General features: G+C 38.5%; 1 protein-coding gene across 1 annotated transcript; it reads left to right on the top strand.

Annotated features, from left to right (window-relative positions):
* The first annotated feature begins 28667 nt into the window (after window positions 1-28667).
* Window positions 28668-70938, top strand: ANKRD50 (ankyrin repeat domain containing 50). Its single transcript, XM_065634042.1, has 5 exons — window positions 28668-28928; window positions 30078-31335; window positions 53244-53473; window positions 62168-65715; window positions 67950-70938. The coding sequence occupies exons 2-4, from the start codon at window positions 30857-30859 to the stop codon at window positions 65710-65712; spliced, it is 4254 nt and encodes a 1417-aa protein (XP_065490114.1). The 5' UTR covers window positions 28668-28928; window positions 30078-30856; the 3' UTR covers window positions 65713-65715; window positions 67950-70938.
* Window positions 70939-72089: the final 1151 nt, after the last annotated feature.

Genomic DNA, 72089 nt, shown 5'->3' with positions numbered 1-72089 from the left:
AACATGATATCTTAACATCTTTAAACCATTGTGGAAGTCTGGATTCAGATCTGGAGCTAAACATTATGAGTAGCAAGAAACTGTAATTCCTGTACAACACCATCCTAAGAGTGAAGGTATTTCAGAAGTCACCTTGTCCATCTGAGGAAGGCCAATTAGGTTCATATCCCTAATATTAGATGCTCATCCAAAATCTTCTTCAAGGCATTCATTGATGAGAACTATAATCCTTCCCAAGTGACATATTTCAGTGCTTCCAAAACTTTACAATTGGTAAGCTTTTCTTACTGCCTCCTGTGACTCATTCTCATGCCAGTTTCAGCCCATTCTTTCTTGTCATAGTAAATCAACTTAAAATTCTGAGTTTTCTGAATTGTTATTATGATTTTGGAAGTCATAACATGCTGTAATTGAGGATACTATTGCGACTTCTGTTTAAATGTACACTGGTTAAGCCTTTACAATTATCTATTGATAACTGTATATACAGTATATTTTTCTAGGAACTAGCGAAATTATCATCAAATTCTCTTCTGATCTTGTCTCTGAGAATTTTATATTCTTAAATTAAAGCATTGTAATTACATCAGAAAATTGAAATCTCTCAGTATTGCAGTCCTTATTATTACATTAATCTTTCTTTTGTAACTGAGGAATCCCTTTCATTGTTAACACTTACAGTTATAGTATAATTGATATGTTGGTCAGAGAATTGATTTGTTTTTCACTTTTAGCAACTGCCTTTTTTTTAGGAGAATTTTCCAGGGCAATAGAAAATTGCTGACTGTCTAGTGCTATGTTTAGAGGTACAGCCAAATTTTGCAGTCAGTAAGTAGTTCACACATAGTGGCATACATAATAGAGCACTTAGATGTAGCTTTTCAAAGCTGATCATATTGCCCATTACAAGTGTTTGACAAAATTAATCCTTTTGTTTCTGCAAAAAGCTATGTTTCTAATATTGATCAATCAATACCCAAAGGATGCATTTTAACTTTCTAACAAATGGGTTACCATATTTATTCAAAATTACAATTTTCACTGTAAGGTGGGCAGTCACTTATTAAATGGTGTTTCTGTTCACAAATTGGATTGATTGAATTTCCTCAAGACCTTTTGTATGTAGAAATTTAAGTCATGCTAAGCTTTTTAATTATTCAGATCACCTGAGTATACTTAGGAAAAATTAGATTCAAACTGGACTTCTAATGAATAATGCCTCTGGTGTGAAGACACTGATTCTAAATTGCATATGTCATCACAATATTTTTGCATAACCTCAGCTGAACGTAAAAATGCGAACAGACAAATGAACCACAAGAAAACAGATTTTTATACAGATTAGCATTATCTAGGCCTAGTTTGAGATCCAGCTGAAATATGTCAGCCTTTTCTGAATGTAGAGGGAAAATGCTGAAGATCACCATACATTCCACAAAGACGTCATGCTGCTAGGAAATTGCTTTGAAATGCATTCCGAAAGGCAGAAAAATAAAAAAAAATAAGACAAGTTGTAAAAAGGAAGTGCAGAGAAACAGCTGAGATTCCACCAGTCTCCAGAGAGGGAACCCACCAGCTGGTGCAGGGGTCCTGACAGACACCTCGCTTTCCAGGCTCCTTCTTGGAGCTAACAGAAGGACTGGCAGAGAAGTGCCTCCAAAGGATTTTTTTTCCCATCCAAAGACAACTGTCTAAGCCAAGTGAAATGCATCTTTCCTGGACACTTCTCTTAACTGAGGGAGCTCAAACAGCTTTAGACACATGCTAAATGACTGGCTTGGCTGAGGGACTTACCTTTCAAGTGGATGAAGATACAAGGGAAAGGATATAATTCTCGGTGACAGACTGTAAGAATGAAGTATCTGTGAGATAGGATCTATACGTCTATCTATCCAGAAATATGTACCCCGACAGTAGGGAGCCAGGTCTGGGATCTTTTGGGATGGCAGAGCGTTATGTAATATATATGAAACAATATTGAAAAGCATACCTGGCTAGATACTCATAAAACTACCTGCCAAAGCAATATAACATTCCAGACACACGTATATGCACATTAAATGAAAAATCAAAGGAAACGTCAAAATAAACTATAAAAATAGTGTGTTCAGTTGCTTTTCTTTATTCTTTGACAAATGTACATATATGATTTTTTAAAGGTAGACAGTTGTTTAATCCTAAAACTTAGTACAGTAGCATATATGTCTTTAAATATTTAACATTTACTTTTTTTCAATTACCACTTACAGTGAAGAGCTGGGACTTTACATCCATCAATCCATAATTCAGATACTGCAATATTTGTTAAGGAATGAGGATGAGAAATCTAGATCTCTTCCATTTCCAAAACAAGTGAACTTAAAATGTAGATGATTTATTCTGCACTTGGCTCTGAGCAGTCTTGTGCTTAATATTAATACAGAATATAAAATACACTTAATTTCAAACATCCTTTGTTTCAATAAATGAATATACAAACAAAATTAATGGTGCAGCAGTAAGATAAAATAGATACTGTTGTTACAGTCTGCAGAAAGAAACCTACTTCCATTCTGCACAATTTTGCAGTAAACAAATCATAAGTTACCAAGCTAGTTCAGATGGTAGATGCAAACATATATTAGCATTCATCTTTTATCTTGTAGTGTAGCCCAGAAGATTACGCCTTAAAATAAACACAGAAGAAATAATCCTCAATCAATTAGAGGTTTCTCTAACGTAGCCTGGTCCCAAACCCATTGAAATCCATGGAAAGACTCCTACTGACTTAACTAGGTTTTAGGCCACGACAGCAGAAAATCTGTTTACATCACTAAACTATTTTACAATGTGTCTAATGAAGGAAGACAGAAGAGGATTAAAACAAGAATTCTTCCATTTAGTCTATAAAATCCTCAGGAAACAACACTGACATTAGCTCTCAAGCACACGTATTTTCAGTGAATTGCAATTTTAGCTAGCACATATTTGTGGACTGTCTTCAGAGAAGACAAATAATCTAAAAGACAAAGTTTTAAGTTCTTTCTGCTGGGGCACTATTTCTGCTTCCCAAAGCTAAACAGAAGGAAAAGCACTATGAACTTACTTTTTCACCAGAATATGAGCAGAAGTATTTATCCATCCAAAACTAACGTTTGTTAAACATCTTACATAGGAAGACCATGAACACTTCTTCTAAAAATCTTTAAAAAACAATAAAAAACTGTTGAGGTTATTTGGTCAAATATAAGGAATCTGTTGACATTATTTGTATATTATTTATTAAAAATAAAATTTACTTTTCTGGTAATCATAACTTTATCCACTTAACTCATATTTTGTCCAGAAGAAAGCTCATGGAAAAAAACTAGACTGAACCAAATCACTAGAAACATTGTCAAGGTGCTGTGGCAATGCCTTTCATGGCTGTTGTCAGATCCATAGAATGCAGAATGTCCAGTAAAATGAAAATAGATTTGCTTTGGAAAGTAGAAGCAATGAGCTCCTTCAACAAAACTAGGAGTTCTTTCCATGTTATAAATACAGTAAAGTATCCTCATAGGACCTTGAGGGGAAATGAATGGTCCCAGGTGCTCTTAAGACTGTTGAAAATACTGAGAAACATGAAAGACTCCGTATTGCAGAGCCTACACAAAACTGTCCCTCTGTGCACTCTTGCATCTGCGTGCAAATACACCTCACCATGTTAAAGTGGATGGAAGATATATGACGGGATTATTTGTAATATGATACTTGACTCAATAACTCACATCACCTTTTGCAGCTGCATGCTATTTGTTCTATGGTCCACAGAAACTGAAGAGGAAACTGGAGGCCAGAAATAAATTCAGCTAAAAAGATTACGCGTTCTGCTAACAAGTAAGAAAAGTAAAACGAAACTGCCAATTTTCCTTACTAAATTATCCCTTAAGATTTGTTTTGACGACATATCATGAGTTAATTGTTAAGGTCTGTGGTTTTTTTCTGTGGGAAGCCTATCTGAAAACAAAACACTAATAAATGTGATGGGAAGTTCCTGAACTTGCAGAACTGCAGCAGGAAATATTTGACCTTAATAGACCCCTAACTGTGATGTTTTCATCAGGGAAAAATATCACTAAGCAGTGTCTACAGTAAAACTGTCTTACAACAGCAATGTGGAATTTTAAACAAAATATGTCAAGAGTAATTAAAATCAGAAGAATGATCAAGTCTCAGTTAACATTGCTACATAAACAGGCACTACCAAAACAAGAAGCAAAATCCCCCACAGATTATAGAGACAGTAAGCATCTTGTTTAAGAAAATACAGAAGTTTAGAGGTTTTGTGTGAATACATCCATCATTTATTCCACTTAAATTAACGCTGTTCATATTCACCATTTTGGGTCTTTTGCAAAGTAAAAAGAGGGAGATTAAGAGCATTTCTGTTGTGCAATAAAATCAAATTACTGACATGTTTAAGACAGATACTTAAACCTGTGGAAAGTTTGGAAGAGAACATTCTTACATAGTTTGCCAAAAACAAAGAATGCCTCTATTTAATCCATGGGAGCATGAAGAGGTTTTCCTGAAGACTGATGATAAATAAATAGGTGATAATAAGTAAAGCAGTATCTTTAATTTTGAACTGCCTTACACCTCTCAAGACGTCATAGCGGCCTTGCCATCTATGGGCCAAACCACTCTCCAGAAGATAATGGTCAGAAAAGTCCACAAAATTTGGGGAAGGACAAAACAAACATATGGGACTGCCTTAGAACTTCCGTGAGCCACTGCTTGTCTTGCAGAACAAGGCCTGGGACACCAGGTTCATGTTACAGGTGTGATCTGTGTTTTACTCTCCCCAGGATTTCTGAGCTAAACACTTCTCCATGACTTCTATACACTTAGGTCTGACGAGCAACTCAGCAGAAATATGGTTTATTTCTCGTGTTCGCCTCCTGAATGGGCCAGAGCAGACCTACAGGCGGTGACAAAGACCACAGCACTGCAAGGAATTGTCCAAAACATGTTAAAAAAAAAAAATTTGCTTCATCAAGTTTATACAGTTAATATCATTAAAAGACCACCTTCCTCATCCCATGAAGCTCTGGCACTAAGTGCCAGTACCCTGACAGCACTAATAGGCTTTAATGGCCCAAGCAGCCCAACCTGGGACCTGCCCCCACCCCAGAGGTATTTCAGCCCAGCCCTGGCCTCAGTCCTGGCTTAAGCAGTGCTATAGGACTGCTCCTAGGGTTCTTTCCAAATTATTTCTTATTGCTCCTGGAGCAGCATGCAGAATATCTTGTCTCTGGAAGCTCCTGCATTTGCCTTTGGGATTTGAGGTTGGCACATCATTTCTCTTTTCAGCTCCTTCAGAAGCCAAGGAACGCGTTGCTACTGCTGTCCCTTACCTGGGTAAGTCCTAGCAGCCGGAATTGGTAGTGGAACTGATGTTACTTCAAATTTAGATCAAAGATCTGCTATTATTTTAAAGCAAGTGGAAAACTCTAGGTCCTGATGCAATCCCAGTGTGATGCTGAGGGGACTTCCAGGCTTAGAAGGGCAACACATCTGAAACATCCAGTATATATTTAAATTTCTTCTCTTTGCGTAAGATGGGCTTGCAAGACTTCACAGGTTAAGGATTGTGGGAAAGATGGTTGTAGATATAGCAAAACCTAAACCTAATTAAATGGTGGAGCGATCATACATGCTGACGGTGTGTAAATTAGTGTCTTTCAATGTTTTTAATATGGCTTTGTTTCTATCATAGACAATTCTAACTTGAAGATTACCATTTTAATTTATTTTGTGAAGCTTTTTTGAGACTTTCTAAATTAGGATGGCTACTTTAAAAAAAAAACAAACACAAACAAACAAAAAACAACAACCACAACAAAACACAATTAAAAAAAAACCAAAACCAACACCTTAGAATAAACTTTCCATCAAAGCGAAGTTTTCCTGATGTTCAGCCTGACAAATTCAACAGTCCAATTTTTCCACTAAAACCCTGACGGATCTTCCAAGTAAACAGCCATGTGCCATTTGCTTCCCTGGAAGAATTACATATTCACTGGCATGGGGAAGAGCATTCTGGAATCTATACATTGTTCAAATTCTGCAGCTCCTAATAGTGAGTCTTTGGATCTCATCTTGGAGTGTACTGAAGGCAGATTGAAACTACACAAAGACAAATGTTGACAAGTACAAGATTGTTGATATCATCACTCTTCTCATTCCAAAAACATCAAACGAAAAGTTACGGCTTTCATTATTTTTAAATGCAAGATTGACTAGTGAAAAAAATACTCATAACTTACAAAATGTTGTTTATTTGTATTTTAAAGGACAAAAGCCTCCTTATTTTTTTTTTTCCCAAGGTCAGGCTGAAGGCTTTGCTTTGTATGAAAGAGAGAAAAAGCAACCCAAGTTGTGCAGTCTTCAGTACTAGAATTAAATTGAAATTCCACTGGAGATCTTCCAATCTTCTGTCTGGAAAATATGTAGGATATGTAGCTTTAAGATCTTTTTAATTCTGTGAGGGTTTTTTTTGTTCTGTTTTCCTTTGATTTGCATTTGCTAATGGAGAACAAAATCATCTTATTGCCATAAATTTCTTTACTAAGTAATGATCTATGGATGTCATGAACTGATGAATCATACTAAGAACTATTTAAAACCTTATGTAGGAATCATTCTTTGCTACGTATCACAAAAAAGAACCAGGATTCAGGGGTGAATGTCATGTGCTTATCTGAATAAACCGTGAAATATGATAAAAGTATTCGAGAGGGGAAAATATCTAGATTGTGAGTGCAGGTGGTTTATTAGTACAAAGACAAAAAGCATGTAGAAAGTGTATTGCAAATATTGTTTTCTTTCAAGGTGTTCCTAACACAAAACGCTATCAATGGGACATCATCAGAAACACTTTCTGAAAAGGAGCCATGTAGACTTAGAACTGAAAATATTTTGTGGTTTTTAAAACATAAGTGTTAAATCTGGAAGCCATAACATTTTAGGATGCTGTTTCTGTAAATAGTGGATGAACTCTTTCATGCAGTGGAGCTGGCTCAGTGGTGTATATGAGTAAGAGGAGGGAGTGTGTGTGATCAAAAGAGCTTTGGAGCCTTGGTAGGTATGCTGCATATTTACTGCTTCAGCAGTCTTGTTGCTGTATATTCTGCATTTTTGAGGTGTTACACTTATTTGCCTGCATGTATTCTATTTAAATGTCTTTGCAATGTTTGTCCTGTTGAAAGTAGATAAATGAACAGTAGTTGTCAGACATCATGTCAGATGGACTAAGAGCCATGAAGGGGATGCTCAGTACTTACAATAGGATTTTGAAGGCTGTCGTATTCAGTTCTGTAAATGGTAAAGCAGGGTACCAAATGATCGTTTGTCGTTGACCTGAATTTTCTAGAAGTGGAAGGGCAAATAGTGCATTCCTGACATAGCACTTCAGTTGTGGCTTGGCCCTTTTGTCATTCATTAGGCTAACCAGTGGATGCCGATTTTATTCACTTTCTTGTACACCCATACCTGCGGTAAATTATTGTATTTCAATAGAAGGTAAAACTATATGATACCATCTGTAATGAGTGTCTCACTCTGCATTCCTCAGGGGAAAATCTTGGAGCTTATTTTGGTTGTGTAGCTCTAGGAAGCAAAGCCTGCCAAAAAAAAAGGCAAAAGGCGCTTAGACTGGAGAGTGCTGAGGTTTGAAGCAGGCTTTATTTCTTCCATAAACGAATTCCCATGTCTTTGGACTACCTTCCAAGAAGACTGCAGCCTGAGATCAGTGCCATCAGCTGGCCGCAGTTCTGATGAAAGCCTGTGAGGAGTGGGAGGAACAGCCCATATTACTTCATTCCTCACATGTTTCAAATAGTACGATTGCACTTTGTCTGTGCCACCGGTCCTTCCCCTGGAAGATCTCACTCACTGCATGGTATGTCAGCGTATGGAAAGCTGCTTCTAATTTGAGCTGGGGGTAACCAAATCAAAGGAAAGAAGCTGGAAGCTGACAGAGTTGTGTCTGGTGACTCCCACGATGTAGGTGCAGATACGGAGCCGACTGTGCCTCCCACCAGCACCCAGCCACCGCGGCTCTGCTGAGTGCCACCCCTTGGCAGCAGGCCTGGAAGGGCACCAGCCATCACACCACCGAAAAAATGCTGCAAGGCAGAGCCACAGGCTGGGGGAAGTTACAGCAGGAGAGTGGGGAATGAGCACTGAGACTCTTATCTCTGCTATCCGCACCCAGAGGACCTACCAAACCAGACTGTCTTCAGCTAATCGCATCTCTCCCTGCTTAGAATATTTCTATTGGGAAAGAGATGACCTGACGCTTTTGGCGGCTGCCAGGGAAGGGTTGACTGTCCTTTAGGCAGACAGAGTTACACCAACCTAAGGACCTTCCCAAGGTCTGATGGTGCATGCAAGAGGAGGCAGAAAGACGTGTGTCCTCTCCTCCTCATGCGCTCCCCTCGTGTCTGCCATAGCCCTGCAAGCAGCGTCAGAGAAGGAGTGCGTCATACCTCCTGCTGTCCTCTGAGATGGAACTAAAGTAATTCTTGCTAATTTTCCAATTTCACAGGATACTTTCAGGCAGCCAAAGAATCAGAAGCAATGCCATATGTCATAAAATCCAGCCTCTTCGACATGGCAGATAGGACTTTTGAAAAAACTAATGTGACCGTTTCTTTGAGAATCAAAAGGCAGTTATTTCACAGGTAGCAATACTCTCTGTCTTCTGACTACATTATTTTATTTTTTTTTTAAAGAGGAAATGTTCATCTTAAAAGAGCCTAATCATTGATATTTCAGCCAGGCACTTGTGAAAATGAAAGACAATATCTGCAAGAGCACTTGGGAACCTAGAAGTTTAAACAAGTGTCTAATGGCATTCACAGAGCAAGTAGGTAACTAAAAAGCAAAAGAAATTTTACCAGTCTCACTTTGGATTCACTTGTACTTTTTAAATTCTACATATTTTTTAGAAAACTTTAGGTAATATGAAAAACCCAATTCTCCTTTTGAAGTAAGTCAGTAATACACCTGCATCTGGTTTACATCATATGCAGGATACGACTTTCATGAGTTAACCCTTCTAGTGATTATTTGAAAATGGATCAAGAATGTGATTTGTCATGCGGTTTCTCAACAGGGTGTAGAAAAGCAAATCATTTGGATCTTTCTAGAAATATTTTAGTTTACATTTTGTAATTTCCTTCCTTTTACTGATGTTTAAAAAGAAACACTCGAGTATCTCCATCGTTTTTAATGTGCTCCTGCAAGTTACTGCAACACTGCTTGAAACAGTTCCTGGCTTTTAATTTATTACCCATGGCAAAATTCCAACTTGTAATATAAGTACCAGTTTTTTAAAATTCCAGTTTTAGAAACCTGAACCATATTTTGCTTGACGTATAGACTGACCAAAGATGAAAAGTATATTGTAAGAGATGTTTAATTCGATCCTTTCACATAAGCTGTTCAGTATAATCTCTAAAGCTGGAAACCATTCAGAAGGGTACATCATCTGAAAATCTATTACACTGATTTCTCATGCTGTTAGTGAAAAAGCCAAACTGATTAACTTGCATTCTGTTGCAACTATTCAGCCTTCCTTTACATAAACATATTTGATATCCTCTTTCTGAAATTAATTTGTGGTAGAGGTAAGGCCTAACAGCCTGTTCTCTTGGGGTTGTGAGTATATAATACTTTACTCCAGTTCAGTGGAACCACCTGTAGAATATAGTGCAACTTACTGCCAGAAAGATGATTAAAATCAAGCTTTAAATGCCTTAGTCATGTTCAAGACTTGCTTCCGTAGACAGGGAAGAAAATATGTTCCCTGATATGAGGGAGTTTTTTATATTCCCAAAACATTTTCTTTCTAGATTACTTTCTAGATTACTTTTCCAGTGGGCTTTTCGGTATGCCCCAGGAAGATATACAAGAATCTAAGTACTGGAAGTACATAATTCTTAAAGTATACATGAGCATGTAGTCATAATTTATTTATGTGAACATAGGTATACTCAGACATACTTTTAAGAAGTGAAACTTTATACTGCTGCAGGAACAAGACAGGACACATGGAAAGAAGGAAGGAAATTTTCACTCACTGAGGATTCTTTTCATCCTGGAAAATGGATTTACACCATATAATAGCATTAAATCACCTGTTCCTGCAAGTATAAAACCCAGGCTATTAGCAATGAAAATTGTAGACATTAAAATAAATGATTTTTTTTAAAAAAAAATCAGTTAAATGTAACAAAATTCATATAAAATAGTCTGTCTGAAATACTTTGTCCTACATTATGCACAGGGTCAAGGCAGAAAAGTGTAACTCTTTCTATGAATTCCTACTTATTTAGTTGTACAGGGCTTTTCCTTAGGAAGAAAGGGTGTTTCCTGGGCAGAAAGTACTCTCTGCCCATCCTTTACCCCTTAAAAACCACTGGATATAACTGTACTAGTAAAGCCTGACTTATGACAACTAACATACTTAAAATTATTTAGCAAGCTCATTTCACTATTGCATTTCACATAATGTCATTATATGATATGCCTATTAGAATTAAAGTTTGGTTACTGGTGCAAAAAAGCTGGCATGTCTAATGATGGTGTTAGAAATCTAATTGTTATAAAAGAGGCTTAATTCACATGCTACACAATAACAAGTGGATTCAGTTCTTCAGGGGAAAAAGTAATCAAAAGATTTGAGTATGATCTTCAAATTCTGTAAATGTAAAGATCTAAAAATATTTGTCTTAGGGATCCTTGACAAGCCTGTAAGTCAAATTTTAAAAAGTATTTTGGAGCAAATGGATTATCTTGTGTTTAAATTTTCAAATGGAGAAAACCAAGCGATTCTTAAACTAATGCTATTTTAAATGCTTCTATCAGTCTTCTATCCGTGGCTGCAGAATAAGTGTCTCTGAATGCTCGTTTGATACTCTGTAATTACATGTTTATTTAGCCTTATTTTCATATATTTTATTTATATTGGAACTGGGAAATACATTTTGCTGCATGCTCTGAAAGGAGGAGCTATATTTCTGAAAGTATGTACATTCTTCTGAATGAGGCTTCCTAAAACGAACATGTCTCATGATGAGGCAATCTTCATGTATGTAAGTCTGCCTGTCCCCAGTTCATCACTTGCGAATCCATTCGCCACTTTACATCGGATCTGATGAAAGAATAGCAGCCCTAGAATGCAGAGCTCTTGCAGGTTGTGTGGAAACAGCCAAATAAAGCATCAGTGTCTGTGCTGAAGGGAGGGCTATAGTGTGAACCGAACCCCAGATGGTTCGCATGGGAGAAACATGAATGTCTAGCTGATGGGGAAACCTATGATTATTGCCTTAGAAAGCAAAGCCATAGGAAACCATGTTTTTTTCCTTCTGTTGCTTTAACGTATTTGCAGTTAGCTACTTGATTAAAGTATTAAGCTCCACATTTGCTAGAGCACATAGCTCTCTGCCGCTTCAGAGTGAGCCGGTGTATGCCAGCTATTGCTCTGAAGCCCAGTGATGGCTTTGCATTCCAGCTCTGTCCCTTACGGTGGAAAAAGGTTTCAAAAGCAAGCACTTTTTCAAAGAGAACGGAAAAATGTTTGTGGAAGATAGCAGCTACAAGAACATCTGTGCTATCAGATGAGTACAAATAAAGATCTGAAAGATATATCACTGTGACTGAGATGTGTGATGTAATATCTATGGTTATCTGTAGTGGTCGGTTGTGGGTCATTACTCAGTGTGGTTTGCTCTCGCTGTTTGTGCTGACCAGTACAACAGGGACAAATTAAATTTACAAGTTTTTGATGCCTGGGAGATGGTAACTCGTTCTCTGAGATTTCATTTCTCTCCTGCCTTCCACTCTGACTAAGCATTTTGCTTCAAAGGCTTCAGGAATGTTGCGACTGATTTGCTTCCAGATGATTGATTCAAAGCCTTTCCCCCCAGTAACTAGTAATAACTAACGAGGCTTAAAAGAAGACTTTAGCATGTCCTTAGAAGTACTTGACTGGTTCCCTGATTTTTTTTTTTTTTTTTTTTCCCTGCAATTAAATGGGTTATAGTATGTTTTCTTGGAAAATGCGGAGTCCTCTAACCTTAAATCTACGTCCAATCAAATCATTCCTTCTTTCCAAGAATTAAACAAACACATCAACACTGAGCAGCCAAACAGACATGAATCATCAAAGAAATTGTGAGCAAACACTTCCATACCACTACTTGATGTTAGATACTAGGTATAAAATCTTAAATATAGGTCCCTTCTTACCTACAGATATGTAAATAGCACTTTTTTTTTTCCTGGACATAGCTACTTACATGGGACAGGACTCACACCAGTAAGAAACAGAAGGATTGTTTAACTACAGATAGCTGAATTTTTAAGAATGTGACTAAGCACTTTACATGCTTAAAACAATTTATATTCATGAATGACCATAAATTTGTGCAGGGCTAGCAAGGTAATAACCGTACACATTTTTACAACCTTTCCAGACTGAAATGTGCGCGTGGAAAAATAATAGTTTTATTCCTCAGACTTCCTACAATCTATTCAGAAAGTGGAAAACAACTTTCATTGCATCCTAGAGGTGCAAAGACAACAGAGAAAGACTATGCTCAATGTGTTCAGAAGTGGAACTGCTCTTTCACCAGAATTTTTGACACAACGAGAAGTACTACTGATACCATGCAAGGGTGGACTTGCTCCAGAGCAAACCCAGAAAGAAGTATGAAGATCAGCATGTTCCAGTCACAGTGGACTTGAGGAAATCTTGTGCGTATTCTTGTCCTAGTTCTGGTGCACTCACTGTTGGCGAGTGTCTCATTACTACAGCCTTAACTGTGTAGCTCTGACAGACTTGGGATGTGTGTATCTCAGGGGAACCGTCTAGTCTCCTGCTGTCATCACCAGAACTACTGTCTTGTCTTAGTCTCATCTGCTTCCCTCTCCAAAGTATGTTCCTGTCGTGGTTGGTGTCCTTGAGTCACGGACCACTGGCTATTTCTGACCGTGTTCCTGCCACATTATATTAGGACAAGGTTCATGAAAAATATTGACTATAAATTCTACTCCAAAAAACAGTGATGAAGGGAAACATTGACTAGCAAATAGCAAACATTCACTGTGTTCCCTTTCCAGACATTTAAATCATAGTCATTTTCAATGTCATCACCAAGAATCTGTTCCTTCATAGTTTAAAAATAAATGCTTTTGTCAATCGACCTGAAAGACTGAGTGATGGTTTATCACTCAGAACTCTGTTCAGATATGATTTTTGCATAAAGATAACGAGCATACTTTCTGTTCTGGCAGACCGTGGTTTAAGACCACTTACCAGCAAGGACAGTGGGCTAAGACCCTTGGCTAACGTAAGTAAGCATGTCCCTGCTCATGTTTATGGAGGGACACAAGTTTAAACTGCACAAAGAGTTGGATCAATGCTTTAATTGTGTTAAAGTATGTAACGAATAAGAGGATTAGTCTTTGCATGGGAAGAAAACTGTCTTGAATTGCCAAAAGTAGTGTCGGAGATTTATCTGGATCAGACCATTAGTCTCACTTTTCTTTCCAATACCTCACTCTAAACCTAGGGAAAGAATAAACTCTGAGCCTTATACACCAAGTTTTTTAGATTTGTCTTGGATACTATGAAGTAAATTCTGTTGTTGTTGCCCTTGAGATCAGCATGAGGAGAAGCAGTCCCACAAGACATCTGTCAAAGTATTTTCCTTGGAGAAATCTGCAGGGCTGTTACCCAAAATTCTCTTCACGCATTTACGCAGCTCTGTGCTTGTCCTTGCCTCCTAGAAATGATTGATTTAGAGGGCTAGTTCCATGTTCTGTGTTTAATTAAAGCCTACTCTGCTTCTTTTTGCTACGCTGTCTTCCATGTCCCAGAACTCTTTACAGAGTGTATAATTAGTGTTGTAATTAAATTCCACTATTCCAGGATCTTGTTTCTTACTTTTATTAACCATGGTTTTTCACCTTTAGAACAAAGCTTTGCAAATCCATTAATAACCTTTAGTACAGACATCACATTTCCCTATCAAGGCTTCCTAATTTTTCCTCCCCTCTCATTTTTCTGACTACAAACACCTTTCATATGTCAATAGTCCATGTCCACCGTTGTTGCCCAAATACAATGTGGCAATCCTGCTTATCATTTTATGACTGTAAAAAAAAAAAAAAAATCTTTCCAGATTTTCCTGGGTTTGGCTTCTCTATAACCCACCAAAATGCTTGCCTAGATCCCTAACAGCAGTTACAGACTTTCTAGTCCCCTGTTTTTTAAAGGTGTCCTTGCTCTTGAAACTGCACTGCTGTATCTTGCCTTATGGCAACGTGTACCCTTAGCATTTTCCATGGGGATATACTAGCTCTTACCAGCACCTATTTAACAAAGGAATGTTGTTCATTGAGTGCTGGTTCATAAACATTTCTCATTTTTGCAACGTTGATGTGAGTGTCTTAAGGGTTGCTCATTCTTAAGCAAAGATTTGCTGGTTAATAATGTTTTTTCATTACCAAACAATTTGTAAAGTTTTTCTACCTGTATTGTTAATAGACCATGACAGAATAAATTTGGTATCAAGAGAAGTTTTAAATGTCTCTAAATTTCAATGAAGACTCATAGTATTTTATGTATGAATATATTTAATATGTACAAATCTGTGAATGTACCCAATACCAAAAGAAAAATAGTTCAGCTTTAAGGATCAAATTTATAACAGGCGTTTAAAACAGTTATCCATGGTATCTTCAGTACAGGTATCCTTTCATGAATAACCTGGCTTCTCATATGCACAGTCATTTTTGTGTGGTAGATGAGCACGCACTAAATCTGTCTGCACGGTTTCCTCTCTCACAAATACACATATACACTCACAAATGCCAGGTGTTACTCCCCAGGCAAATATATGCATGGTTATGTAGGGTACATAGCCAGATCCAAAACCTCAGGTGCATACTCATCTTCAAAAACACTGGTAGCCCAACAGGACTCTGAGAGTACTCGTTCACACAGTGAGACGTAAGGATTAAAGCGAAAAGGCCACTAGAACACGGCTCTATCTAAAATACAGAAGTGGAAGTTTGAAAGTTAGCTGAAGGTTACTTCAAAATGAAATCCACTAAGAGGTTTTAAAATGCCAATTTTAATGTAAAACCTTTCTGAAAATGGCATGATAGTGGTGCTTTATATATTTTTCAGATGACCACACAGGGTATGATTAGTATGGCTTATTCTGTTTATCATCCACTTTTACCTTTGTGTCTTCTTTAATCTGGCTCATTACTTCAGTATGGGAAAATACTTGGAGTTACACCATCCCCTCTGCTTCAACTTCTACTCTAAACATAATCTGTTTAATGCAGCAAAAAGGACAAAGAAATAACAATAAGATGTAAATACTGACAAAATTGAAATGCATCAGGAAGCCTTCCTCTCAAAGTATCCTGTCCTTTTGAAAAACTATAAAAAAATCACACTGTCATTGGCAATTAAAATTTTTCTCCCTCAACTTACTGAGACTTTTCTAACTACTATGAGCCCAACTCAATCTGAACAGATTAAAACAACAAAAAAATAGGTTTATTTCACTAGTTTAAATTAAACATTTGAAGTATCAAAAGATAAAAGAGAACACAGATTTAAATTAGCATTGAGCTATTAGTAATAAATATTATTTTGTAACTCATTGACTTTGAGAATCATGCTTATTAGCTCAGGATGATTTAATCCAATGCTGAACAATATTATTTGATGTGTATGTTCAATATATTGACAACTTCAAGGTGTGATCACACAAAACTGAATTGCTGCAATGTCATTCTTAAAAAGAAATGCTATTTTTCTTAAGCCTGACATAGAAGGATCTTCACTGTCAGAATTTTATGATGACTGTTTCTCAAAAATAGCAGCTGAATGATTTTTTTTTTTTCTTCTTTTTTTTTTTTCCCCATGGGCAAAGTAATCTGAAAGTACCTGGCAACTGTGAAAATGATGTGACTGAGATTCCAGCTTCTCTGGGGTTTTGTTTTTGTAACTACTGTAATTAATATTACATAGTCATTAGGATTAAATGAAAATGTGACATTGATGTTATTCTTAATGAGGCAGATTTTCATGAAGGTGACAATGTGTCTTGCTTACAAAGCAGCGTGATGACAGATTTTTTTTTTTTTCATGGCAACTAGTGTGGTCTAAATTTTCTATGCTCCTAGGAAGAGCAGCAACATGAGTTTGAGTCATCTGGCTATATATTCAGAATATGAATATAATTACACACACACATGCTCCTCTGACTCCATGCCCAGGAGGGCTGATGCTGCTGCCACTGTCCCGCGGCACCTCGGGCCAGCCCCACGCCGATTCCTGGGGAAGCCACAGCCGGGGCAGGGGCTGCTTTGGTACTGGGGTCCTGCCCTGTTGTAGAGTTGGAAACAGTTCCAGTTCAAACATAAGCTGAGGAAAACCTGGGTCTAGGATCCTAAAATACTTGTCTTGTGTTGTCCTTACTCAACTTGTGCTCATTATCCCTCCTCCCTCCCAGATGCTGTGCATAAAAACCAGCATTGGCTTCAGCATATTTAGGAATCTGATTTTCTGAGTTGATTGTAATTCTAATATAGTTAATAATGTTCTTTAGAAAGCTGAATTATCCAACTAATTATGACACAGTTTAAGTGAGACAATATTGAAGCTGTCAGTCAGCATCCTGTGATGCTGTTATTTATTAACTTACACTGCTTTTGCACTCCTCAGCTTGGCTTAAAATGGTGATTGTTTTATTTTTGTTTTAACTGTACAGCTTCTACTAATCTATTTCTCATTAAAAGTACAAATGCAAATCCCTCCTTTCTGATTTGGCTGGCAGTTTCAGAATTGTCTGTACATACACAGCAAACATTTTGCCTTTTCAATATCAACCGCCTACCTCCTGAGCATCTGATTTAAACCTTCTCATCTACGGCATTCAAAAAATACCTATTGCCATGGCATAATTAAATTTGCCGATTTAAATATAATTTGATTTCATTTGGAGAGAATTACTCTTCATGGTGTGGGTGGATCTCAAGGAGCATTTAGAAGAATCAAGCCAGCTACTTAACAAGCTAGTAGCAGATTTAGTGGTGGTGACTCTCTGTTGAGAGTGCTGTCACAACGCTAAGGGACAGACACACTGTTTGGCTGCTAGGGTTAAATCAAGAAGAAAATTTAAGTATGAAATTATTGAAGACAAATATTTCAACTTACTGAAAGCAGAAAGTCTTGCTGGATGATAAGGCTGGGACAACTGCTGTGGTCAGCACACTTGTATACTAGTCACGTCTGACTTGGTTTATGTCAATAGGATTATAGAGCAGTTGATACACAGGAATGCTATTACCTCCAGTAATAAGACTCTGAATTACTAGTGAAACACTTAATCCCCTTCCAGTGAATTTAATGCTGTGAATATAGTGCAAGAGAAAATATGGATGAGTTTAAAATGCCTTGAAAACAGTCACTTAACTATTTACTTTCCTTAAAGGCAATGAAGAAAACATCTACTTGACTTTCAATTGATTTCTGAAATCTGGAACACCTGTCAAAGGAGAGAAACAATCATTTTTGTCCTCTATTATGGCCATGACACTAAATAGTGTCTTAATATAGGGAGTTAATATAGCAACTAAATATAGGGACACATTTTTTCATTTTAAATTAATTTATTTCCTATTTTTTTTTCTGACAAAACCTGACACAACTTCTGATAAAGCTGGCTTTAATCTGGTTAGTTTGATTTACTAGAAGGGCAATGGTGATTACCCTCTTGATTAGCTGTCAATAGGGAAGAATATAAACATATTTTAAAAACTGTGGCAGATAATATAACAGTCACAGCCACCAAAGAGATTCTTACCACTTGAGAAATACAGATCGATCTGAAAAGTTTTGCAAAATTATTTTAAAATGAGATGTACAGCAACGAGATTGAAAACCTGCTGATGCCATGAATATGGATATAATCCATGTAATTGATTTCCAGCAATATTTGCAGCATGCCTATCCACCGCATAGCCAGCTCTCTTGGTTTTCTTCAGACTAGTTTCAATTGTCTGCATCATAGCAAATTGTCTTTTCCACAGTGACTAATGACTTTTTCCAATGTATGTTAAGGTTGGTCTTTCTGCAGCCTTTCTCTTTCATTTAATTGAGTCTCTAGTGAGATACTAATGGTTCCTTCCCTTCTCATGCTAAGAATTATTCCCCAGTCCTTATATAATACATATGCAGGTAGACACAGCTCCAAGCAGTTGCACTACTGTGACCGTGTCACGTGAAGAGAACTTATCTTACACCAGCAAATACAAAAATCCCTTTAGTCCCTGCACTTCCCCAGTAATTCACAGCTGCCTCCCACATAGGTAATTTAATCTGTGGAGGCTTCAGGACTCTGTTTATCATCTCTCACTCTTCCCATTTACTAAATAGCTAATGTTATCTCCACCTCCTTCTGCCTGAGTCCCACCATCCACTTAATCCATTTAAATTCTATTATTTTTTTTTTCTTCTGCTAAATCCTCAGCTTCAAGGTCCTATGTGCTGCCTCTTGATGGGTCTAAGTATACCTAGCACAAAGTTAGTGGAGTGTTCCTGCTAAGACTCAGCAGACACAGCAAAGTAAAGACAATTTATCTTTTGCTCTTTATCTGCTTCTCATGTCTATACAAAAAAATGGACTTCGTGCTTTTTTCCAGTCTTCTTGCAGGTTCAGGATCACAGGAATTCACCTATAAGGAGCTGTACAGGTCAGACTGGTAATGTTTAGTTTAATATGCTATTTTCAACACAGAGCAGTATTAATTTTTTTTCAGAGGAACTGCATCACAAAATTATTTTTTTTTTCTCCTTTAACCTCAACTCCATTTGTATTACATTATTTTAGACTTATTTTTTTAATGAGACTTGCTTTTCAGAGAAAGCTAAAATAAAAAAGATGAGTCTTGCTCTATATCTAAATATCTTTAATCCTTTTGGGCAGTGTATTCCATAGTCATAAACCATTGTCATAAACCATCTGCTGTATAAGCCAGATCTTCATCTCCTCTCACAGGTTTAAATTCCATTGTCTGCTTCATAAGTGTTAACGGGATTTTATGAAGATGAGACACGCGTGGAGACAACCTGTACCCAAACCCTTTGAGCTTTAACAATGTGGCCTGGATTTTTACTTCAGTTTGGATTTCTACAGAGTGTTAATGCAATGCCAAAGAAGCAGGATATTGGGTAATGCAAGCTGAACAGTAGGAGATGGTTAATAATGAACAGTAAGATGTTTGGTAATGTATCACCACACTGAATGCTGCTGATGGCTTCAAGGCCATCATCACATTTGTTTTCCAGGTTCACAGTGCACTAGACTGGTCCAAAACAAATGCCATGGAAATCCACCCTACTTTGGAAAAGTCTGTGCCTGTCAATTTAGGAGAACATTTTGTCAATTACTGTGAAATAAGGTATTTGTGGAAGCTGTTGCTGTTACCAGTATTACTGATACTATTTAGGTTGCAGTGGCTTACTGCACACTTCACAGGCACAGAAAATATTCTCCTCCTCCTCTGACTGCTGCTTCCATGGAAGAAAGCTGTCTGCATTTTCTGCTGCTTACTGCAGTGTTTACTGTAGTTCTATATGCATCCTCACTGATGCCACCTATGCACCGGCAGGCATTACCAGTTGGAGAACAGCGGGTTTTGTGAATCTCTACAAATAATACCATTTAACATCCGGAGTTAGTATCTGCCCTGAATCAACTCTTTAACTTAAGCTTTATGTATTTGCTGAATCTCTCCTAAGCAGCCTTCACCTTGTAAGTTAATAATATAAGTAAAACATCTGACTTCTGTGTTTAGTAGGTGCAGAAAATCTTATTTTACTATTCCGATGGGCCAAACTAAATTTTAGCCCATAAACCACTAATTTTGTCCTACTGGAAAACAGCAAGTGGAAAAGTCAGTTTCTTTGATATGAGTCTTCTCTTTCAGTATGTATATAAAGTCCTGAATGATTTTATAGTTTTGCATGAGGAAACATGACTTGATTCTTCCCTTTTTATCCCCTTTATAAAATGAATTACTTTGGATTTTTAAAAGCCATTAGAATAGAGAATCTGGAAGATAGAGTGAGTTTCTTATTTAGAGGAAGTGAATCAAAGGACATTAATGATCAAAGTAATTCACTTCCACACAAAATTCAAATGCTTTTGTTCAATCAACATTAATTTGTCTTTCCCATTTTATTTTCAAAGTCTAACAGGACATCTCTACGAATGTATTTTAGCTTCCTCTTCCGGATCCATAACAGCTGTAATTAATCTAAGTAAACTTATCCAAAATATGCTCTAAAAATCAATCATGTCATTAGGTATTCTTTCCATGTTTAGAAATGTGTCAGAAAAGCACTAATCAAGTGATTCCATAGGTGCAGCAAAACAGGTCAAAAAAATCTCTCTTGTAACTTTATCCCTGTTGATTACAATTTGGTATAAATAATTTCATTGTCTGAGTGTCTATAAGACTGTAGTGGCTTCAGATTGTAAAAAAAATATAATTTATAGTACAGGTTTTTTTAGAACTGTGCTGACTACTTCTATTTATTAACTTTGTAAAACACAATACTACAGGCAATGCGTATGACTTTTTAAATAGACCTCAATGCAGCTATGAAAGATGCCAGAATAGAGTTTTACCTTCTTTGCTGCCTCACCCTGAGCAGGGCACAGGCCACGGCTGCCCCGTGACCCTGTGAGCAACGTTGCCACCAAGAGCCACCACGCAGCTTTGACCTGCTCCTGGCTGCTCCCGTGCTCTCACCGAGATGTTGCACACGCTTTGTGTTCCTTCAGTCCCCTAAGAAAGGAGGATCTAGTATTTGCTATTTTATGCACACCTTATGTTAAGGAATAAAGATGAGCACGATTGCATTCCGTATTCTTTTCCAAAGCGCTGATAACTCTGGATGCTTAGCTTATAGATAAAGCCAAATTTGCATTTGATAGCTGTAGTAGTCTGGCAGCTAACGCAATGAATGGTATAATGCCTACCTAGCTTCGGAGGGAGCAGGCTGCTCCCCGGTCAGGTGGAGTTTGTTTAAAAGGACAGGCAAAATTAAATCCTGCAATTTTATCACCTCTAAAAAGACGACTTACAGAGCACCAACAAATTCCGAGGAACAGCAGAAGTGCAACAGCAAGTGCTTACTGACCTGAGGGATTCTGTCAAATGGGCAGCTTGCCTGCAGAAGGCTTGCAGAATAGTGTTTAAAATGCATGAATTCATAAATAACAAGAAATAGTCTTGAGACGTGGTAAACTACATGGTGAGAAAACGAGTTACATTGACTCTTCATGGTATATCAGCATGATTTCTCACACAAAAGCTTATGAGCTATTATAGGAGTAGGACACAGGTTTGTAAGAGCACACGCAGAAAAAAGTATTTTGATTATTTATTACTTATGGTTTGGTCTGGAGAGTTTACACTGATTCAATGACACATCAGTCAAACTTAGCCAGTTACAGCAAGTTTATGGCTACCGGTGTTACTGAAGTGGTACATAATATTTTGGCAAATCTTGCTTTAGCTTGTAGTTTGACCAGGCATAAGAAAGGAGATAGGAAAGATTTACTATTTCTATTGTACTGATAGGGAAACAGAAGCAGGTAAGGTGACACAAGTTGCTCAAAATCACAGAGCAGGTCAGGGCAAGCAGTGCTTTTAACACAAGCTTGTGGCAACAGTGAGAATGCATGAGGAATATATAGTATGTGCTTAAGCTATTTATACATAAAATTTCCCAAAGCTTACAGCTTCTTCATTTCTCACATAAATCAAATAACATATTAGATTTCATTAAATCTTGTGTCAGCATCAAGTCTTCTGTTATTGTAGTAATTCTGGTTATTCATATAAGTATTATATTCTTGAGCAACCCATTATCTTTTTCATACTCAACCTGAGAATGACACTGAACATATTTCTGGTCCAACTCACATAAAAGGCGACTTTCTTGATTTAGTTTTCTCTTATGGCTTACTGCTGCAGATTTTTTTCTTTCCACTCCATAAACATTTTCATGCCATCATTTAATGACATTTAAATTCTTCCTAGTTCCTCATATGCTTTCATATAACAGAACTAGTTATCAACTGCAGCACCTGTTTTCCAGAATATTATCCTTTATTATTAATTTTGACTGGCCTCGTGTGTTGTCAACTGTTATTAAATGGAATGTTAATGTTATACAGTAATTCATGTTGCACAAATACTGGGTAACACGTTCCTTCAGCTTCCTCCTACCAGAGAGTATATTCATGTTCCTGTGTACACAGCAATATTCAAGGTTAGAATGACCCAGACCAGACAGACTATAGCACTCCAAGGCACTACATCAACACGCTTTTCTTAGATGCTAAAAGCTCTATTTTTGGAGTTGTTTTGTTTAGCTGTCTAACAATTGCAATGCACTTTCCAGACATCCAGCTAAACCCATGCCCAATAAGCATCAGAGGTTGAGTATCAATTATTAAATAGAAGACTCATCTCTTCCTAGTTTTATGCAGATGTATATTTGGAGATATATATATATATATGATTCTGCAGCAAATCTTGAAAGACAATGCCTGGCATTTTGCCCAAGAGGCATAAAAGTGTCTCCCAGCCCATTGGCTAAATTTAGTGTGCAGTCCGAGGGCTGAAATTGGTAGGCTGGTGCTCTCATGTCAAGAGAGGAAGAGAAAGGCTACTCCAGAAGCAATTCAGAACGTTTAAACCAAGCTCCTATTTTGAATAGCCATCTGGAGAAGCATTTTTATTGACAGCGTAGCGGTGGTGAGCAATTGTAGTACTAGGGTGATAGCATCCCATGGTAGTAGACATAATCACAGTTATAACTTGTCAATTGATACAAAAGATACCCAAGCCACCAGGCATCCATATCCTTATGGTATCTGCAATGCTGCTGCTGTTTTGCTCTGGTTTTGGCAGCTCAGCTGGGCTGTACTTGGATGTATTACTTCTTGCTGATGCTCCTGCCCAGGTAGGGCCGCCTGCCCTGTCTCTTTGCTCCTGTGTTGGGCAGCGGGGTGATCTGCCAGCTGGGTCAGGGCCTTCGGCCAGGCGGTGTGGGTGCCTCTCCCCACCCACCATGTTTGCCAAGCATGGGCAGCAGGTCATTTGAGTTTGTCTCAGTTCTGTTTTTAAGCTACAAAATGACCATCTACTACTGCTGGGGTATTTGATGCACACATGTACTTGCACAAAGGATAAGTGGATGTAAACCTCCTCCTTTCCCTTTTTTGTGGCTGCAGGACAGATGTTGTATTTGATGGAGGCCACGGATCCTGGCCCTTGTTTATCAAGGAGCAGTTAATTGCCTTTTCTGATTCAAAGCACAGTAGCCATTTTTCTACCAAAGTGCAACTAGAATATGTTGTGGTGGCAGTTCTGTAATGACCCAGAAATTAATGCTGTCAGCCTGGAAATGGGAACAATTTCCTTTTCAGGGGGAATTAGAATACAGGTCTCTCCTCTCCTGGCCAAGTGTTCCAGCCACCACAATATCCTGTCCAGGATCTTTTGTTTAATTTTGCTTCAGCTCAATCATTCTTGTGGCCTTTGTTCACAGAGAAGCAGTTTCAATAGATGGGATAGACAGTACTCCTACCCAAATTACTGGGTAATGAGGAAGGCTTGAGGAAGAAGATGAAAGGAACTATTATATTTCCTAGCTATATTCTTATGTAAAAGAACATTGTTGCCTTCATCTATTGAAAATCACAGTCATGATGGGAAGTCCCTGATAACTAGGAAAAGAAAAAAAAAAAAAAAAGGCATTATGTTCCTCCTTTAAAAAAGGCAAGAAGGATGCAGTGAACTAGATGGTCAGTCTCGCACATGAAGCACATCCTCTTAGAGTCCATCTCCAGGTACGTGACGGACAAGAACACAGCCAGGCAGCCTGCTTTAGCAGCACAACTGATTGAGTGGCTCTGCAGGTGATAACTGGCTGCTGAATGTGATCTAACCGGACCTCATCAAGGCTTTTGACGCATCCCCTGTAGCATTCTCATTTAGCAGCTGAGGAATTATGGCCTGCAGGAACGGACCATCAGGTGGGTTGGAAACCGGCTGCACTGCTTGGTTCGGAGAATGGTGACAGGTGGCGCAATGTCCGTGTGGCAGATAGTGACTTGCAGGGGGCTCCAAGATGAATGCCGGGAGCTGGCATCTTCCAGAATATTCATCGCTAGCCTGGAGGATTACACACCATCTTGTGGAAGGGCACTTTGCTATGCTGGTGGAGTGGCTGGCCTGGCAAATGGCAGAGCTTCAGTCCAGAGGGAGCTTGCTGAATTTCAAAATCGGACTGGCAGCAGCCTTGTGAGGTTCAACCTGGAGAGGTGCAGAGCTCTGTGCGTGGGACAGAGCAAGCCCCAGCATCTCTGTAGGCTGGGATGCAAACAGTGGAGCAGCTGCCCTGCCCAAAAGGGACCCACAAACACTGCAGTGGGTCCAAGCTGAGCGGGGCACCCCACGTACAGGACTTCCAGATCATTTTTGTGAAGGCATCTTACATGATACTGAGATGCCCAAGACAAAAGTGCATCTAGCCCTAGATAGATTTTTGGGACTGAGACCTGAAATATCAGTATCGGAGAAATGCCGATGTCTAAATATTTCATGTGATAAAACTTTCACTATTTGCTTGGAACTTATAAAATTTTTATGTTAATGTTCTCATGTTAAACTGTCTACACTACCTTTATTTACTACCAGCTTCACTAATTTTACCTGTCATAGAACGAAAGTATCTGAATCAATACATAATTATGCACGAAAAATGAGTAACTTAAAGTTAGAAAAGTAGTTAAAATAACTACTACATTTTTAAGCAGATAATCATGCCTCAGGCCCACCCTTGCAAAACATTTATTTTTGGATGTGAATCACTGCCTACCAAAAGCTTCACCAATGACATTACGAGCCCGCGAGGATTTGCAGCTCTGCTCCCTTTGCGTGCAGAGCTGGCTCCGAGCTGGCTGTAACACGCCGGCACTCGGACCACAGGACCCGCAGTGGGTCTGAGTCATGCACGAAACAGAAAATGGACAAACCAATAACAGTGCTCTGAACTAAAGCAAACAAAATTTTATATATGAACGTGGTGGCCCAGATTGTGATGACTTCAAGTATCAGCCTCATGCTGCCTTTCTCATCGTAATCAATTACGTTTCCTTGCCCATCAGGTTTCACTACTTTCATATCCAAATAACATCACATTGGAACTGTTAAAATACTTTAAAAAACACATAATAGTATTTTCTAACATTCTGTCAAGTCATTTAGAAAGTATAACAGACTTTCGTTTAATGCACCCTTTAGGTTTTTCAGTGTTGGCATAGATTTCGTAAAGTTGTTACTTTTTGTGCAATCGTTTTACTAGAAGTCTCTTCTCAGCATTAACTAGTATTTAATTAGTGTAAGTACAAAACCATACCTAAAACCTTGCATGACAGAAACTTCTAATTGTATTTTAATACGAGGCCCTGCAATGTGGCTCAGGTTAAGCAGGAAGGTTGCTACAGCTTCAGACCACTGAAGCTACAAGAGAGTCGCTTTTTTTTTTTTTTTTAAGATAAGAAATTTTGATCTGTTTCATCTTCTTTGTGTCTCTTTTCAGTCTTATCTGTCAGTCTTGTAGCCTGCAAGGCTGCATCCAATTATATCCTGGTTGGTTTGCTCTCTATGTCAAACTGAGTTATACAAAACCACAAAATAAGGTTTGGTTCTTATCCTGATACTGTCTCATTAACTACAACATTGCACAATTGTATCAGTAATATCTGACTCTTAGCTATAATAATTCACTAGGATGATGTCATCTAAGCTGTCATGTTATATATAGGAGGTACTATGCAAATAAACTTGATAACGAAATGCCTTGCTTTTGAAAGGTGACTTCGAGGTCTTAGTTTTTGTGTACAGACGAAAGATCCCACCCTAAGCAGCTGAGCCTCTTCATGACAATCTCATTTTTTAACCCTTTAAATTTTTTTTCGTATTTTTTTAACTTAAAAAAAATCATCAAAAGTGTCTACAGGCTTTTGCTTCCTGATAGTAATACAGGGGCTCAATGCATGGCCACTACCAACCTTCACCTTTAGGTCATAAATACAACCTTTTGGAAAGAAGTGTGCAGATCATGTTTTGGATCTTGCGATATTTTGAATTCTTTGGAAAGAAAGACTAAGAATCCACCCAGTGATAAGGGTATAATTATATTGTAGGCCTGCTGCATTTTATTCTCCCCTCCCTTCCCCCTTCCTTCTTCTCCTTGACATTCCCACAAGTACTTAATGCTCCTCACGTTAGTTGTAGGAGCAATATCCCGAAGAGAAGCTTTGCTCAGTGCACTACCTACAAGTTATTTTTTGTGTGGGTAGTTATTTTGTGCCCTCTGTCCCATGCTAAAATCAAAGTACCATCCTCTGCTTGCTTTTAGGATTTATGTATTAGCATGGAAAGGTTAGTATTTTCACAATTACTATCTAGAACTCCATTATGATTACACTTAAATATCTCCGATTTTAGCAAACCATATTATTGTTCCTCCTGCTGCGGTACACTCACATCAGATGTTGTGAAATCAGACAGCACCTTTTCATGTAAATCTGGTCTTCATTTGCCTTGGCCACCAGAAAAGCAGAAGCTCTGCTTTCCCTTGGCTCTCACCAGTGTCCAATTTATTTTTTTATTTTTTTTCCTGGAACATCTACCAGTCTAGTATTTATGTCAAAGATCTGTCTCTTAAGGTGTCAAATCTGCAATTATTTCCTGTGTTTCTTTAATTACAGTTTCTTTTCCTTTGTTAACGTCTGTTTTGTCTCTAGCCAGCTCAGCTGTCCAGACCTGCAATTTCGTCACTCCAAATGCTATCTATCTCTAATCCTTTAGTGTTAAAAGAAGAAAAAAGAAAATATTTTACAGTTCAAAGTCTCTTGGAACTTGTGTTAGCATCAGTTTTGGAAGTCTTGAGTTTCCACAACATTTCAAAATGGGAGGTGCAGCTGGGAAAAAAAAAACCCACACCACAGAGAAGACTATTTGCCTAAAGTACATGGTTAAAAAACCCAACCAAGTAAGAAAGCTTAAAAACAAAACAGCCACACAACTTTTTCTTACTTTTAATCTTATTTCTGCTTCTCCCCCACTCCCAATTGCTTTGCGAATTTGTAATTCACTGCTCCCAAAGGTTCTTCAAACTTGTTCTACTGGTTTTCAGAAGCAGGCAGACTTGTTTTTCTAAGCTCTTCAGTATACTACGTGAATTTATTTTTTTCATTTTGCTCCTACAGAGAATCTTAGGACACTCCTTGAAGGGCCCTAAATCACTCTGTTGTAGCATATGGATATATTCAGTGTGTACTCCACAATACTTTAATTACCTGGTATATGAAACCATACAGAGCTGTGCTAAAATGAAGGCACTATTTAGCAATCATAGTGACCTTGATCCAGCAGTTAATGGAAAGGTGCCTTATCATAAATAACACAGCCACGTCCAATAGGTGCATGTTTTTAATGTAAACCTTTTCCCCGCTATCACACAGCCAAAATAAAGGGAAGCTCTACTTTTCTTCTCATGGGTGGAGGAAGCTCCACAGGGGCCTCCCAAAAGTGGCGAGGATAAGTTCTACCCTATTTTCACCCCTGTCAAGGCCCACGTTTCCAATGGCATGCACAAATTGTAAAGGCGGACGGTCACCATTTTAAGGCGGTGCAAGACAAGGGCTGGGCTGCCCCTGACCTCCTGGCCAGGCCCGGTCCCCGGCTCCAGCAGCCTGGGAGACGCGACTTGTGCTTGCGTCCATCGACAGAAGCGAGAGGGTGGAGGCGGAATTGCTGCATGTGTTTTGCGAGGCTGCGCATCCTCCATCGGCGCAAAGAAAGTCTGGCCGACACGGGCCAGCTCAGGGAAAAACGAGAAAAGGCAATGGTGCGGGAGAAGGGAGAAAAAATGCTATTAGGCCTGAGCTTGGTCAAAAAAAAAGATCTTGCACTAGAGAGCCTGTGCACGCTACTTCCACGCCAGCGTTGGGCTGGGAAGTGAGGCGTCCCGGGGCGGGTGCGACGGCTGGTTTGCCCCCAAACGGAACCTTTGTTCTTCGTTTTTCACATGGAGCCGCTCCCGGGCAGGGCCCGGCCGCCGGAACGGTGCCGGAGGGCCCGGGCCGCGGGCACCGCGCTCAGCGGCCCCCGCCCCGCCCCGCCCCGGCGGAGGCAGCCGCGCTGCCGCCCCCTGCAGGGCCGCGCCGGGACGGTCCCGCCGCCGCGGGAGGTCTGTGGCCGAAGGGGCCCTGCACTCACGGCCGCCGCGTTTCCGAGGGGCGCTGTGGCGCCGGCGGGCGGCGGCGAGGCCGGGACAAAAGCCGGGGCGGCGGGAGAGGGGCCGAACGGGTGCGCTACTCAGCGCCGCGCCGCTCCGCCCGCCTCCCCACACCCAGGACTACTTCGCCCCAGATGCCGGGCGGCATCCGCCCCCGCCCCCGCCGCCGCACGCGCTGGAGAGGAAGGGGGCGGAGCAGCCGCCGGAGGGGGCGGGCCGGGGCGGGGCCGCGGGCGGCGGGGCGGGGCCGGGCGGAGGGGGTCAAGGAGGCGCCGAGGAGAGTACCGCACGGGCTGGGGCAGCCGCGGACCGGGCTGGTGGCTGCGGCGGCGGCCCTGGCACGGCGGTGCCCGGGGGCGGGAGCCCAGGGGCCTGGAGGAGGAGGAGGAGGAAGAAGAAGAAGAAGAGGAGGAGGGCCGTGCTGCCGCGGGGCGAGCCCGGAGGAGCACAAGCGGCAGCCGGCGCAGGGGCGACGGCGGAGGTGAGCGAGCAGCGCTGGGGAGGCCCCTCGCCTGGCTGCGGAGCAGGCGGCGGGTCGTCCCTGCCGGGGCGGCGGTTGGGGCGGTTGGCGCGGGGCGGCCGCTGCAGGGCGGTTGGGGCGGGCCGTACCTGCCGCCCCGCCTGAGGTGAGCAGGGGGCTGACAGCCGCAGGGGTGCTGTCTGCTGGGCGCCGGGCTGGCAGCGGGGCCGCGCCGGGGCCGGGCCCCTCGGCGGGGTGGGGGTGCCGTGCCCGGGATCTTTGTGCGGAGCCGGGTGTGTGTGTGTGTGCGCTGGGGGAGGGGAGCGGGGGACAGGGCGGGGGTGCTCAGCGCCGTGGGTATAAGAAGCAGATGAAGGGCGGCAGGGGAGGGGGGAGCTTTGCAGCTGCTCACTTGACTTCGGGGTTTTTCACAGGGGGATGACCGGGCTGCCAGGACGCTGCCGAAGTGACTCTTGAGCCGTGTGTGTGTGCGTGGCTTGGCTGAAAAGAAGCCGGAGCGTAGGCTCGAAGCGCAGCCCGGGATAAAGGGTTTTGTTCGGAGGGGGTGTCACGCCGGGGCCGGGCCGTGGGGAATGGAGCGGTGACAAGCGCAGCGACGGGGCGGGAGGTGTCGGCGGTGGGGGTGTGAAACCGTGACCCCGCAGTCTGCCGGGCGCCCCGCTGCCTGCGAGCCCTGAACAAAGAAGTGTGCACAGAGCCGTCGGCAGCTCTCGCGTGTAAAATAAACTTAAAAAAAACCCAAAAAACAAAACACACAACCAAAAAAAAGCCAAAACCGTAGCCAGCAGTAGAAAAATTGGGTGGAGAGGGGATTCAGTGATAAAACCTGGTTAGGAAGAATGTTTCTGAGGTAAAGGGATATCTTCAGTTCTCCTCAGGAGAAAACGCAAGACTTACTGTTCCTGTGGTTTTGAGGCCGCTGTCATATCTATTCACTGTTTTTTGTTATGGTTTTCTATGTGTGGCTAATCATACCTGGTTTACAAGAAATTTCTTTAAAACAGATTTTTAGATTAATTTGATTTAATAGAATAAGTAAAAATAGAGAATAAAAGCCCTTGACTGTACTCTTTGTTGTCTGCATTTGCAATCAATTGACTGAATTGTGACTTGCATGTAGGGTTAAAAGTGCTGTCTTCTTTATTTCAGAGCTCTAGGGGAAGATGTTGTCTCTTCTGACATCTTGCGATTAAGATACCTGAGAACAGGTTCAGTAAGAATCCAAGTTCCTGGAGAAGACACTTACGAATGTCTTGAAATAAGAAGCTGTAACCATATTTTTTTCCTGTCATCTGTACTGCATAAGAAACCATAATCTGAAGCACTTCTCAGACACCCGCCCAGAGGCATGAAGTCTGCAAAGCTTGCTGTCCAAACTGACCGTTTCTTAGTAAGTGGTACTTATGCACGTTTGTGGTGTATATATAGTGCTCTGAAGAAAAATCACTTTCTTTATTAAATTTCCAGAAGGAACATTTTATTATGGACAGCTTTTTTCTGGATGTATACCCAGACAGATTAATGCCTAGAGTTGAAAGGCGTTTAGCATACACTGAAAAGTTGGCTTCCCCTCAGTTTTTCCAGATGTATTGTCTCCCCTGTATACTGGGAACACACACAACTGCATAAACTACAGATGCAGCCATGGAGCTGTATGAACTTTTGAGCCATATGCGAAGTATTGAGCGTTGGTATCAGACACTGCTGCATGATGTCAGCTGAACTGTGATGTGTTATGCTGATCGTATTAAAGCATACAAATGGAGTGACACCCTTCCTGCGAAGAGGCTGTTAAGTTTTACAAGAAAAGTTAACTGATTACCTTAACTTCTGTCAAGTTCTGTGCAAGATGAACCTGTATCTCCGACTCTGAGATGTTGAAGGTGTACTGCTGCTTGTGACAAATCCAAGAGAAGAAGCTTTATAAAATGGCTCAAACCAGTTTGCTGCAGGGCAAGCAGTTTTACTGTAGGGAGTGGGTTTTCCACAAGCTTCAGCACTGCCTCCAGGAGAAAGCTAACTGCAGCAGTAGTGTTGCCAACAAACCATCTCTTGTAGCAAATTCTGGGAATAACACCGGTGGTGTCTCTGGGAAAGGAGCTGCCTGGGGTGTGCTGTTGGTAGGAGGGCCTGGTAGTGGGAAGACAGCCCTCTGTACTGAGTTACTGTGGCCAAGCTCACCTGCAAATCTACAACGAGGCTTACATCGTCAAGCTCTAGCCTTCCATTTCAGCAGGGCGCAAGACTCTGACACCCTATGTGTTGGAGGGTTTATTAGAGGTCTAGTTACACAAATCTGCCGCAGTGGACTGATCCAGGGATATGAGGACAAACTAAGAGATCCTGCTATTCAAAGTCTTTTGCAACCTGGGGAATGTGAGAGGAATCCTGCTGAAGCATTTAAAAGGTAAAAAATTTAAAAATAATACTGGAAATAAAACCCAAATAAAAAATTCTGGCTTTTGTTTAGGTCTTCCTTTCAAAGAGTCTACAATGCAGGCGGTTTAACACATGCTTGTTTCATGGCCTGTTGGCTCTATCAGAGCTTGCAGACCTACCATGGAAAAATCTAAGTTTGTCCTTATAGCTTACTTTTTAAACAAAATTTATTATTCATAGTGAATTTATTTACATATTTACATATTAATACCCTCAGTTGTAACTGGTATTTTGGAAAGACTTTAAAGTAATTGACTTCAGAGTGGAAATTATGTGGTCAGTGGTCTTCATGTGACATAAAAGTAGGGCAGTTCTCCTTCGCAAGCTTAAAACAGACCTTTTAGGACCCTGGCAGAAGCTTCCAGTGTTGTGCTCTGTCTGAGAGGAAACTGGACTAATGGATCTCTGGGTCTGGTCCAGCACATCAGTTTTATGTTTGTCTAAAAATATGTGGTAGGAAGATGTTGATTAACTCCTTATGTTACTTCTCACAATATGTACAGATTATGTCAAATCTTTCTTGCTACTTATTTTAAAGTACTCTGAAGTGTTGAGTAGATCAGAAATTTATCAAGTGACAGCTCCTCCTGCCCCTCAGAAGTTTGTCAGCTATCTAGGCTGTATGAAAATATTTATTTACTTAGTGTTCTCCAGCAAACCAAAGTGTCTTCAGTATGTCACTGAGAACTTTGTAAGGATACCAATGTGTGTGTAAGACTGTATATCCACAGATCACTTAAGAGTGCTGTCTTCAGCACAGCCTTCACAAGCATGTGTCTATCAGTCTTTGTTTCTTTGGATGACAAGGAAAATTCAGAAAGGATAAGGCTTATCTCTAGCAACAGACCTTCAGTGCATTTGTGGCTAGTATAAAACTTTCCCAGAATATCAGTTAAATTGAAGTTCTTTAGTGCTGTGTAGTGACATAACTTTTTGTGGTACATAAGGGTTTATTGGACAACGTTTGCAGCATAAAAAAATCCTGTTGTTGGGGTGAGTGTGTGTGTTTGGGTTTTTTGTTTTGGTTTTTTTTTGTCTTTTTTTATCTCTGACTGCTAAGACTGGGTAAACAAGTTGAGGTTGAACTGTAGTGCTTGATCTCATTGTCATGGTGGTGTAAAAGAGCCTTCCAGCTCTGGCTGTTAGGTCCTTGCCCACTGAATAAACAGGATGCATGTCTACATTGTTCTCAGTGTAGTGTCTTAAAGCAAACAAATAGTCTAAACCAAGACTAACTCTAGATTTTTTTGTTCGTTTGTTTCTAAGTGAAGATGCAACATCTAGCAGCTGTTAAGGTCCCAATTTCAGAAACATTAAGCCCTCTCAATTTTTCATGACTAAAAATTGGGTGAAATTAAGTGTCTGTAAATGGAATAGCAGATTGGCCATCTAGCTTTAGGCAGTCTTTGAAAATCGTGAAAGTGGATTAATCTGGTAAGAGCCTGTTTATGTTAAAAGTCTCTTGCAAGGAAATCTTACTAATTTGGTACAGGCAAGTTATCTCTAAGAACTTGAATCTTTCTTCTGTTTTAGACATAGTTACCTTACTCCAAAGAACAGCAGTTAAATGAATGTCTTCAGACAAAAATGCAATATAGAAATATGAAAGATAATTGAGAGTCAGACTCAGCTTTTTAGATAAGACTGCTTCTTATGAATACAGGGTTTAATGATGGACTGTTTTGAGTATTTAGGTCAATATACAGGATTCTTGGTTTCATACTGGAAAAACAAAATATGACACGACATCTGGTACTAGTAGCAGTAATTGTGAACTCTTATTATCTTATTATTACAGTAAATATACTTATGTTGAAGTAAACAGCTTCAGTCAAGATTTTCTTCTTTTTTTTCTCCCTTTTTTCTTCTTTTTCTTTTTTTTTTTTTTTTTCTTCCTGTATTCCCTTGCTGCCCACCTACTCTGATCTGCTCTCAAAAGCAGATGTGGTAGCTAGTCTTCATTCTCGTATTTCAGATTTAAGGGAGATGAGGTGTTAGAGACAAGGTGCTGTGCTGGGAGTATAAGTGTTCAGCTCTGTGGCAGGGGACCAGGAGATGGCTGTTGACAGCAGTGCTGCAAGCTTGTTCTACTGCCTGTATGATACACTGTCCACAAATAAGAGGAACGTGGCAACCCCATCCCCCTTCATTAGATACCTCAATCGCTTGTTAAATGAACTTCTGTTAATGTATAAAGCATGGAAGAAATGTTTAACAAAAGCATAAATTAGCATTTTTCATGGTTTCCAAGACTTATCACTGAGCATTCTGGTATTCTGGTCTGGTGTCTTTATATATGCTTTCTGTCAAGTGAAAGTTGTAATGTGGAATTGAATTCTAGGAAGACTTAACAATCATCCGATTGCCTTTTACATTGTATAAAGGCACTGAAAGAGCATAAAGCTCTCATCTCAAAGTTCCATTGATTTTTACTTTATTTTAAATGTCTTTATTCAAAGAGGAGAAAGAGCTTTCTTTGAAGACACTGTCAAATTTTTGCTCTGCTTTGCACAGCTGCTCCAGACCCGGCTATGTATTCATGGCCTAAAATGGAAAGACTTCTCTTCATATGTGCTAAACAAGATTACACTATTCTATTTTTGTGCTAATTATCCTAGTAATAGTAAGCAAGAAAAATTTTCTGATGCCTTGTAATGTGCCAGTTTATAAACAATGTAACATTCTTTAGTAGAAACACTGAATCTTCTTCTGAAGAACTTTTAAAATAGGTTTTCAGCAACCCTGATGGTCATAATGATACATGTGCAAGTGATGACCTAGAAAGTTAAGACTTTGAATTTTGCTTGGGTGAATTGCTGAAATCAATAAATCCCTAAAAATAGTGAATTTCCATATCTCCCAGCAGGTTGCTGCAGATGGACCTGCTTTGCTATCACTCACAGATGAAGTTTCTTGCTGTCTTCTGCATGTCTTTTCAAGAAGCTTTACATCTTGTGAGACTTTTCACATACTTATTTCTCACATACTGAATTGGGTCAATGATGTTCAACTGTTTGTTTGTTTTGCTTTTTTAACTTGTGAAGTGTCCTGAAGTTTATTACTAAAGTGTATCTAATGCAATTACTTCAATGTGAGTTGGTCTCATCCAAGAGATTTATATTGGGGGAAAAATGAAGCTATGAATGAAGATTTCCACTTATTTGCATTCCTGATGTTCCATTCCCATGCAAGTAGCTGTCCCTGATCAGCTGGGACCCAGGAAAAGAACAATTTAATAAGAGGGAAAAAAAAAAGCTGCTGAACAATTTGTGATTATATAAGAACTTACAGGTTTTATATAAAACTATAGAAGTTTTCTCAAGCTGATGTGTCAGAGTTTATTGCAAGGCAACAATAAACCGTGACAGATATATCATCTTTACCAAAAATGAATATAGTGGAAACTGTACCCCAGAACTTAAGTGTCCTTTTTTCAGAAAGGACACCAGATTTGTTTTCCTGTACACACTGGTGCTAAATTTAATGTCATGGTTCCTTTTGCAATTCCCCAGAAAAGCACAACTTTTCTTCTAACTCCTGATCTCTGCTACTTGTATTTGAAAAGAAAACCGCCAGAGAGTTGACTAAGCTGGACAGGTGACAAGAGTCATCCATACCAGAATTTTAGAAGAACACCAGTAAGGAATGGTTGGATGTTGCTGTAACACACCCTAGTGTTCTGTGAAGCTGTACCAAGTATTTGTGGTATAGTTCCTGTGTGTCTGAGTTCACAACAGATTTGCATTGTCTTGGAACGTGCCCAATAATGTTGATATTAAACAGTAAAGTAGTTTTATTGTTCTCTAGCATATGCAAATACCTGTAGACTTGTTTGTAAAAAGTGTGAAAGGTCATGTAAGGTTTTATGCTGACTGCAAGTTTGAAGCAGGCATTTGTGTTGATTAAAATTGAAAGCCTTCTTGTATGAGTCATTGGTTTGGACAGTGTTAAAGTACAGCAAATCTTATGCCAATAGCTATTATCTATGTAAAGTTACTTTTACCTCTTTGGAGGAGAACTCCAAAGGATTGAGCCTGTGGTGTTTTGTATTTGGCAATGTGATGGAAATCTCATAAACAGCAGCATTCAGAGTAAAAAAAAACTAGGATCGTCAACCAATGCTAACAAGCATTTCCTCCCCCCTGGCCCTGCACCTGTATTGGCTTTCCATGCTACTATTTTTTTTTTTCCCCCCTGTTTCCCTCAAGAGTGATGTATCATCAAAAAGTTGTAAGTTGCCGGTGGTTTAGAGAGCCTTTACCGTTATCTAAATGATAAGAGGAAACAAGTTTTATTTCAAATTTTACATTGTTTGTCTGACAATGTAGGAAAACACAGGTTTGTTCAGCAGATGTTCTGTGACAGTTGTCCAGGGACTTTACATCTGCAGTACTAAAGTGCCATCTTACTTGCTGTTTATTTAGCATAGATTAAGGAACAGGCTTAGAAATTGAGTTGTATGTGGTAACAGATGAACTGTGAAGAAGCTGTTCTTTTTGGAACTCCTTGTACGATCTTTTGAAACCATTAATATAATTAAAATCATTGATTGTGTAGGCTTTACTGAACAATTAATTAGTGAGCTTTTCAGTGTTTTGGAGTAGCTTATTCTTAATTGAAAAAACTTACGTGGTTTTTGGAATAAATATGAGAAGTTGAAGGCCAGCTTTTCTTTATTCTTTCTTCTTCTGTCTCTCTCTTTCCCCGCCCCCCCCCCAACTCCAGTCTTTTAACTGTTGACTTCTGCATTTTCTTTAGCTAACAGAAAGTTTCAAATCCACTTGAATGGCTGAGGCTAGGGATTAATTAGAGTATCCTGACTTTCATGGAAGCAGAAGACTTTGATATGTTACCCTACAAACTTTTGAGTTGTCTTTGCTAGTGAATTAACCGCAGCACATGCGTCTGCTGCTGTTTGCAGCTGGCAGAAGCATGACAAGGATGTAACTTCTGACTGTTTTGCTGGCACTCAAAGTTCTGTGACTGCTGTGAAAATTATAATAGCAGTATTGATTTTGCTCTGGAGGGTGTGAGATGCCAGCATGTGATATTTGGGTACTCTTCTGTTGCTTTTACTTTTTTTTAATGAAATGGATTTAGAAGTCTGGTTTTACCATGAGCTTAGTAGGGATTGAAATAAAAGATACACTGAGAGGCAGCATATCGGAGGCAGTTGTAGATGCCTGAGCTTGGGCTACTGGCAATACAAAAGCTGCTGGGATTTCTACCAATTTATTCTGTAAGACATTAGTAATTCAGTATTAATCTTTTTATATAAAAGTGATGCCTTGACTTTTCTCACCCAAGTCTCAAAGACTAGGAGTGGTATGCGCCTTTTTCTCTAACGCTCTCCTTTCTTCTGGTAAGGACTGCTACACAACCTTTCCCTCTGCATCTGCAGCTTTGGTACAGTTTTGGTAGCTGTAGCTTTGCAATGGTTACAAAAAGGGTTTGAATGTAGATCTTGTCAGGCTCTCTAATTTCATAGAGTTATAAATGGTAGAAACAAAGCCAAGGACTAACTGTATCCCATTTCATGTGAAGAAAGATCTGAATGCATAATTAATTAACTTACAAGACCCTGTAAAGAAGGAAGTTGTTAGGCTTCCAGTGTGTTTATTCATTTACCATATGTAAAGTTCAAATGTGCAAGTGACTGATTTTTATCTCAAGAGAGAGGCTTGGAAGGGGACCTCAGAAAATCAAATCTGTCTCCTTCTCCAGGCAGAGGAAACCAAGTCTGTTAGAGATGCTTGCTTCATCTGCTCTTAGACTTCACAATTCTTATTAGGGAAAAAAAAATCCTTACATCTAGCCTGAGTTTTTTCTTGCTATAATCTAAGCTTGTTACTACTCTACAGTGTTTTCCAGAGACCTGGAGAATAGATTGTTTCCTTTTTTTTGGTACAGCCTTTTACATATTTTAATACTGCTTTATTCTCACTTTAAATAATTCCAACTTGTTAGGAGCCATAGCCATTTTTAGTTAAAAGCAAGCTCAGATATGAAGCTGGTTGGTGTTTGGTATCTTTTTGTAGACTTCTTGTGATGCATTGATGAGGTATTCAAGATCTCAGCACCTGCAGCATGCTGGAGAAGTGCAAGCAGGGCTCTAGCAGGGGAAGTTCTCCATAGTCTCTCCCATGTAGAGTTTTGCCTGTTTCTAGTTTAAGTTTGAAATTCCACAGAAGCTGGGTGTTGGAAGCAAGCTCTCCATTCTGTGTGATTTAAAGCTAGATTCACAAAAGGATTTAAGTGTCTCTGCTTTTTAAGAAACTTAAGACTGTTAAACTTATAGCCATACCAAAACATGAGGTGCACATGCTTCTCTGTCACTGGCAGTACTATGTACTCGATCATAATGTAATAATTACAATTCACTTTAGTATCTCAGTTCTGGTGAAGAAAGTTTGTGTCAAAAATATGTACCTTCAGCATCAAGTGGCTGAAGTACTTTTTAATTTGAAAAGAAGTTTACTAACCAAGTTGTTTTGTTTTTGTTTTTAAAACATTACAACTCCTATGAGTTTCATCAGAAAGGCTGGATGGTTTTACAGTATTTAGCTCCTTGGTAGATTGATGTTCATACTGTGGAGGCGTACACTTAGGGATTGTGTACCAAGAGACATAAAATATTAAAAATAGTAGACAAACTCCACAGCACAAAGCTTTTATGACTCTTTATAAGAAGCAGCTACATGTAAGCTGATATATGCAAGATCAAAAGGTCTTTTATGGTCTGGTGAAGAAAAATGGTGAACAAGACAGCTTGCATGAAAGTAGTAAGGAATACTACAAAAAAGATATGCACTGAACCTTAACTCTATCTCCTGTGTGATGGTATACTGTGAAGATGTGAACAACTACAGTGTGTTAATGCTAAATATGTGGTAAAATGCTACTGGGTGTCATTGTAGCTTACTAGTTACAAGAGTTCAAGTACACAGTTTCTGTGCTGACTTTCACTTTTGTGTGGTATGAGTCTGTTAATTTATTATTTATGTATTTGTCATGTATGTTATAGAGACTTCTACTAAATGCAGCATTTATCTACATTTTGATTCTGCACTAACGTGATTTATTTTATACTCAAATGATAGTCAGATACCAACTGAAAATCATACCAATTCAGGGGTGAGATGAGAAACTGGTTTTGTAAGAGCATGTACAAGAGGTTAAAAAGAATCTGCCAACTTAGCTTGTGTTTCCAGCTCGATGAAAGTGAAGTTGCAGAAGATAAAGTGGTATTTCATAAACTCGCTCTTGTGAGAGCATCTAGACTCTGATGCAGCTTCTGATTCCTAGTATGTCATGTAATGTATAACTAATGCTTTAGACTTACAACTGACACTAGATTTCGTAGAAGATGCTATGTTCTGTTGCTCTCTTGACTATTAGAAAGTTAAGCATTGCCTGAAGCTCAAGTACTTTGTGGCATGTTTCTCTCTAGGATTTTCCCTTAAATGTGTGGAGTTAACGGGTCACATAGCAACAGTTAGTTTTTTCTGCAAGAGCAAGTTGTATGTTCTTCTTTCATTGTACGGAAGCACAGCATACAGACTGAACATAATACCATTTAAGGTTTTAACCTTTTCAGTTTAAATTACCATAAGAAAGTTTCCCTAAGGCATTTTAAGAATGAGAACTTACATAGACCTTTTTGTCTTCTACTTGTATAGGCATTAACATTTTGCCTTTAATCTATGTGGCTGAGTCTTAAACCTTACAGGTTTTCCTATAAGCTGTTTAGTTAGATGGACCTTCACAGCAATTCTCACTTGTTAATTATTTCCCTTCCCTCCAGTTTTCTATGCACATGTTCATAGCTTGTACAAGGGTTTAAGTTTCTTTTTTTTTCTGCCTTTTTACTGAAAAAAAATGAAAAGGGTTTGGCGGATTGTGAAGTAGAAAGGACTTAGTGTGTCTAGTATACTGGGAAAAGATAGTATTGAAATATCACCTCCTGAAACCGTTAGTGAAGCAATGCATTGAAGAGGATTCAGTTTCTTCTGCACGATGATGTGTACAATACACTGGGAATGGTGTGAAATCTATCTTTACCTAGGAGTAAGAATGTTTTTTTTAAGAGCTAATGCAGAAACACTTAATGATTGAAGAATTACTGCTCAAAAAGAAGTAATTAAGAAAAAAAGGTGGGTGTGATTAAAAACAGTAAGAAACTATGTTGAAATAAGGATCGAGTTGTAGATAGGTGTTCAAAGGTATTGCAGAGGAGGTGCTGCAAAGAGCATAGATGGGTAAGTTGCTGGTACACTTGATGACATCAAAGTGTGATGGGATGACATGAAAGATGAACTGAAAATGAGATCAAGAAAGGAAAGCAAATGGGGAAGATTACATAGCTGATGGAGTGAAAGGGGCAAAACAATTGTAATCAAAGTCCTCTCTATCTTGCATGTTTGCATATGCCTTCACACAAAGCAAGGACTAAAAAGTCTGTCATGGATGGAAGGCGATCAAAGTTTTTGACTGTTCTGGATGCTTCTGTTTAAATTGACAGGAGTGGGAGGAAGAATGGGAGTAAAGGATCATATGCGAGTAAACTTTCAGTCCAGGGCCCATCAGTGACATATTTTCCTTGTTTTTTTGTTTCTTTGTCATGTACCAATAGTTGGTAATAGTGGGGTGTGTGTGGAGCAGGGCCGATGAGCATCTGGCTGCACAGATGCAAGCTTGTGTGCTAAAGATCTGTGATATCTTAGGAGACGAAAGAGATTAGGAGGAAAGGGGCATGGCAGTATCTTATTTAAGGTTATTTGCAGAATTATGGAGTTGTCCTGGAAGAAAGAGAGAACTGTTCCCAAGAAAATACCAGTAGTATATAGACAGTAATGAGCAGATATAAATGAACCTCTTGAGGAAAAAATGTTAAGAAAGGGATTACAACATGATTTCCATCTTAAAGCAGTTAATTAAGAAATCTTGCTTTAACTACATTAGGTCTCCTGGAGTGTTGGTGAGCATGATACAATCACTAAGCTAGCTGTGCTTTTTCTGCACTTTCATGGAGTTCAACAGGACATTGGAAAAAAACTATTTGTAGGTAAAGTGCAGCTGATGCACAGTAAGAGAAATTGTGTCCTATATGATTCTGAATTATGAAAGGAGTATCAACTCTGTGTTCTCTACCAGATGGAAACTTAAATAGTCAACAACGCAAAGAATTTAAGTAAGAATGTTATGAACACTGTTAACTTGCCTCACTGTTGCACTAGTGTGAGTGATGGCAATGGTACTGACACATGTGAGTTTTGACCAGTCTGGAAACACTTCACTAAAATTTCCAAACTTGTACTGCATGCTACTGATGATTTGTGTGCATCAATTTGCAGTTTGGTGTCAGTTGCTTTATTTTGTGTTGGAGAGTGATGCCACTCCCTTTGTTTCAGCTTCATTCCACTTACTTTCCCCTTGAAAAATGAATAAAAGATTTTTTTTTTCCCCAGAAGACTTGTAGCAGGTATTGCAGATTAACATTAACTTCAATTTTTATGACTTCCAGTATATTTTTTCCCTTAATACCTGCTTCTGTTTTAGATTATGATAAAGTTGCCATCCACAGTAAACATTTTGCATATAAATTGGTTGGGGGAAGGGAGGGGAAGAGAATGTAGTTTCTGTCTCTTGTTCTATTATAGTTAGGGCTAAAAATAGGTCTTACTAAATATAAAGGTGTAGAATCAGTTCCAAAGCTAAAAGCATCACTGCTGTAAGATAATGAAATCAGGTTCACATGGTGCTAACATTGTTTTTTTTAAAGTAAATTACAGAGAAGATATTAGAATCAATAGGAATTTTACGGTCAAATTAAGAGAAACTGTATTTGCTTGGAGTTGGAGGGGGTGAAAAAACCAAACCAGGCGGTAACTAATACAGACTCGGGGTGATGCATGAGAAGCATATGTTTTGGTTTCTACTTTGGGGAGTACAGAAGAATAACTTTGAATGGTGCACATGAAAGCTGCTCCATCTGTTGCCTCTTCAACTAAGACAGTGCAAATAAAGGTTAGGATAGTCCCTTTTAAGTGAGAAAATAAGATGGAAAAAGATATGTGGTAATGCCAACATAGGAGGAGAGCTGTCTTAGGTGCTTGACTGGTAAGCTAAAATCTTAACAGCTTTTCATCTGATATTTGTGCAGAGGATTTTTCTGAAAATGAGGTTGGACAGTATAATCCTGCAATCAATTCAACAGTTGAAGTGCGGGGTGCTTTATGATGATGTGCAAGAAATGAGAAAGGCAGGTATATAGCAACTTGCTTAGGGAATGATAGAGATTCCAAAATGTAAATTGTTGTTCTAGCCTGGTTCCTCTGGGTAGGCAATTCAAGCACCTTGTTTTCTGAAGGAACAGTTTACTGCTGGAGTAGCCACTGCAGCACCTCTTCTTTGCACTTCCTAATCAGTAATGTATATTTTCTTCTCGAATCAAATGCGTAAGAAAAATCTAATTAATTAGGGGATTGTCAGACTGCACTGCAGTGATAACTGTGACTGTTTTTGTATCGTGTGTATTACGCTATTGTCTTGTCTTACATGGTCGTGGAAGAATAGAATGTAGGGCTAGCTGGACAGTGAGCTAGAATATAGGCTGATAAAAGCAACACGATTGAATGCATTTAGTGTAGTTTTCTACCTGTCTCATCTGTTTTTTTTGGTTTTTGTGGCTAGCATTTCTCTCATGCAAACAAATACGATTGTATATATGGAGAGTATCTGTTTCTTTGGTTGTTTTTATGCTCTGCATAAATTGAGACACAAGAAAGAAATGGATTTTGCCTGTGTCCAAAAAATAGAATAACACCAACAACTTAAAATGCTGGTAAAGCTACAAGAACTTTGATTCAGTTGTATACTAATGTGTTCAGGTAACACTACTCATAGAAGAATATATATTTTTGTTTAACAAATAAATATTAATTCTTTTATGGCTAAGGAACCACCTAGTTCATAAGGAAAACTGAAAAGACTATATATTTCACTTTGTTGTACCTTTGATTTCATAAATTATTTTAAACTAACTTTGCAATTTTAATACTGCTGTTGCATTTATAAACTTGTTAGTTATTCTCATTGTGGTACCCCACTCTTACATGTTGCATTTCAGCCACGGACTTCTGAATATTTAAAAAGTGTTTATCCTAACTTTACAGGTATGGAAAATAAGGTGCAGTATAGGTAATTCTCTCATTTAAACTCAAGAATTGCTTAATACAACAAGCAGTGATTTCCGCCCGCCCCCCCCCCAATAAAAAAGAGCTTTTCAACAACACCTGGTGGATGACAAATCCCAGGGGTAAATATAAATAACAGCAACTTAGACAACAGCTCAAAAACTGGAGGTGGAGGAGGAGGGGAAATAGGATTACTTATATAGGGTCATGGGATGGACAAAGAAGAAAAGTGAGGTAGTTAATCAAATGCCTTAGGTGTCTTTATACTAATGGGAAAAATGTATGGAGTACTAACAAGCAGAACTGGAAATATTAGTGTACAGTCAAGGTTGATTAAAATGCCCTTAAAGATCTGTCAGGATAACTTGTATGACTGGTATGTTTTTTTAAAAAAAAAATAATCTTGTTTAGGAGTTGCTTTGTATATCCTGTGCTTGCTAGTAGTTCTAGAAAAAAGAAGTTAAAGCTACTGAAAAATCTGTGAATAAAAGATATACACTACACATGGTGCTAGTTTTGCATGTATCATATCTACATAAAGGTTTCTTGGTAAAAATGTTATCTTTTATGGACTGTAAATACAACTACCTACAAACTACCCTGCTAGATCATCTCGCCTGTCTAAAAGTTTACCTGCTTTGAAAACGTATAGTACTTCTCAATAACTAAGAGAGATTCCTACATCTCTGAACCGTGCCTTTCCTAAAATACGAATGTTTTACTCTACCAAACCAGGAAGATCGTGTTATCTGAGTTTCTTTAAGATATGAAATGGAATTATCCAATGCATAAAATTTGGACAATAATATCCGTGTCATTTAAAAATTTCAATAATATAACAAATCTGAGTATCAGCTGGGAAAGCATGGTATAAACAGGTCTGTCGATGACCATATTTCCAATGTCAAAGAAGAGAAAATAGCTAGTGGGAAGACACAGATTTGCTTCAATCAGATTGGAAAGAACTAGCTCGGAAAACGATAGGAAACTTTTGGAGACAGTGACTATGAGAGTATCTTAAATTCTTAAATGCATGATGTTTAGGAGAGGAGGAGAAAGAAGGATAAACTAAAAACTGTGTACTTGGAGATGTTGGTGACCTCAGATAACTTGTGGGAAAGATCTCATGAAGACAAGTATAAAGAAAGGAAGGAATTATCTGCAAAGAAGACCGTCTTAAAGCAGTATCTTAAATATCCAATTTAGTGAAACTGAGCTCCCTGTCATTAATGTGTTAGACTCTAGAAGGAAGACTACAAAGAGGAAGTAGATCAACTAGTGAATATGAAAATAAGAGTAACGTGAAAATGAGGGCAAAACTAAAAGTTCAAGGTGCATTGTTTGTGTTTCTGTACATATGTTAGCAGAAAGAAGACGTTATCCACCAAGTGTTGATCTGCTATTCATTGGGGTGGAAAAACTGATAGCACTGACAAAGCTAAAATGTTCAATGCTTGTGTATATTGACCTTTCTTAAAAACAGTCATTTTGCAGTCAGACAGCTAACATAATTAAAACTAGCAAAAAAAAAGTAAGATTACAGAAAAAACATAGCCTGGACAAATAAACCCCAAACACATAGAATAGGTGAGATATTTACAAATTGTTCAGTCTATGAACTGTTACTGATTATCTTCAAAGGACAGGTTATCTTTATCAGGATGGCAGAAAATTCAGACTTGAAAGAAAAAGATGTATATTTAGTGCTTTGCTTTAAAAAGGGACAAAAAGGCATTGGAGAATTAGAAGCATGTCAGTTGAAATAAAAAATGCCAGAACAAATAATCAGATAAAGTATTTGCAAGCAGCTGGAAGACAAGAGTCGAAAAACAGCTAACATGGGATGACATGGTTTGGTTTTGACAAATCTAATCTTTTTGTGAGAGACAGTAATAGAACTTGTGGATAAGGAATAACCATAAATGTCATTTTGACTTCAGAGAGGCATTGGTGCTTACATGAGACTCATTTGGCTACATGCAAAAAAGGCCTGAGTAATTATACCTAAAGAGTAATTATCAGTCATTCATTTTCAAACTGACAATAGCACATCATGTTGGGTCTCATAGAGATCTGTCCTGTCTCTGTCTCTTTTCGGTGTGTTTCTTAAGGGTCTGGTTGACTGAATAGAAGGAGATGGTTATAAATCGTGGATACTACTGGCTTCTTTGTAATGACTCTTGTGTTATCCATGGGATCCAAGTAATAGGGCAAGAAGACCCAGCTTAAATTACAGGAAAACAGGTTAAGGTTAGACAAGGGGGAGAGGGAGAAAACTTGACAATTATAAGAATATTGAAGCACTGGAACAGATTGCTTGGGACACAGAGTACTGATCACTGGAAGTCTTTGGGAGTAGCTTAGAGTAGTGTCTCTCAGGGATGACAGATTTAGAGCTGATCTGGCTGTAGGCAGGGAAGTGGACTTGACCTCTCCATTACTAAAAAACAGAACCGGGAGAATTTGTCTAGAATAAATTTCTGCTTTATATTACATGTTCAATAAAATGTTTGCATGGCTTTCTGTATTCTTCTCTTTGCCTTTGGTAGGAATGCAGGTTTTTGTATGTCAGACTCTGAGTAGTTAGAACATATTGTATATGTTAGCACATATGGCAAGTATATTCCATTTGAAATTATGTAGAGTCTCAACCTGCTCATGGTAGCAGGTGTGAATGGTTTTCAGCTACAGTTGTCTGTCCTTTATAATAGCTGAGTTGTTTCCAAACTGTTTGAGGCAGTCCAACTATTGCACCAAAATATTTGCTCTTAAGGTTTCTTGGTGGAGATCTGCTGGCAATACTTTATAGACAAAAATCTCCTATATATTTGTATGAAACAGTAGGAGGTCCAGCGTGCTCCGTTTATGTGTGACCAATGGTGCTGGTTCTGCAATAAACTCTGCTTTTGTCTGGCCTGATGCCCTGGAGCTAGCTTTTGTGCTCTTCTTGTGGGACTGCAGTCTGCTTTACAATTACAGATGAAATTCAGGTTGCTACAAGACATTGCAAAATCAGGTATAGAATTGCACAACAGGATTTGCCTGCTATTTCAAATTCAGCACTTCTGAAAAGACCAGACCCTAGATTTGCATCCGTGTACTGTACCTAGAGCTTCCATAATAGGTGATTCTCAGCTTGGGTTTTTTTTCTTGTTGTGGGGTTTTTTGGTTTTGCTTTGTTTTCCCAGCTTTCTGCCTCTTCCTTTGTAAGACTAACTGTAGCTGGGTAGAACTGCTAGAGCCAGTTTGTATTCCTGTGCAGCTTGTAAGTAATTTGTTAGAAGCAATCTATATTACACTATAGTCCATGGGTGTGTATAATTCCAGTATTGCATGTTGTCAGAAAGTTATAATCAGTTGCAGTACACTTAATCACATTGGAAAAATTACAGAACAGTTACCTTAGTAACCTGATCAAATCTGTTACAATGCACACAAGTGTGCACACATCAAACTGGGTAATTTCACTTTCGCTGCATGCTGTATTTTGCAACTTCTTAAGTGTAAAAGTGTTCTATGCTTCACAGCCCTTGTATTTCTTTAATATTGCCACTGTCAGTTAAGGGTGCTTTCAGGATGTTGTTACCAGTATGAGCAACTGGGCAATCAGTATGAAGCAGTGGCCCATGTTATGCATGCACAGAGTGCCAAGAATTGGGGTGGTGTGGTACAGAAAGCAGCTATTGAATTTGACCATTAGAATTTCCCTTTTAATCATTAGCCAGAATCTATTATGAGGCGGGTAAATAAACTGTTTACTGTCAGTTATCCATAAGACATAAATACCTTGTCATAGGACAAAGTAAAACTCACTAATCTACAAACATTACTGCAAGTAGTTTGTAAAGATTCCCTATTTTCCTGTGTGATTATATCTGCTGGAAGTCTTCTTGGAAAGAGAGTAATACTTCATCAACTGAGCAGCCCAAACTTCTGATTTTATTAGAAGTGAAATTTACCTTTTCCTATTTTATGACATATGCCCCATATGCAGTTTGGAAAACAAAACAGAAAAATTAAGCTACTGGCATTTGTCTGTCTTTGCTGATGCTTCTAACAATCTTTAACAGTTTTATCTTCACTGGTTTCATTCTTTTAAATGCAAATTTGAAACTGTGGCGGGACAGCTTTAAAGGATTGTACTCAGCTAATCAATCCCTGGATTATTGTAATCTACAAATGAACATGTGTTTGTAAACTCATGAGGCAGTGGGGAGCAAGGTGGAATATTTGTTCTCACTGGTGAGAATTTAAGTGCAGATGATTAAAAAATGTGGAGTTTTGCATTTTATCATCTGTTCTTATACATTATAAAGCCTTTATGTTTATTTGACTGCTCATTAAAGTAGTGAAAACTCCCTTGTGTATAGATTTGTGCCCTTAGATACCTATGTCCTTGGGTATCTTGCAATGGCATGGGCTTCCCTCTGTCATGTCTGTGTAACACAATTCCTTCCCCTTCTGATGTCATGCAGCACCTCTGGCTGTTAACTGCTGTAGAGAGCCTTCTCCTTCCCTGTGTGTCCTCCAGCTGTGGGCTCGGGAAGATGGAGCTTCTGCTACACCTGATCCAGAGCTGACAGAGGCAACATCAGGTTTCCTCTTACTGGTTAGGATTTTTGCTAGGTTTCCGTGTGTGATTTTTGGGCAAAATTCCCACTACTACTTATGTTACTGGCAAAAATTACTATGACATTATGTAAATGTAGTTGGCTTATTTGCAGGTTCACTATGTACTTCATTTTCTGTATTTTCTGATACAACATAAATGTGAGTGTCTTAAAAATTACGACATGATTTATCACAGCAGTTTACCATGTAAACCACCCATAAGAAGGAAGATGCTTGTTTGTTTTTCTGAAGATTGAGACTAGTGTTTGAAGAATTGTCTATTTTGTTATAAACTAGGTATTGGTAAACATTGTTAAACTGTGTGTACATATATATAAACAAATATATCCATCAATACATATATATATGCATCTTCTGCCATTACTTTAATCTTCAATAGTTCTTTAGATCAGATGGACAAATGAGTGATTTCCTTGCAAACTCTACAAGGCATTCAGATCCCATATGAAGGACAGCACAGCATTGTTTCTCTCATGTAAGGTGAATGTTTTTTGAGGTTCTATTGGCAAGTTTTTGTCAATAGAATAATAAATTCAGGTAAAACTCAGTGTAACCTCCGTTGCTTACATCAGTTGATCAGCTCCATCATGTTGTTAGTAATTCCTGAGCCTATTCTTCCAAGGTATTATGAATACATTTTTTTCAGTGTATGTTAACAATTCCCAAGGAATTACTTCAATTCAAGGAATTGCAATCCTCGTGGAGTTCACCACTGTTTTCTGTTCTGTGTGATTGCCTACTGGCACTACCATTTCTTTTGACTCAAAATAGAGGCATTAACTCAATTGTAAATATCACATATGAACTCTCACTAGCAATGAATTTTGCTTTCCGTTTTGAAACGCAAATAGTCTTTAGGAAAAAAGGTGTTCTGAGGACATCTCTGCAGTGAGGTGCTGCCGAACTCAGGCAGGTGAATACAAACTTCCTGAAGTTCTAGAACTGCCATAAACAGAGTGAGGGAGACAGACGAGCTTAAGTGCAGCATGAGGGCAACCTTACCTGACAGATTGCAATAAACATCACTTGGAGCTTTTAGCAGTTTTTAAAAATCACTTTGGGAAGCTTACCTTGCTACTTTTGTGCTCATGTCCTGTAGTGGTGTGTGTTAACTTGCATCACCACAAATGAGTGTTCTTTCTAACCTGACAAAACATAACGGTCGGTCTGATAATGTCACACATGGTCCAAACCAGAACAAGCGCACTGCACAGTGCCATTCTCTTGGTACATAAGAAAAAAATTAAGCAAGGAGAGCAGGAGTGGAGGAGAACATAAGCAAAGTCTGAGCATAAGCTAGCTGCTAGTTGAAAAGTGCTGCTTGTGTGCTTGGGGGTCATCCATGTCCTTTCTTGCTCACCAGCCTGAAGCTGAAGGCTTGGCAAAGGTAGCAGCAAAGTTTGGGAAAAACAGTAGGCTTCGCTCTGTAACACTGGTGAAAATGTTATGGTTTTGGTCTGCAGATGCAAAATCAGTTTTGGATTCCAACGTTGTCCCACCTTTGTGAGAGGGCAGCATGCGTGCCTGCTTTCAGGGTTAATCCTAGAGCTGGCTCCCTAGCTGTAGCTTATAGAAATAGTTTCTTCTCAATAAAATTGTTTGGAGGCATCTAATAGTTTAAAATGAGGAGGAAAAATTAGTCCTTCAATAATTTAGGAAGGAATGGGGGCGGGGGATGAAGAGGCTAATTTAATATGTAGGAATTAGTAGTATGACAAATAGCTGGTGAATTTTCTCAAGGAATCTGGTGTAGAAGCATTTGCAAAAATGCAGGAAAAGAGGGCTATGTATGTGATTATGATATTGTTTACTTTTTCACAAACTTTCTTCGGAGACACCAAAGTTTAAATTTTCAATGCAGACCTCTGGGATAGTTCTTCTTGTCATCAGTGGCTGTAACTGAAATACATGTGCTGGGCAATAACTTATTGATGAGAAGGTGACTCAAAAGGCAGTTCGTTAAAGAATTGTCATACTAAAGTAGAAAAAGAAACTGTAGTAGTTACTCTCTACTAAGAGCTGTAGTAGTTATTCAGTAAAACTTCCAAATCAGTCATTTCTATCTTTATGAAAATTGAAGTATTTTGTGTTCATTAAAGGTAGCAGCACTTGGACTCTATGACAAATATTTTGTGGGTTTTGGTTTTTTTTCTTTTTTCTTTGCTGCTTCTGACTTGCTTAGGAGATGAGTTTAATACAATTGTTCTATATGTTTGGTAGTGAACGCAAGCAGATGGATAGAGAAAAAGGAGCCCTTTTAGGGGATAAGCTTTGTTTATGCTGTAACAGGCATCAAAGAAATGAAGTGGGGACATAATGGAATTTCCTATACACCAGAGACAATCAAATATGAGGAACACATTCATAAGAAACTAGGATTTGTCACTTCTTTTGCTCCTAGAACTGCTTATATGACATGTTTGCTTTGCTTTTTTTTTTTTCCCCTTTTGAGCAAGTATGTGCATTCCACTGTTACTTTCTTTTCATCCTTTGTGGATAACACCGTTATCTTTCTACTTTGTTCTGTTGTGTCTTAGTATTTTTGTGGATCCAATCTAAAAATCTCAATGATAATCATAAGCAGAACTTCAGCATAGACTGTAAATATTCCTCCCATATGTGGAAAATTGTGTTCGCATGGGTTCAGTCAACTCAGTAGCAATCCTGAAGAACTCTGTGGGATGGTTCATTGTTCTGAGGACTCCTTATTTGCTAGAGAGCATGTAAAACATCTTTGCTCTGCATAAATAAGCCATTACATTACATTGCCATTAAAATGAATTCCATCACTTCAAATACCTAATTGTGCTGTTTTCTCTAGAGATTCTGTATTTTTTACTGACTAATTATTTTTTTGTTTTAAATCATGGTTTCTATCTCAGTAATTTTCTGTAATGATAACCATTTTTATATCTGTATTGAATATAAAAGTTCTAAAGATAATATGTTTATCCTTTCAGAAGGTAAGAAAAACTCAACTTCTGATCTTTTGAGTGGCACTTTGCTGTAACAGATTGCTTAATTTGCTATCTGTAGATGAATCACCCTTTATGGAAGTACTTTAAGACATTATCAGTTGTGTGTTGATTTATGTAATTTTCCTATGCAAGCAAGAAATTATAGGGGAGTGGAATTACTAAGTCACATTATGGAGGTAAACATGACGTGACTTCTAGTAAATTAGCACAGCACTTACCGTCTCTCAAAAGTTTCACTATTGTGTTACTTGGCATCTACTCTAATAACAAGAGATATAAAATGTCTAGAAGGAACATAAGTTTATCAAACAGTTTCTAAGGGCTTTTATCAATGTCTTGTCAGTGTCACACTTAATATTTCTATAAACTGGGAAGAAATCACTTTGCCTTGTTTCCTAAATGCATGCATATATATATATATATTTATGTCCATATATTTTTCCTAGTGGAATTTAAGTTATGTTGAGATTCAGAAACAAAAGGATTGTGAAGTGCAGCAGAGCACAGGGAGATGAGGGTCTGTGGAATAGCTTTTTATGAAGCACAGTCAATATGCTAGGACTCCTCTGTCTCAGCTTAGGGAGGCTGTGATAAAGTCAGAAGATTACATATGGTCTGGAGGAGGTGAATACGGCATAATTGCTTGCTGTCCTTCCAGTATAGAAGCAAAAGGCCATCAAATGAAATGAGGATGTTTTCAATTTAGATCTACAAAAAAGTAGGGGTTTGGTTTTGTTTTGTTTTTTCCATGGTGTGTAACTAAACTGCAAAAGTCCTTGCCGTGGGATGTTGTGAATGCCTGAGGCTTAAATTGGTTCGTAGAAGACTTGGGCAAACCCATGGAAGAATGGTCAGTCGAGGGATGTTACATGCAGAGACTGATTATCGTGTTCAGAAGGTCTCTGGAAGCACTGTTTGCTGCGGTCCCTGAGAGTTCTTGGGAAATGTGGCTTAATTCTTGCCCAGTGCTTGTGTTTATTCCTTACACATTTGCTTTCAACCCTGTTTGGAGGCAGGGTGAACCTTTTGATTTGACCTACTGCAGCCACCTGCTATGTCCTGCAGGAATTAGGCAGACTCCTTCCCAGACGTGACGATTAGCTGTTCTTGGTGGGATTCTCAACAGGAAAATACTGACACAAGAACGTGGTCAGATACTCCTAAGAGATTTTGTAGACGTTTCGGTAGCGTCACTCAGATTTTAAGTGAGATTTTAATTTAAGATACCATTACCATTTCTTCGTATCGTGTAGTAACATTCAAAAAGTAATTTCATATAGAGAAAAACGTTTAAAGAAAATTTGTGTTGATAGAAAAAGAAACGTTGCAGGGAAAATGCCGTGACATAAATAGCTGAGAGGGCCAGGCAGCATTCTGGTGGGAGGAAGGGGTGGAAAATGTGGCCATTTCCAGCTGCCTCCTTTCATTGTGGGATTGGCATGATTTAGGAAAGTAATTTTAACCTTATGGCTACTTTAATTTCCTGTTCTGTAAATTGGTAGCTGCTTAACTTCCCAGCTTAGTGAACAATGATCTTTGGTTGTACTTCAGGCATCTTCTGAAAGAGTAACTAGCTGTGAAAGTACCGAAGAATTCTAACTAGTATTGTGAATCTGGAAAAAAAAATGGGAGGGCTGGAGGGCATTGCAGATTTAAAATCCATCTAAGTACTTTTAGAACACAAGTATTTTGTACTTCCTTTTTTATACCTTTGGGGAAATTTCTCCAGGTGTAATAGATCACCTAGTCTGCTCCACTGTATTCTACTGTTACTGTTGGACATGAAAGGTGCACCACTCTGTTTCCATTTTGCATTGTTCTCAGGCAGAAAGCCAGAAGATAACAAACGTTCCACTAACAGTGTTTAAGAATAATTTCTGAAGTGGGTTGTAGTCTTCCATTAAGAGGCAAGATTTGCCTTTATTCCAGTTTGAATGCCTGGTAGGTAGTAATGGATTGACCAAAGTCTCCTGAAGATAAATTTGTTCAGTAAAACAAATGAGAAAAAAATATTATGGTCTTGAGTAAAAGAAAAAAATACTTAGGTTGTGCATACTTTCTGGACACATGGAAATAACAAGCCTACAAAAGACAGTAGCTAGATAAGTATTTTTCTCACCTCTTTTCATTTTCTGAATCTTTTTACTGTGAAGTCAAAGTTTGCTTGTCAAATGTATTTAAAGATAATTTAGTCAGTGAAACTTAAGAGGCCTAAATCATTATGAAGTTTCCCAAAAATCAGTAGTGTAGCGTGGAAATACTGGATAGAAACATGACAGTTATGTAGTAGCTATTCAGTAAGCTTTCTATTTAAAGATATATGTAAATGCAGAGTTAGATATATTCTTAAGGAGTACCGTTAAGGATGGCAACAGTACATGCAAATTTGAGATTTTCAGCTGTGCAGTCAGATGTGTTGGTACAGATGCTAGCGTCCTTTTGCAGTAATAGGAACTTGGCAACTTCAGTATAAATAAAAACTGATACATCAAAGTTGCTACCAAATGCCTCAGTCTGCTACTAAATTAATTTCCATTTTATTCATAAAAGTATGATAGAAATTCTGTTCTTTATAAAACTGATATTCATTCAGACTTGAACTATTTGAGCTGTGATATTTCATGGGTCTTTTATTTAGACTTCTGTTTCATGACCAACTATTGTTTGCTTGTAGTTTCTAGTAAGCAATAATAACAGCTGTGGCAGAGACAACAGTGGTGAAGTTCTTAAACTTTAGGCCAGGTAGCTGCTTTCGTAGTGAAGCTGCATTTTTCAAAGTCTTCTAATGAGCTTTGAACAACATAGCACTACTTTTAAAATGTTATAAATTATAAGTTCATTAAAAAGTAATATTGCCTCAGCAAGAATTGCATCACTAATGTTCAAACTCTCTTTTTGTTAATTCAGCCTACCTCGGTATTTTCTGTGGTAACTGTTTAAAAAAATTCCATAGACTGTTTAAAAAAATAACTGGAATTTAAGTTGATCATAGCTTCAACTTGAATGACTGTGATTGTCAATGTATTGTTAAATGTATTTAAAATACTGACTTTGTTTCATGTTCCTTACAGGTGCATTCTACTCCCTCTCTTGGGAATGAAGCCCCCTCAGCAGAGCCTCTTCCTGCTCATAGATTCCATTGATGAGGGCTGTAATGTTTCCGAGGGTGAACAGACTTCTACAAGTTTATCTGGAACAATAGCAGACCTTTTAGCTGGCCACTTTGAGTTCTTCCCTCCCTGGCTGCTCCTCCTGTGTTCTGCCCGCAAGCAGAGTAAAGCTGTTACAAAAATGTTTACAGGTAAGTACAGAGCATAGGAGGTGCTTGTTACCTGTGCCTGTAACTACGATGTAGCATTTACAAAACCCTCAGTGATCATTGAAAGCACTGATGCATGCTTAGTTCTAAAAAATGACAATCACAAAAATGGTAATTCTAAAAATCACATGTTTCAGTTTACTGAGGACTATAGAAAGCTTAAGTTGGCCAAGTATGTTGGTGGTAAATTATGCCTTTGCAGTACATCTGGAAAGAATGGGGCTGCTCTGAGTTTTCTTCTTGCCTTGCTAGTTTTAAAAAGCTTTGCATCAATATAGGTGATATGTAAGTACGTAAGCATGTCAGCAGCATACACTCTTTCCTTATAACCTCAAAAGTTGTTGTTTGGTGGTGGTTTTTTTTTTCATCTCCCATTAAAAACTCTCCTCTTATTTTCAGAAAGCAGGGAATAACCTTTGAAGGTGGAACTTCAGAGGGTAACAATGTAGATGTGGATTCTTGGAGTATACTTTTGGCAAATGTTGCCCAGTAAAAACATTCTTGACAGCTTCTTCATCCAGGCTTTACTGTGTCATGAGACATTTCTTCACTATAATGACATTGTTACTGGATGTTCTCTGAAATTTAATAAAGGGCAATATCTAGACTGGATTCCAGGCCTATGTATAAAGCCTGTGTGTATTAAGGCAACAATTAGGACAAAAATGTGATGTAGAACACAGACTCATAGGCTTGTTCGTTTCCACAGTGGCAAAAGGTCAATGGGATAATTGCATTTTGGAATGAAGTACTGTATTAATCAGTGGCAGACGTGAACATTGGTATTTCAGAGTATGTGAGAACTAAAGGAAACTTTGGGGTAGCTTCACAGAGCTCCTTTGGATGTTCATATGGGAATAGTTTTGTCAAAGCTTGGCTGATTAGATGTGTTGTCATTGCCAAAAAACCAGACAGAACATCGGAGCTGTTTTATTTCCTTTCCATTGAATCATATAATGTTTCAGACGAGTCCTAAAAAATTGCTGTTGTCTTCTAAGTTTCCAGATGGTATTCCTGACAGGAAAAATCAGAACTAATGGATATGCCTTTAAAATAAATTTAGTTTGAATGAGTTAATTTCTCATTTCCACAGAGGATGACTTGATGAATAGCATAAAGGAAGTCGCCTTGTGATATTATAATCTAATCTTCACTGTGGAAAAGGTACAGCAAAGAAAGAATGAATCCCAAAATAATTCAACACAAATGGAGCAAAAATTTAGGGTCGATTTGGAGGAAGTGGTGCTTTTTCTACTACCAAAGAAAACTGTGACCTTATAGCAAATGTGACAGTTGCCCACTTAATACACCACTGGATGATTTTCCTTTTTACAGCCAATATTCAAGTTTGTGAGAGCTATAGTGAGAATGTGAGGAGCACGGCTGAACTTCAGATACATTGCAACATTGTGTTGTAAAACTTGAGATAATGTTGATCTCTTATTCCACCCACCCACACCTCTACCCCGGTTCTGACCTGAAACTGTCATTAACACTGCTATTGGGTCAAACTCTTCTCCTCCCTTGCGGTATTTGAATGTTTATGTTTAGCTAAGCCATTTATAAAGCTATTTAATTGGTGGACAGGCAGAATTCAAGATCCAAGATGAGTGGTTTTTGCACTTGCGACTGAAGAAATAAATGGTGTATAATGTATGCTGCATTCTAGGACACTGCTATACTGAATTACTAATACTTCCAGTTTCCCAGCAAATAGTTTGCAACCATAATGATAATATAATCACTGTGCATTTTCTACAGATGTATTTCTTTAATTTGGAACCAATAAGTCAGTTTCACTGTAACTTAGTAAGATACATTGGAATCCTTTTAGAATTATTTTAGGAAAATGAGTCCCATCTGTAGGGTTTTTTTCTGCTAAAAATTTTAGAGTATGATACGAAATACATACTAGCCAATATTAATTTGCTTACAATCAGTTTATATTAGGTTTCACTTAAAATTTTCATGCAGTGAAAATTTCTTCAGAAATCTCCTGAAATGAGAGCTAAACCTATTTGTCAGAAAGTGTTATTAATGATTTGGAGCCAGATAGCTGCAGTGGCCTCATCCTGCTGATGCTCTTTTTTCGGGTGTCCAGTACAGATCAGAGTTTGTCTCTTTCACCAAAAATAGTGATGACATTGAAGAAAGTGTCCAGTCCTTCTTACCCACTGTCATTTTGCCACTGCCAGTGGTGAATACATCATCCATACCACTCTAAAAATGAGAAAAGGAGGAGGGGTGTTCATTCTGGTTCTCTCTGTTACTTCGCTTTTGTTGCTGATTTAGTTATGAAAGTTGTATAGTTGAGCCTGCATCTACTGCAGCTTGTGTTCCAGGCCCTTGTGTATTCCCAGATTCTGTAGTAGTGCAATGTGCTCCAGATTTTTCCCATTACTCACTCAGCTTTCATTAATTAATTTAAAAAAAAAAAAAAGTTTTGCCTCTTGTGGCTGCGAAGACAACCTCAAAAATATGAACCAAACATAAAATGATGCCTGCATGAGTCTGTAGTCACCTTCCGCAGCGAGCAAAACGCCAGCCAATTGAGTAAAAAAGGAGGGGAACAGATAACGCGTGTCCTCCTGTCTTCACTTGTATGTGCGCTGTCACCAGCTGCCACATCATACCTGTTTGTTTTTCCTATGGACTTTTTCCCTAAATTTAACAATTCCCTTTCTTGTGCCCATAATTATCCACATTATCTCTCACATCATAATTTGCTATCATTTGGCTACAAGTACGGACAGTAAAGCAGCTGCATCAAACACAGTCTTTCCAATATTTGTATTATAGTGTTAGAAAATGTTTCCTTGTATTTTTAAATAATTGAAAAGTCCTCTAAACTGAAAGTGGCACGGAACACACTTTTTTAAGTGCTTCAGCTAATTAGCTAATAAAAATGCTTCTTTTAAAAATGAGGCTAAATCTTGAAAGCATAGCAGTTGTCCTTACAAAACTAAATTCCTTTTTTAAAGATCCGTCATATTAGTTTAAAAACTTTAGGCATTTTAAAATCAGGCATTTTTGTTTAGATACGTTTGAGTGAAAAGCAGATATTTTCTCATTAATAGCATGCAGGTAAATAGACAAAAGTGCATATATACAAATGCTCTATTTATTGGTTTGAAGAGGCTTTTTAATAGGCACTTAATTTCTTCTTTTTTGCTACACACATGTCAAATATCTGTGGCATCTGGCTTGATTAAACACTGACCTTAATTAAACACTGACATTCTTCATCCAAAGAATTCCTTCTCATGTGTGAGGCATGAGTGCACCAATATGGTGCAACCCATGCAGATGTCGCATCTCAGGGAGCCGTAGTTTCCATGAAGTTAATGTTAGATACTGGAAAGATACTGGAAACTACAATCAAAAGAATCAAAAATGTACATGAAAGGGTTCAGTCTAGCCTCAGAGGCAGCTTAAGCTCCATTCACCCACTTATCCATAGGCAAAAGCAGACAATCTGTCATTCATTTTTTACTCTTCCTTTTATCTATCTTTCAGCTCCAGACAGCCAGTTGTTATTTAGAGCTGATATTTATCCAAGTTTATTCTGGATGAGAAATCATGGGAGTATAAGCCTTTCTCATATTTTTGCTATTTGCTGGTTCTGGTCTGAATAAATGTGGAGGGTTGTTTTTCTTGTAGCCTTTCCTAAAACCAAAAACTAAGCAAAAATGTAAAAACTTAAGAGAAGTCTAGGAAGAAATCACAACTCAGCTTCTCTGCACCCACAAAGCTGATGCTATTTGGTAATTTAATCTACTCAGGTAGTTGTATTGTTGAATTCTCAAATCAAATCAGCTGCCTGATCTGGAACTGAACCTTTTCTCATCAGCTGCTATTCCAGAATATAAATGGTGTGACACCACTTTAGGAGAGATTGCTTCAAAAAACAAAATCTACTTTGTCCTCTAATTTTTCATTGTAGGTTGTAATTTATTTGAGTGGTTTCATGTTAAAGTCTTTGTGGGAGTTGGATTTTCACTATAAAAGATAATATTTATAAATTTACATAGTTGTAAAATTTACTTCTATAATAGTAAAGCTTTGAAAATGTTTATTTATTGGTTTGGGGGAAAAAAGCATTTAAAAGGCTTGGGAAATAAAATGGGAGTTTTTAATTACTGTTTCCTTTCTACTCGTTAACACTTTCTTCTGATTACCACTTTGAATTTCATATTTTCTAGTAACAAGTTGTGTGTGCATTTTGAACTTGCTTGCTTTGTAGTTAAAGATGATAGACTAAATTGTTTTAAATGTACTGTTACCTGTAAGCCTAATTAAATAAACTTCTTTGTAATGACATGGACCACTGAGAGAAGCGGGTTTCAGCCTCACTGTCTCTTAACATCTGTAGCAGGTGCAGTGAAATTTGTAATGCATGGTATACTGCAAATGCACTAAAAGCTAAGTGTGCTGTTTGAGTCTTCAGGTGCATTTTACTCAGCTGGATATGTTTTTTTTTTTTTGAGCAGATGTGCATAAATGGCCATAGAAATACCTAATTTAACATATGCTTGGGTCAGCAGTTAAATTATTAATGCCAAAACATTGCCGTGCTTTTAATTATTTAGATTCCTTTAAAGTTAACAATTCAGTTAAATGAAATATGTTAAAATGTATTTAAAACTTCTGTAATTTACTTACGTAAATGTTATTTAAAGATATGAAAGTAGAAGGATATCTCTAAGTATTTACTGGAATATGCTAGTTAATAGCTTATTTTTGATTATTTAAAGTTTGAAAAGGTTGACATACTGTGAAAGTATTTATGCAGCCAAGACACTATTTTATTATTTGAATGACCCCAGATTTTGCGAAGAAGTACATTTGGAACTGAGTTGTTTACAGAACTGCTAAGAATTTAATAAGTCAGGAAAATCCATATTGGAGCTCCCATTGGGTTGAAAGTTACATGTTGTAGGAAAAATTTTAAGAATGCAAAAAGCAGGGTCGTGGGACTGCAAGCTCTGTCTATTGCACTCCTGTTTTGCTGAGCTTCAAATAGTTCATGGGAATGCATCTGAAACAAAATGAGCTTTCTCTTAATGTTTTGATGCTGCTTCTCCATGAAAGTGACTTATTGTATCTAGTAGAGTTGAAAAGCAAGTTTGCAGGATCTTTGTTTAGAAATGTAAAATGACCTCATTTTATATGCCCAGATAGATGTCTGGGCAAAAAACCATGTCTTTGTTTTACTCCATCAAGCTAGCAACAAGAATTTGAGATTTTTTTTTTTTTTAAAGATTCTCTCTATAAGGCTTTTCTTTATTATTTGCTTATTATAGTAAGGCATGGTGCAGTGGTTAAAGTTAGCAACATATTTCGGTTTAAAAGTTTGTTACAATGGAAGCTTGTTAATCCCAGCCCTTAAACAGCAAATCTGCCCTGGGATATGTGAAGATCTGTATGACTGTAGTGTGCTTGTTGCTATGCAAACTTGTCTGCAGATATGATTTCATTAAGAAGGAATATTTGGAAATATTCCAAAAGAAAAGAAACAATTTTTAGCTTTCATGAGCTTACAGCCACCCAAATAGTTTCAGTTACTGACTTCTGGAATATTCAGTGCTCTAAGTCTTTTGAAATTTATTTGCTTGGCTGAAGTGCTTAGTCATTTTGTATGTCTCAGGTGAGTACAGAGTGGGGCAATAATTTTAACCCTAATATGGAACAAGGTAATGATACAGCTGTACTTTAAGGGTTGGGGGGGAAGCCAAACCACAAACACTTCCTTGTGGGCTTTTTTGGAGGGCTTGGAATTTTTCGTTTGTTTTGTGTGTAGGTAGCTTATTTGTGGTTGGTTTTTTTTGTTTGTTTGGTGGTGTTTTGTTGTTGTTGGCTTTTTTTCTGTTTTTGCTTATATATATACACACATATATATACACATACACACACACGCACACATATATATATATATATATATATATTTTATTCATATCCAAAATGGTTTTTTTCACTTTCCCTCCCATTTTGGGAAGCAAAATGAAAATTGGTATTCAAAGAACATTGCAAGATAAGCAAGAGGTTTTTTTGCATTTGAAGCACACATACAGAGATGCTTAAACAGTTGTTACCACTTTGCAAGTTTTCATGTTAAGGCTGGGAGTCAGGGGAGCTGAAGTGTAGTCATTAGTTGGTCAACACTGAACTTTAGCTGAAATCTCAGGATTGCCATTATGCAAATCAAGCAGAGGTTTTCGTCGTGGGGGAAATGAAATCAACTACTGCAAAAATTGAAAAAAAACCACTTGAGTTATTTAAAACAAAAATAACTGACGTAGGCAGAGATATATTGGAAGGAAGGATGTGGGCATGGGATTAATGTGAGAGACTGAGGATGTTGTGAGGAGTCATTTCTGATGAGACACATTGAGAAGGAGTTTGCAGAGCTCTGTGCCTGTTCTCATTCAGTCAAGTGATAGGTACATATCTGACTAGGAGAAGCAGAGAAGTTCAAAGAGCTGGAAGGTGGGTGAATGCAGTGGTTGCATTTGCTCTGCATTGAGCCAAACAGAGCTGTTCCCTGCATGCATGAGACAGCCAAAGGGACACTTGTGTCTGATGACAGTTCTGTGTATGCATACGACTGCATGCATGCACCAAGCAATGCTCTGGTTTTAATGCTTTTGTTTTCACTTCTGTAGCTTCTGAAGGATCATAACCTAGAAACAGCCTTTCACTTGAAATGAAAGCTTGGCATCTGCAGAATGACAGGGCACTGTCTGTTCTTACTCAGCAAAGTTTCTTATTTGGCATATGTGCAAGGATTAAGGGCTTTACAAAGTTGCATACAGAACATTTTAATTAAATACACAGGAATTTATGAATTATGGCATTCTGCAGGTCAGTTTAGGACATTACTTGAAGTTGTGACAAATTATGGTGGATAAAGATGGTTCTGTGTTTCTTTCAAAAGAAAAAAAAAGAAAAGCCATGTGGAATGGAGAAAGATTTCCCCAAAATAATTGTTTTCTTACTCCTTGCCTTCTCATTCAAAAATCTGCAAGTAGACAATCTTATTAATGTAGCCTTAGCCTGAGAAGTGACTGTGCCAAAGTGTGCTCTCCAGATTTTATTTTGAGGAGGAGCATGCGTTTGTTTTAGATGTTCTATTGATTTAGTCCTGTTAGATTTGTAATGCTACCATAATTAATATGGGAGGCAAAATATTTTAGTAACACCACCATAGTTTGCCCCTCAGTTCTAATCTGTTGTGTTTGTACAATGCTCATGTAGACTCAACAATTAACAGAGTGAGCTTAATGTGAAATTCAGAACCTTTGCTGAAGACACTCAAGAACAAAAAATGCAGCTCTGTTATCAGGCTGAGTTTTTAGTCAGAACAAGCTCACAGAATGAGCAGTCTGATCCACAGAGTGCGTAAATACAATAAAACATGGATCTGAAAACAACGCTCTTCAGAGTCTCGCTTAAAATTATTTGTTCCATGGAGATGGGGCTAAAATTGCATTGAATGTGTTGCTCTGTGGTTGCTTTTCTTTCAGTACAATTTGGAGGTTAGTAACTGCTGTGGTTTGAAAAGCAAAGTTGGGGTGTTTTTTATGACTGATAAGCTGACTATAAGGAAATGTCTGCAATCTGCTACACTGAAGGAAGAGATTACAGACCGTCCTTGAAGAACTGAGGTGCAGTTCTAGCCTAAAACACAGTAGCTTAAGCTGCTGTGTCTGTGACCTCTGTGGTATTCAAACAATGTTCAAACAATGTGTCATTAGTCAAAGAAGATAGGTGTTCATCAAATGCTTAACTTGGCGCTACCACAGCAAATGTTTTGGATGACCGAGATAGCCATGTAGTCCACACAACTGTAACGTCATTTGTATGTTCATTCTGCCTCATTTGTGAGAGTCTTATGGCTACTGAGGCTGCCCTAGGGGATGGTAGTCACATGCTGCTAAGAACAGTGTTCTTTGCTCTGGGGGGGCGTGTGTATGTGTGTAGGGAGCAGAAATACAGAGTATGCACGTAGGGAAATTATTTCCCTTTTTCCTCTAAAGAGTAAACAGGTTGGAAAAACAATGGGGTCGTATGAGTGAGAAAACCTGTATTCTTATACAATGAATTGCCTACCGAAGAACTGAAGTGTTTATCTAAAACTCAGTCCTGACTTGAAAAAGTAGGTAATTTTCAGTGACAGAGGTGTAAAGATAGTTTAACCTATTTTTGAGTGTCTCTCTTCTGTATCATAAGAGCTTTTAAAAGAAACTAAGGTGATCAGGTTAAAGTGATTTGTGTACATTTCATCATGCATATGCACCAGGTGTGAATAACCTCTTCTGTAATGACATTAACATAATAGCTGTCTTAATCTAAATAGCTGAAAATTATTTGGAATTCCATTTTTAACCACACTGGAGAAGGGATTATTCCTTTAATAATATAATAATACTTAATCTTATTTTGGTTGCAGTTCTGGTGGTTTTGCTTAGGTGTTTAGTGTTGTCCAAGGTAGATAAACAATGCCTGATTCAAAAGGATTTTTAAAATTTTCTTTGTTATTAACATCTATTTCTTCTTATAGTAGATGATGATAAAAATGTGTATATTATCAAAGTTCTCCACTATTATTAATTTACATTCATTACTTGTATACACAAAATATATTACTATAATAATAATTTTCTTCCTTTTCGATAGGTTTTCGAAAAATAAGTCTGGATGATCTACGGAAGGCTTATATTGTGAAAGATGTGCAACAATATATTCTGCATCGTTTAGATCAGGAAGAAGCACTGAGACAACATCTTACAAAAGAAACTGCAGAAATGCTGAATCAGCTTCACATCAAAAGCAGCGGTTGCTTTTTGTATCTGGAACGTGTCCTAGATGGAGTTGTGGAGAATTTTATTATGTTACGAGAGATCCGTGATATTCCGGGAACGTTAAATGGCCTATACCTTTGGCTTTGCCAGAGACTTTTTGTGAGAAAACAATTTGCAAAGGTCCAGCCTATTCTTAATGTAATTCTTGCAGCCTGTAGGCCGTTAACCACAACGGAATTGTATCATGCAGTATGGACCAAAAATATGACGCTGACAATGGAAGACTTTCAACGCAAATTGGATGTCCTGTCAAAAGTCCTTATTGATGGACTTGGAAATACAAAAATCTTGTTTCATTACAGTTTTGCAGAATGGTTACTAGATGTAAAGCACTGTACACAGAAATACTTGTGTAACGCAGCGGAGGGACACAGAATGCTAGCAATGAGTTACACTTGCCGAGCAAAGGACTTAACACCATTGGAAGCTCAAGAGTTTGCATTGCATCTAATTAATTCAAATTTACAGCTAGAGACTTCTGAGCTGGCTTTATGGATGATATGGAATGGCACACCTGTCAAAGACTCCCTGACAACCTTAATTCCTAAAGAACAAGAAGTATTGCAGCTGCTGGTAAAAGCCGGTGCTCACGTCAACAGTGAAGATGACCGCACATCCTGCATTGTTCGGCAGGCTTTGGAGAGAGAAGATTCCATTCGCACCTTGTTAGACAATGGAGCATCAGTAAACCAGTGTGATTCCAATGGGAGAACGCTCTTGGCCAACGCAGCATACAGTGGCAATCTCGATGTCGTTAACTTACTGGTTTCAAGGGGAGCAGATTTAGAGATAGAAGATACTCACGGGCAAACAGCACTTACCTTAGCCGCTCGGCAGGGACATACCAAGGTTGTCAATTGCTTGATCGGATGTGGGGCTAATGTTAATCACACTGATCATGATGGCTGGACAGCATTGCGATCTGCGGCGTGGGGTGGGCACACAGAGGTGGTTTCTGCGCTCCTTTACGCCGGAGTCAAAGTGGACTGTGCAGATGCTGACAGTCGAACTGCACTGAGAGCAGCAGCTTGGGGAGGACATGAAGATATTGTGCTGAATCTACTTCAACATGGTGCTGAAGTTAATAAAGCTGATAATGAGGGCAGAACAGCTTTGATTGCGGCCGCGTACATGGGGCATAAAGAGATCGTGGAGCACCTGCTGGACCATGGTGCAGAGGTAAACCATGAGGATGTGGATGGAAGGACTGCGCTGTCTGTCGCTGCACTTTGTGTGCCAGCTAGTAAGGGACACGCCTCAGTGGTTAGTCTTCTAATTGACCGTGGTGCTGAGGTTGACCATTGTGACAAAGATGGCATGACTCCACTGCTCGTAGCTGCTTATGAAGGACACGTAGATGTGGTCGATCTACTTCTAGAAGGAGGAGCTGATGTTGATCACACAGACAACAATGGTCGTACACCACTTCTGGCAGCAGCCTCCATGGGCCATGCTTCAGTTGTAAATACTCTCCTATTTTGGGGTGCAGCTGTTGATAGCATCGATAGTGAAGGGAGAACAGTTCTGAGCATAGCCTCTGCGCAAGGCAATGTTGAAGTAGTACGGACTCTGCTGGACAGGGGGCTAGATGAAAATCACAGAGATGATGCAGGCTGGACACCTTTGCATATGGCAGCTTTTGAAGGTCACAGGTTGATATGTGAAGCTCTTATAGAACAAGGTGCTAGAACAAATGAAATTGATAATGATGGACGTATACCTTTCATACTAGCTGCACAAGAAGGTCACTACGATTGTGTGCAGATATTACTGGAAAATAAATCCAACATTGATCAGCGAGGCTATGATGGGAGAAATGCTCTCCGGGTTGCTGCTTTAGAAGGTCACAGAGATATAGTTGAACTACTGCTCAGTCATGGAGCAGATGTAAATTACAAAGATGCTGATGGCCGGCCAACACTTTATATCTTAGCATTAGAAAACCAGCTTACGATGGCTGAATATTTTTTAGAAAATGGTGCAAACGTAGAAGCAAGTGATGCTGAAGGAAGAACAGCACTCCATGTTTCCTGCTGGCAGGGCCATTTGGAGATGGTACAGGTGCTGATAACATACCATGCCGATGTGAATGCTGCAGATAATGAGAAGAGATCTGCTTTGCAGTCTGCTGCATGGCAAGGTCATGTGAAGGTAGTGCAGCTTCTAATTGAGCATGGAGCTCTGGTTGACCATACATGTAATCAAGGTGCTACTGGACTCTGCATTGCAGCCCAAGAAGGGCACATTGACGTTGTCCAAATATTACTAGAGCATGGTGCTGATCCAAATCACGCTGACCAGTTTGGGCGCACTGCTATGCGTGTTGCAGCTAAAAATGGACACTCTCAGATTATTAAATTACTGGAAAAATATGGTGCGTCTACTCTGAATGGTTGCACTCCATCTCCAGTCCACACAATGGAGCAAAAACCCTTACAGTCGGTTTCCTCTAAAATGCAGTCGTTAACAATGAAGTCAAATAGTTCAGGGAGTACTGGTGGAGATATGCAGCCTAGTATGCGTGGCTTATCTAATGGGCCTGCTCATGCCTTCAGTTCTCCTTCAGAGTCGCCAGACTCTACAGTTGACCGTCAGAAGTCATCTCTATCAAATAATTCCCTGAAAAGTTCCAAAAATTCGTCTCTCCGCACCACGTCATCAACTGCAACTGCTCAGACAGTGCCCATTGATAGTTTCCACAGCCTGTCATTCACAGAGCAAATACAGCAGCATTCCCTGCCACGCAGCAGAAGTAGGCAGTCTATTATTTCTCCTTCTTCCACAACTCATTCCCTAAGTCAAAATCATAACTCACCAAGTAGTGAATTTGAATGGAGCCAAGTAAAACCTAGTTTGAAATCAACTAAAGCTCATAAAGGAGGGAAAACAGATAACTCCAGCAAATCTGGGTCAGCTGGAAAAAAAATAAAACAAAGTAGTTCCTCCCAACCAAAAGTGTTAGAGTATGAAATGACTCAGTTTGATAAGCGAGTACCTATTGCCAAATCTGGGACAAGTGTGCCGCTTAAATCAATGCCGGCAGAGCCACAGTGCAAGATTTTGGTCCCGCCAGCTCAGCAAGAAGTTGGTCGATCTCAGCAACAGTTCCTAATTCACCAACAGAGTGGAGAACAGAAGAAGAGAAATGGAATTATGACAAATCCAAACTACCATCTTCAGAGCAATCAGGTTTTTCTTGGCAGGGTTTCGGTCCCGCGAGCAGTGCAGGACAGAGGGCATCAGGAAGTCCTGGAAGGCTACCCTCCTGCAGAGACAGAACTCAGCCTTAAGCAAGCCTTAAAACTGCAGATTGAAGGTAGCGACCCCAGTTTCAATTACAAGAAGGAAACACCATTATAAAAGGTAACCTATCCAGTCACAAAGGAAGCAAATGCATGTATTTCGTGTGCATTTTACATATGCTAGAAATGCGCTTCATTTTAGTTTTTCATCAGAATTGCTTTCTTAACGGAAATCATGAATGTTAAAATCTTAACCTGGCAGATATCTTTGATGTTGCTTAAAAGCATCAATCTTAGAGAAACTGGATCACTGTCATATTCTCTGTTGAATCCTGATTGCTCAAATCTTACCCCACTGTCTTTGATACATAACTGCAAGTTTCATATGGCATTGACTTTGAATTTTCTTTTCAAATGTGAGGACAACTTGAAAATTAATGTGTGATATTTTCAGATACCATAATTATTTCAATTTTTACAAATATGCTTTTGGCATATTTATCTACAAATTTAAAAAGTAAAATACTACACTAAAGCCTTAAATTTATATTCTGTTTCTGTGAAGGTAACCCTCTTATAAAAGAGAGAGCATTCCTCAGAGCACAATTACAGTATATGGTACCAATTTTCTGACCATTCTCTAGTTCTTAATAAGTGGAGTTCTTTTAGTTTTCTCACTTTCTCTCCCATACTGAATTTAAGCTGAAAAAGAAATTTTATGTGGCTTTTTCAGACTTAAATTGTCAGTGAGTCAGCTAAAACAGACTTATTTTTCTCCCTCTTACTGATGAGGTCTATCTTTTTTTAGGATATTGGGAATGTGTTAATAATTAATGTTTTATATTTGAATTTCAAAGAAGCAGCATCTTTATGAAATGTATGTGCATCTCTTATTGCTTATTTGCTCATTTCTGAAAACATATTTTTTGTTTGTGTAAATAATGCGTTTTTGACAGACCAGACTACTGCTCCTGAGAACAAGAATGTTCTTACTAGCTGACTCAGTTCTTCTGCAAGTCATCAAAGACCGCAGGTTTCTAGGACAATTGCAGGTGGTGCAGAATCCACAAATGGGCGATTTTCAGCTGTCAAAAACACATAGACAAGTTTTTTCCTGAAATATCCTGGAAATGGGTTTCACTTTAATGGAATGCATTTCTCTGGATGCAGCTGAGGTCTGTTGTGAATTGCATTAAGGTGTTGCGCAGGACTCCAAGATGTTTCCTTGGGTTTGGCATTTTGGTTAAATTAAAATATTTGAAACAACACTGTTTCAAAAAGCTCTATACTAGAGCCTGCACATGCGTAAAATTCAAATATTAGCAAAGGGGGCAAATGTTAGCTGTGAGGCAGGAAAAAGTGAAGAGAGGGGGTGACAAGAGGAGGCATAGAGAGGAATAAGCAGGGAGAATGGGCACTCAGTCTTCATAAAAGTCAAAAGAACTTTAAAGTTCCTTCAGTTCTGCATCATGTCCAAAACAGGATTTAAATTTGTCTGTAATCTTTTCCTGCCTCTGTAAAATGGATTCAAATGTATAATTAAGAATTGTATTCCCTACCTCTTCTGTACCTGCACTTGATGTTCAGTGCTTGCTTTCATGTTACGTGTTACTGTAAATAAAATTGTATGTTTCCAACCTAGGATGCATTGATTTGACCTGACCTGTCATCAAAAGACTAATTTTGATGACTTTTGCCTCTTTGGTTTTAAAATACAAAGAAAGTGTGTAATTTTTTTTTTAACATTTCACATATAATTTTAAAATTCTGATTGGGCTTTGCTTTATCTGGAATAAACATTGCTTTATTGAAAATTCAGGGGTTTTCTCTGTGGAGTACTTGTTTATGCAAATGGCTAAGCACATGAGGTGGATAACTAAATGGTTCCTTTTGCTTTTTCTCCAACGATTTTTCGTAGCTTCATTTTAAATATGGAAGTTTCAAACAATTTTGCGTGGATTATGAATTGCTTGGTGCAGGCTATAATTTACCTCCTCTTGTGCCAAGTCTCAAGCACAAAAACAGTAATTTCCCTGACCAGTGAATAAGTTAGTCACCTGTGGAGAATCACATCAGAAATACTCCACCGAACACCTGAGGAATGGTTTTCCTTCCCCGGGTGCTGCTTCTGAGCTCTGTTCAGAAAGCTGTCCTGCTGTGGGGACCTTGTACCTGCTGTTGATGGTAGAGAGCACAGGGAATCTAATCATGGAATTTGAGTTAGGCAAGAAATAATTTTCATCATTGCTATGTTGTTGTGTGCTTTTAATTAGAATTTATATAGGTCTCTTTCTCACAACACTGTATGTATTACAGAATATTTCAAAGCTTAATGTTTTTATTTTTTACTTTTAGGCCAATTCCATGATGCTGTGAACAGAAGTGCTTCTGCTCCGAATGATTTATCGGCTGGCTGGGATGAAAGCATACAATGCTTGTTTAGTCCACCTAGAAATTCAAGAATGTGATTACTACAGTACAGTTACCTTAATTACTGTAACGTGCCTACATTTTCAGGCTGCCTTCTCAGTATAACCCTCTGTGCTTCAAAAGTTTATTTTGTGTACTTTGTATTTAATACACAGAATGAGCACTTTTTTAATTGCATAAAGATAAATGCTGTATTTCCCTGACAACAGCTGAAAATGGTAAGAACAAGGAATTGTGATTTCCTGTAACAGAATGCTTGGTAGAGGTGCATGTGCCACAGTGAACTGTGTATGGAAAGGCAGTGCTTTTTGTATTTATTTTCCTGTGGCTGATGAAAATAAGCAGTTTGTCACATTTGCATTGTTGTAATGTATGGTCAGTTCCCTGTGTACTTCAAAAAGTTCTCTCGAGAAATACAAGTCTTGTAACAGTATTTTATAAATACTGCACTTGTGTGTTCTGTCTGTGTAACAGCTGTTCAGTGGTAGCAAAGGAGTCATACTACAACCTTCTGCAGTATCTTAGGGATTTTTAAGAGACAAAATCGACTCTCTGCTACTACAGCACCAAGTCTGGATGGCAGATTGTGATCACTAATAGCAATAGGTCTTGGACGCCTATTCTTAAATAGCCTCCGTTATTGTTATGGTAATGAGGTAACTGAATATGGGTATCTTTGAGGTGCTAAAGTAAAAGGTCTGATCCCTCTTTCATGTATATCTTTATATGTTAGAAACAGCTCTTTCTTTTTTCCAAGGTAAAGGACTGTATTGAGAATGTCGGTAAAACAAACCACAGAAAATACAGACACTCTGTTAATTAGGCTGAGAGAATATACAGTGAGAGTACAATGCGAAAGCAAACGGTTAGTAAGACCATTGTCTGGGAAGTACAAAGATTACTGGGTTAGTCCTGTCCTGAGACAATAACTCTTTAAAGCACAAACTTGTATGGGTGTGGTGACTGCTTCAGATGGATTAGGTAGAGCTAGCGTGAGTCTCTCTGTACCTGGAGCATGGTTAATCAGCAGCCTTGGATAGTGCATCTACAGATAATTGAAAGCTGGCTCCCCACTCTGCAGCTTATATAAAGGAGAGCGGAATCAAGGCCATTGTCATGAAAGTGAACAGTATGAATTTTTCCTTTAAATGGGCACATCTTACTTGCACAGCTCTATGAGGGATAGAATGAAACAAGTGGTTATTTTCTCCTAAAAATGCAAGCTATATTCTACTACTCACCATTACACAGCCTTGCTCTTTAGAAAATAAGCCTATTTTTGTATGTATTTCTTCTAAAGGCTTGGGATTCATCTTTTTCATACTCTAATTCTGAGCATTCCACAAATAAGACGATAGAAAGCTGAGGTTATTTTTAATAGAGGATTAATTAGATGTATGGCTATCTTTCAACTTTGATAAATGGCCCCTGGATGTATATGTAGTGCATATTCTGAGGCACTAAAGGGCTCAGTGTCTTGTTGTTATGATTAACAATCATCAGAGCATTTTTCAAGTTAGATTTTTTTTTTTTTTAATATCTCACACCTTCATTATTATTCACTTGTTACTAAGTGTAAAAAGAATCTTTTATAGTCAGGCATTCAGCATGTAGTAAAATTAGATGTTAAAAGTTGACACATGGCAATATTGATTATTCTGAATGTTTCATGTATTGAATTTCTTGTCCCTGTGGGACAATTATAAAATAAACGTAACAGGAGTCTGGCAGAATGGCCTTAAGAGTTAGTGGCTCAGTGAAGAGAGAGTACCAAAATGTTCTCAGCAAACTTGTTCCGAACCTCAAGTACAGTACACTTGCAATACTGTGCAAGAGTACAACTTTTCTTAGTTATTAGATGTATGTTTTGTTCTGTAGAAAGGGATCCCTGAATGCTGACATTTTTCTACTGACCTTGACTGTCATTGGGATTATATTTATTTAATTTTATTGTGGTGTTATTAATTGCACCTTGTGGACAGAGGACATAAGAATATGGCCAGTTTCACAAGGGGCCACAACTTATAGGTAGCCTGACGGTTTTTGTGTGAATAATATTTACATTTGAAATGGTTGGTGGGGAAACCTTGTATCCAAATCAGCAGAAGTAGACCTACTGAAAATGTTTTCAGAATCACAATTCTTACAGACTTTGAATATCAATTTGGAACAGAGCATGGATTGCTCTAAAACATCTGCTTTCTCAGAAGGTCTGTGTATTTCCATGTTGCTGTTATGTGTGGTTTTTAATACCATCATTTGTGAGGGTTTTGCATACAAAGGAAAGTTGCTGTTCCTCCTGTTGTTTGCTCTTTCACGTCTGTACAATCAAGTAGCGGTGAATGGAGTTGCATCGCTGTGACTCAGCACAGTTTCTTCTGGCAATATAGCAGTTCTCAAAACCTGAAATTCCTGAATAAAACATGAATCCTGTTTCTCTTCATCCCATTTCACTGGTCCTTTGAAGGTCATCTCCACAAGACATCTAAAATTCTTGATGGGAGAGCTAGGGAAAAGGCTCTTTTGTGGACACTGATATCATTACTGTATGCATGTGGAAAAACTCTTCAAAAGAGGAATTCATTAAGACATATAGAGGCACAATGATACATTTTTGTCTTCTCTGTGATCAGTATTGAAAACATTACCATTTATTTAAAAATAAAAAGGTATTTTCCCTCATCAGTTACTCTGCTATGCAAATGTCTGTTATGCTTAAAATTCCCCGTCTGAACTCCTCAGTTAACTTGGTTTGCAGATAGACTGTTTTTCCTGGAGTAGGTTGTAAATAGCCTTTAATGTACATTGAATGAATTTCACATTGTAAAATTTTTATTTTATTCCTTGTATTATATTAAGCAAAAATCCCTGTGTATATGAAAGTGCATAATAAATATATTTGCTTTTCAGCAGACATCTAACTGTTTTAATTTTACTGCCTTATTTCCTGGGACATCTCAGGAGAAGGTTATTAAACTTGAGTAACATTTGTGTAGTACTTAATGAAACACAATGTATAGATGCAGTAGGTACTTTGGGCTAGCAGAACTCAGACTGTCAACATTAATTCCTATGACTCTGCTTATCAGTCAACTGACCTTTTTCACACTATTCCAAGTTAACCCAGAGCATTTGCAGGAGAAAGTTCACTGCGTGTTCTTTTGTTTAAAATGACCATTATATACTGTGTATACCAGGAGGGCAAATAAATGTTTCAGTTGCTTTAAGTTCTTTACCACTTCAAATGGTATTTATTAATTATCTCTTTGATCAGCCTTTATCTGTAGTATTTTCAGTTTAAGCAAAAGTTTACTTACTGATGGTGGCTACTCATTTTTCTTGAAGTTTTTGTGAAATAAAAAGGCAGGAGAGACAACCTTTCCAGTCACAGCAATTACCCCATTTTCCCCTGTGATCTTTTCTCACTCTGCTTTAGGTATTATATACCAATCTCAGTTTCTCTGCAGATGCTTGTTGAGAGTGGAGGAGGAGGTTGGCTGTACCTTGTGCAAGAGCTGGGTCAGGTTTAGCTCCACATGTTCTGGTTCAGGCTGATTCCAGCTGTGGGTGCTCAGGGGTCAGCTGGTGACAGATTACAAGAATGACGAACAGAATTGTTGCTAACTGATGACTTGTGTTCTCCGTATTTCTCTGGTTTCTCAGAACAACTACTGACCCTCTTTTGTTAAATTCTTTGTCTGAAATAACAAAAGTATAAAATGCGTTAGTTCAATGGCTATTTTTCATTGCGGCGTAGAAGTATTTTTACTGAATTAATCTTTGAGAAGTTATATTATGTTCCAGAGAAACACTTTTTCTTCAGATAATCACTGCAATAATAGTTAAATAAAATTATTCAACACCTGGTTTTAATCTCTTATTCTATGGAATATAAACAGTCACACTCAATAATGCTTCAAACCTTGTGTGAGATCTTTACAACAATTTGACTTGTGTATCAGATGCATGTGACTGTGACTGGTTGGCACAGTCAGCTAAAGCTTTTTAGTTGGAGGCCCTTTGAGAAACAGCAATGAAAATTTGGCGTTGATCTAAATCCTGATT

This window comes from Caloenas nicobarica, chromosome 4 (genome assembly GCF_036013445.1).
Source record: "Caloenas nicobarica isolate bCalNic1 chromosome 4, bCalNic1.hap1, whole genome shotgun sequence".
In the NCBI taxonomy this organism is placed as follows: domain Eukaryota; kingdom Metazoa; phylum Chordata; class Aves; order Columbiformes; family Columbidae; genus Caloenas; species Caloenas nicobarica.
Note: the sequence above shows the minus strand (reverse complement) of the source record. Positions and strands in the feature narration are given on the sequence as shown.

Excerpts from the sequence above, each read along its gene's own strand:
- ANKRD50 (XM_065634042.1), top strand. The coding sequence starts at position 30,857 with ATGGCTCAAACCAGTTTGCTGCAGGGCAAGCAGTTTTACTGTAGGGAG. Across the intron at positions 31,336-53,243 it reads CCTGCTGAAGCATTTAAAAG|GTGCATTCTACTCCCTCTCT; the intron begins GTAAAAAATTTA and ends TGTTCCTTACAG. Across the intron at positions 53,474-62,167 it reads TGTTACAAAAATGTTTACAG|GTTTTCGAAAAATAAGTCTG; the intron begins GTAAGTACAGAG and ends CCTTTTCGATAG.